At 37.3% G+C, this 60,948-nt stretch overlaps 4 protein-coding genes, 1 long non-coding RNA gene and 1 pseudogene across 12 annotated transcripts; 4 read left to right on the top strand and 2 right to left on the bottom strand.

The window, feature by feature from the left end:
* The first annotated feature begins 1,379 nt into the window (after nucleotides 1–1,379).
* On the top strand, nucleotides 1,380–5,593 carry LOC130715378 (peptidyl-prolyl cis-trans isomerase CYP40-like). The gene is made up of 9 exons (XM_057565474.1): nucleotides 1,380–1,624; nucleotides 3,207–3,704; nucleotides 3,893–3,980; nucleotides 4,091–4,143; nucleotides 4,300–4,404; nucleotides 4,506–4,581; nucleotides 4,996–5,033; nucleotides 5,112–5,204; nucleotides 5,391–5,593. Exons 1-8 carry the CDS (start codon nucleotides 1,454–1,456, stop codon nucleotides 5,163–5,165), a joined length of 1,083 nt encoding a protein of 360 aa, XP_057421457.1. The 5' UTR covers nucleotides 1,380–1,453; the 3' UTR covers nucleotides 5,166–5,204; nucleotides 5,391–5,593.
* A 2,344-nt stretch (nucleotides 5,594–7,937) lies between these two features.
* LOC130715357 (uncharacterized) lies at nucleotides 7,938–18,115 on the bottom strand. 3 transcript variants are annotated; one of them, XM_057565454.1, is made up of 27 exons: nucleotides 17,170–18,115; nucleotides 16,566–16,748; nucleotides 16,315–16,476; nucleotides 16,054–16,219; nucleotides 15,842–15,958; nucleotides 15,610–15,740; nucleotides 15,360–15,510; nucleotides 14,867–14,934; nucleotides 14,471–14,569; nucleotides 14,250–14,365; nucleotides 12,862–13,036; nucleotides 12,648–12,758; nucleotides 12,473–12,551; nucleotides 12,229–12,372; nucleotides 12,023–12,136; nucleotides 11,594–11,715; nucleotides 11,421–11,503; nucleotides 11,216–11,340; nucleotides 11,006–11,126; nucleotides 10,793–10,930; nucleotides 10,236–10,332; nucleotides 10,018–10,143; nucleotides 9,552–9,644; nucleotides 9,346–9,451; nucleotides 8,843–8,989; nucleotides 8,642–8,727; nucleotides 7,938–8,555 (listed from the first exon to the last, which is right to left on the bottom strand). In XM_057565454.1, exons 2-27 carry the CDS (start codon nucleotides 16,722–16,724, stop codon nucleotides 8,427–8,429), a joined length of 3,165 nt encoding a protein of 1,054 aa, XP_057421437.1. In that variant the 5' UTR covers nucleotides 16,725–16,748; nucleotides 17,170–18,115; the 3' UTR covers nucleotides 7,938–8,426. The 3 variants fall into 3 exon arrangements, with proteins under 3 accessions (XP_057421437.1, XP_057421429.1, XP_057421446.1); XM_057565446.1 differs by lacking the exon at nucleotides 17,170–18,115 and having other exon boundaries at nucleotides 16,566–17,156; XM_057565463.1 differs by lacking the exon at nucleotides 17,170–18,115 and having other exon boundaries at nucleotides 7,938–8,552; nucleotides 16,566–17,155.
* Nucleotides 18,116–31,860: 13,745 nt separating this feature from the next.
* Nucleotides 31,861–34,325, top strand: LOC130715309 (uncharacterized). 6 transcript variants are annotated; one of them, XR_009011624.1, is made up of 6 exons: nucleotides 31,861–32,271; nucleotides 32,741–32,803; nucleotides 32,891–32,982; nucleotides 33,087–33,283; nucleotides 34,055–34,159; nucleotides 34,292–34,325. It is a non-coding gene; the product is annotated as an uncharacterized LOC130715309 (long non-coding RNA). The 6 variants fall into 6 exon arrangements; XR_009011623.1 differs by having other exon boundaries at nucleotides 32,891–32,986; XR_009011622.1 differs by having other exon boundaries at nucleotides 31,863–32,271; nucleotides 32,891–32,986; nucleotides 33,065–33,283.
* A 1,588-nt stretch (nucleotides 34,326–35,913) lies between these two features.
* LOC130715301 (uncharacterized) lies at nucleotides 35,914–37,215 on the top strand (annotated as a pseudogene).
* Nucleotides 37,216–41,605: 4,390 nt separating this feature from the next.
* LOC130732076 (uncharacterized) lies at nucleotides 41,606–43,435 on the top strand. Its single transcript, XM_057584199.1, has 2 exons — nucleotides 41,606–42,503; nucleotides 42,594–43,435. Exons 1-2 carry the CDS (start codon nucleotides 41,790–41,792, stop codon nucleotides 42,846–42,848), a joined length of 969 nt encoding a protein of 322 aa, XP_057440182.1. The 5' UTR covers nucleotides 41,606–41,789; the 3' UTR covers nucleotides 42,849–43,435.
* A 3,193-nt stretch (nucleotides 43,436–46,628) lies between these two features.
* Nucleotides 46,629–47,879, bottom strand: LOC130747347 (protein FAR1-RELATED SEQUENCE 5-like). Its single transcript, XM_057600257.1, has one exon. The coding sequence runs from the start codon at nucleotides 47,877–47,879 to the stop codon at nucleotides 46,629–46,631; it is 1,251 nt and encodes a 416-aa protein (XP_057456240.1).
* Nucleotides 47,880–60,948: the final 13,069 nt, after the last annotated feature.

The raw sequence follows: 60,948 nt of genomic DNA, 5'->3' as shown, positions 1-60,948 counted from the left end.
GATCCAAACCGTTCATCATAGGTTCGATTTTGAAATTTTTTTTTGCTAACAATCAATAGAAACCGAACCAATGAATTTTGATTTGATCAGTTTTTAGTTTCACTTAAAATCGGTCCAAACCGAACCGCGAATACCCCTGTCTTGTTTGATTCAATTTTGTCATTCTTGATAGCAATATTAAAAAGTTCATACAAAAAATCTAATCACATTTGCAATTTGTTTATTGTTTAAAAAAAATTTGTGGCTCTCTGCATGATAAATTAAACTAACCCCTAACTTTTTTTGTTTTGTTTAAAAAAAACTGGCATTATCCATTATCAGAGGCTCAGAGCTACTGTCAGTCCTCACAGATAGAAGGGACAGAACGCAAGAATGAAAGGCTAGTTCCATTAAATAATATTAAATGGTGAAGAGAGGCATATTTAATTTCCTCCAACTTTGAAGATCGTGGTGCCTTTTACCATATATCCGGGCCATGTTAGCCAATAATGGTGATTGCCCCATAACATAGTGGACTACAAAATGTGAACAACCAATCTTACATGCCATATTTGCATGTTGCTTTGAATAAATTTTAAAAGTAATCTTGAGTGGAGTACTATATCATTTGGTACTATTCTACTATATGATTAATTGTAGGTTTGAGTCTGATTTATATATTAAGATTGGAGATTAGCATCCACTTACTTTTTTTGAGGTTGAGAAAAAATATACACTGAGAGTAACAATTAACATTGACCTAGAAAATAAAACCAAATTGACACTAATATAATGGTAGGTTAAGTGAATGAATCTTTCCTGATAAATTGTTTTTTATTGTACTATTTAGGGATCTAATTTTGAACTAGATGTTTAAGGAATCAAATTATATATCAATTGTAATAGAATTTGGGGCAAGGAGGAGTGTCATTGACTCGGAGGCAGGAGCTCTACGTAATAGTCTAGTGTTGGTGTGGGAAAAGGGGTTCCGGGGCTTGAGTTTACTAACATTAACATTGGCCTAGAAAATAAAACCAAATTAATCACTTCTCAGTCCTCAAAGTTCGAACTCTGAACCCTGCACTCTTCAGCTCCCCCAACTCTAATATCTTTAATGCTTACCACTTAAGCTAACCCTCGGAACCGTGCTAATTTTGTAATGCAGCTGAGAAAACAAAGCACACACCCACCTCCATTCATCATTCAATACAACAGGACTAAGAACAAGAGACAAAAAGGTCATAAATTTGGAGGCGTTTGAATACGGAAGGTGGCAATGACGTGAGAGAGAGAGAAAGAGAGATCACTCTCTAGTCTCTATTACTACTATTATTATTAATGTATAATCATTATTTGTAGTTTTATTAATATAATCACTAAATTTTTGTCCTTTTTGTCATTTTTCACACTATGTCTATATGAAACTCCAAGAGACACTACTTCAGGTTCAGGGTCTAGAGAGAGAGAGAGAGAGATGGGAAGAACAAGGTGCTTCTTGGACATCAGCATAGGTGAAGAGCTTGAAGGAAGGATATTGGTGGAGCTTTTCAACGATGTTGTACCCAAAACTTGTGAGAATTTCAGAGCTCTCTGCACTGGAGAAAAAGGCATTGGTCCAAACACTGGTGTGCCTCTCCATTTCAAGGTTAACCATCATCCTCTATTTTCACTTTTTTCACTTTTTGGTCATGCCCACCATCTATTTGTATTAAGTTCTCCTTTCAGCTACCAAAGTTGATTCCTTTATGCTTTTTTAGGTCTTTTATTTATGATGTGATTTCTGCCCAAATTCATGGATTCTGAAATGACTGGTGTTTTAATGAAAAGGGTGTTGTTTATTCTGTTACTGGCTTCGCTGTGCACTTTCAAAATGAAACCTTTGTATTTGGAGCATTGATTTTGTGTCTTGTTGCTTTATTTCAATGATCATAGGATCTGGATTTTGTAGTAATCCAAAATGTCTGTAGATACCTTCATTCTGAAAAAGACAGTTATGCCCCCTTCATTCTTCTACTCTGTAGATACTTTTTTTTTTTGCTACAAGAGGAAAGCATCTGTAGATGCTTTTTGATCACTCACTTTTGTTATATACCCGTATTCTTGCCAAATAGATTGTACAACTTGTATCAATGTTACTACTAGGATTTCTGTATTTTTCAATGTAAAAGTAAAATTTCATACGTTATTTGTATTTGATACCGAGCTATCAATCACTATAGCCCGCCCGACCTAGAGGATGGGGGACAAGAAGCATTACATGGCTTAGGAGGACAACATGGCCTAGTCATATATGTGGAAGCCTATGATCCAGAGAAACTATAACCGCCAAAATTAAATAGTCGTCTATAACCCTCCAATTAATTGATATACCAATGATTGTGAAACATTCAATAACTCAAGATGCAACCTCAGACCTATTTAAAACTTAGGGGAACTAGAGTTCCAGCATACTCACTCTAATGCCATTCCTCGACCTGCTTGGTATTCTGATCAGCTGAGCTTGGGAGTTTGGAGAAAACAACTGCGAATTATAATATCCCCAGAAATATGGCAACTTTCTGATAGTCTAGAATTTGGTTTTTAAAATGTTAGAGTCTATTGTCTGAGAATATAATCCCAGCAATGCAGATGGGGAAGGAAAAAAAGAAGTTAACAACAGATATCAGTAGCAGGGAATATTATATAGTAGTAGTTTAAACTCTGTAATTCATGTCATACCATGAGTTGACATTAGCTTCCTTGTATAAGACGTGTTCTTTGTTTATCTTGATTAAAGCCTGAAACAATTAGGGAACTATTCTTTTGGTTTCTATTCTAAACTTGCTGCTTAGTACTTTCCTGTGACATGTGATTAACTGGATAGAACTTTACTCAAGCATCTATTATTTTGCTGGCTCTGTCGTGCTATGTTTTTTTGGATGCAGCTCTGAATCTGTTGGCTTTGGTACTGAGTGCAGTTTAGCGTAACATCAAATGATTGCTAATTATCATGCATGCTTCCTGGGTTCATGATAATTATATATTTGGATATGGTGATCAATAACTCTCATCTATACTCTATAGGAGCGCTTTTGAATACACTCTCAATGATTGGTCTATTATTTAAAATGCCGATACACTTGTAATATGGAGATTAGGTCTCACGGTGTGAATACCAACTTGTTATTTTCTTTATGTTACTTCAAGGTTAACTATTGAATTCACTTTATAATCTGTTGTATTTTCAGGGATCTTGCTTTCATCGTGTTATTAAAGGCTTTATGATCCAAGGAGGCGATATATCTGCTGGAGATGGTACAGGAGGAGAATCTATATATGGACTTAAGTTTGAAGATGAAAATTTTGAGATGAAGCATGAAAGGAAAGGGATGTTATCAATGGCAAACTCTGGTCCTGATACAAATGGGTCTCAATTTTTTATTAGCACTACCCGAACGTCTCATCTAGATGGTAAGCATGTTGTGTTTGGGAAAATAGTCAAAGGAATGGGAGTGGTCCGTTCAATTGAGCATGTTACGATCGATGGAGACCGTCCCGTTGTTGATGTTAAAATTGTGGATTGTGGAGAAATTCCTGACGGAGAAGATGATGGGACATCTAACTTTTTCAAAGATGGTGATACTTATCCTGATTGGCCAGCAGACCTTGATGAGAGCCCTGATGAACTGGACTGGTGGATGAAATCTGTTGACTCAATTAAATCTTTTGGCAATGAGCATTTCAAGGTATTGGTGCTTCCCCATAGTCTATCTCACCATGATTTTGACATATTATTTAATACTTTGAAAGGAGCTATATTTTTCTGAGGAGAATAAAAGAAATATTCCTGTTCTGCCAATTAATAGTGGTTCAGTGCTCATTACTGCTGCAGTCATCCCATTAGCAAATAAAACTAATTATTTTTGTCTGATAGAAACAAGACTACAAAATGGCTCTAAGGAAGTATCGTAAGGCTTTACGCTACCTGGATATTTGTTGGGAGAAAGACGACATTGATGAAGGTATGCGGCAGCTTGTTAGTATTTATTTCATTTAACTTATTTACTGTGCAATAGTGATTATACTACAATTGCACTTGACTTAACATGGTGTATTAATGATGCATTTGCAGAGAAAAGTTCGAGTATGAGGAAAACTAAGTCTCAGGTTTTTACAAACAGCTCTGTAAGTTGGAAGTTACTGTGTTGTATTATAGTGTTGCAGCTAACTTAACTTATGTTACCTTTGCTTTTATATTCCTTCTGTCCTGTTGCCATTCTGCATATATTAACTTCTTTTTCTTTTTCCTACTCTACTATTATGTTATGTCCTATTTTCCAGGCTTGTAAGTTGAAATTGGGAGATCTTAAAGGAGCATTATTGGATACAGAATTTGCAATCCGTGACGGAGACAACAATGCCAAAGCTTTGTTCCGGCAAGGGCAGGTTGGTATCACGATTGAAGAGCTTACTTTGGGCTTCTTGTTGCTGGTATTTAATGTATCCTCATTTTTTTTCTGATATCTACTTTACTTCCAATTTATCAGACATACATGGCACTCCATGACATTGATGCTGCAGTTGAAAGCTTTAAGAAGGCACTAACCTTGGAGCCTAATGATGGTAAATCGTCAATATATTTTGGATCAGGCGCTTGTCACACACTATCCTGTGCTATAATTGCTGGGATGTATTAACTTCATAATTTATTAGTCAGATTTGAGAGTCAGATCCCTTTATATATAGATATATAAATGCACAAACATGCATAAAAGATGGGATAGCCATTTTCATGATACAAGCTGAAAAATAATATATGAATGGTAGTAATAACTTAAATATTAATATTAATTTGGATTGTGAAGAAATCTGAGAGTCTGGGATGGGCAGGAAGGTAATTTGGAGAGATATTGAACTTAAGGGTAATTTGTGAAGAACTGAAAATAGTGTGCTTATGCATTGAACCTATAATGTATAGTTCTGCAAGTTCTTAATATAAAGCTTCCTGTATCTTACTTGATATCTTCCCATGTTCAGTTGGAATAAAAAAGGAACTCGCTGCTGTTAGGAAGAAGGTAATGTATCTATCTAAATTGAACTAAGCATTTCATCCTTATGTACTTTGCTGGGAACCTAATTGATTGTTGTTGCAGATATCTGATAGACGCGATCTAGAGAAAAAAGCATTTAGCAAGATGTTCCAATAGCAAATGTTTACTCTCAAGCTCTCTGTTACACAGATACAGGTAATGACTGTGTCTATGTGTAGGCATATACTTATTAGCTATTACTTTACAATGAAACTGTATAAAGTTTAATAGGTCAGCTATATTTATGCATCATTTTAGATTGATTTTCACTTTTCAATCATTTAAAGTTTTAAACTCTCCACTTTTGTTGACATGTGCTTCTTTGTATTTCCTCCTTTTCAGGTTTTATGTAAAAGGTTGAGGCTTGAACCCATTGTACTAAAATTCTTACAAATGAGGTTCAGATGATTCTAATTTACGTTTTGTTACGTGATGAAATTTTTAGCCAACAATTTTGTCAACTTCAAATTTTACCACGAACTCTCGAATCATTCTATTTTGTGGTGATTCTAGTGATTGAAATGCAGCTCAGATGTTGGACAACAGACAGTGCTGTGTGTGATTTTGATACTTATTATTTTGAACTTACACTCAGTTTATTTCTTACAACCCAAATAACCACTCAGTGTGGTTGCAAGTTTAATTTCAAGACTTGGCTACTTGAAGCTGACTGTTAATCCCCAACTGTAGTATATTTGCTTCCTTTTTCGTAAAAATTCTGTTTTTTTTTTTTGTGTGTGTGTGTGTATATTTGCTTCCTAAAACATTTTCTGACATGTATCAACTATAAACCAAAAGCACAGCTCATGACCAAAAATCTTAAAGCATTTACTTTACGTAAATTACTGAGTTTAGAAAGTATTAGCATATAGCGTATTAGCTAGTCATAAATTGATGGCTCTTCCAAAGGCAAGAATATGCTAGTCACAACAACTAATGACATGCAAGAAACTTGTTTAGTTGTTAAGCAATGAACATTTGGGCTGAACAAACCTCTTCCTTTAGAAAGGTTAAGCTCCAATTTACAATAATTCAATCTTCTTACATTTGACCTCTCCATTACCCAAATCAAACCATTTACTAGCTTGAAGTAAGATCTTATTATTTCTGATGTGAGATTCCCATAATATTGGAGTGTACCAGCCAATGTCCAAGAGGACACAGGCCTAACCATTATTTAAGTTGATATAGAATCACTATAAGATATTGAGCAAAACTAATGCTATCAGAGCCGGTTATAATATAAAAGTGTTACGGAAAATATGGGAAAAATTAAAAATCCGTTTAAAAGAATTTATTTGAACTTATATTCTAAATAAACGCTTATGTAAGTGTCTATAAGAGCTTATGTAAATAGTCATGGCCCCGTTTGAAAAAACAACTTAATTAAGCACTTATGGTCATAAGCGCTTATGACATAAGCGCTTATTCATAAGCTATTTTTGAAAATTTATTGAAATAAATTAAAAATAAGCTGTATATAAGCATAAGCTGTTTTTCATAAGCTATCCTGAGTAGCTTATGAAAATAAGTTGAAAATAGCTTATGGTAGGTCATAAGCTGTTTGCATAAGCTCTCCCAAACACTGGCATAAGAGCTTATGCTGTCAGATAAGCTCAAATAAGCTCTTCCAAACTGGGCCATGATCTACTACAAGCTATTTTGAGCTTATTTCACAAACTAATTAGATTAATTTATGAATAAATGCTTATAGTTACTTATAAACTATCTTCAACTTATCTCAATAAATTTTTCAAATTAACTTATGAATAAGCCCTTATGCAATAAATGTTTATTGTCATAAATACTTTTTTTTATAATTTTGTCATAAATACTTAAATAGGTCGTTTAACTTCCTTGGACCCAAACTTGAACTCCATTACCCTAACCTGAACTCAAACTCAACTCAACCCCATCAGAATTGAAAAAATGAAAGGGTTTCGGGTTTCCCCAACCTGAACCTACTCCAGCCCTGATACTTAAGTCATTTTTCTTTTGCAAACTATTTTGTTTTATGGCATTGTAACATATATTTCTGAATTTATGAAGTTTGAGATTTGGAAGTAAAAAAAGAAAAACATTTTACACAAACGTTTTAGTACACAACTACCAGCCCCAGCCCCAGAAGATGGTCGTGCCAGTGGTGCTGTTGATGGTGGTGACCGTGGTGATGAGCCATGACGGCGCTGATGAATGTCGCTGCAAAGAGGACAACAAAGGCAACCTTCTTCATCTCCATGGTATATAGTTGGAGATTGAGGTTCCAAAATGTTTTTTAGTTTGTGGGCTAATCTTGCAAAAGATAAAATGGAAGAAGAGCTTGACAAAAAAATAAAAATAACTTCAATTAGGTCAAAGAGAAGATTTTGATTGTTAGGGAGGAACGTATGCAGTCAATAGCTTCATTAAGGTCTTTTTATCCCTTTCTACATCTCAGCTTCTTTCTATCAAGTTTTTCATCTGTAGTAAGTTTTTATTGAGCTCTAAACATTCGTCTCTCAATAATTGAAAGACAGTTCTTTTTTTTTTGGTATTTTGTTTTATTTTGAAATCATCTTAAAACAACAAATTTTGTGAAAAACATGATTTTAAATATTGTAAGCTTTACTATATTGTACAACATGATTTTGTGAAAAACATATATAAGGGCAGTTTCATAATTTCATGCATATCGTGCAGGTTTTGGTCCAGGTTCGGGCATGATAATCACTAATACCAAACCGAACTCACCCAATTTTGAAATCAAGTTGAACCCGAACCCAATCAAAGTGGGTTTTCCCATCAACTCGAGTCTGGTTCAAGCCGGTATCCACGAGTTCAAGTTAAATTGCCATGCCTAATCAACCATAACTAAGAAAATCATAAACAAGGTTCCAACAAGCTTCTGAATGCATGGTAGTTCAAATTTTTCATATTTTCAAGTAAATTGAGATACAACATTTTACCACATTCCTTTCAAATATACAAAAATAATCGGTTCCTTAATGTACTGGCAAAATTGAGACTATAGTCACAAACAAGATCTAAAGGTGCGTGTCTAGATATCTCAGGCTTCTCAGCTCAAAACACCACGCAATACAATAGTTACACTTGCACCATTCACAGGCCTTTGACGCCATGTATCAGGAGAGTCAGTGCAACCAATATCACATCAGCTTCTTTACCAAAGAGAATCACTGCATCAAGAACTTCTTATCTTCCCTTTTTGGGGTGTCCAACTATGAAGGTGGTGGAGAGAAGCATATAGAAATACCAATCTTGCGTACAGTCGCTTCCACCATGCTTAGTAAAATTTAATTTTCTAATTAATCAAATTAGCTAGAGACTAGGACAAAATTCTCTCATTTATAATTATACGTGCTTATAACCAAAACAAGACTAATTCATGAGCCTTGGAGGCTTAAGAAAGTATATACTCCTCACAAATCCTTTTCCAACTTCACCCACTGCTTTTAAAACCTTGTGAGGGTTATGCTCTTCCTCAACTACTTCATCTTGCTTCCTCTTCTTTCACAGAAAAAAGAATAATCAGAAAATCTGTTTGCTAAGATCTGTTATTGTAAGAATTCACAATATAGACGAAATTTTTATACCTTGGAAGAATTTGATTTCCCCCATGTCAGGCCAATGACATCACCTCCTAGAGAATCATGCCATACCTGGAATGTGGTGGACCACTCTTTCTGCAAGTGATAAATAAACGAGGGTATCTATATTAGGAAAGAGGAGGTGGACATATCCCACAAAGGGAAACGACATCATAGTGCTCAACATAAAAATCATTTTCACTGTACTTGCCTCCAAATCTCTGATAAAGCACCTTGATGGATCAAAATCTACCAGCAACTTATTTTTTAGTTCCTCTGGCCTGCCCTTCAAATCTTTAGGCAACAGAAAGGGTTGGAAAAACTTGCTAGCATGTCCTTTAGCAACTTGTGTTCCTGCCAACAGTGCAAATGAGAATTTCATTTCTAGTTAACCACAGGCTGCAAATACGAAAAGCATAAGTGAAATACGGAAAGCTCAGGCAGTCAATTATAAATTATCTTGAACTTATTAATTCCTTAGTCTACTGAAACTTGAACCAATGTCCTCCTGTATCATGTACCATGGAATATGGATACAGATATATAATGTCATCCCACTTGATCCATACACGATAACCTGCTATGGCTAATGAAAGCATACATTTTTTAGTTACGAGTAACTACTACTAGCAACACATTATATCCCCTTTTCCCATTAATCATTTTAGGTCTCTATAATTGTGCAAACAACTGGCTACTTAGAATTGTACCATGATCGACTTCTGATGTGAAGAGAAGTCTTTGCGGATATGTGAGTTTGTCCTTGTGGAGAACAATTATTGCATCGTAATTGTTTAGAGGAGTTCGAAAAAGGCACTGCAGCAAGAATGGATACATCAACGAAGTCTCTTAAAAGAAATATCTTGTGCAATTGAAAGTTAAACAAACGAATAACTGAAAAATGTGCTCCACTCACCTCCCATCTATATGGACCAATCTCTTTGTGAAATGTGAGTTTCATCAGCAAATTTGCACTGCTTCGGGCATAAGCAGCTAACCTTTTAAGCTCCTGTCAAAATTAAAAAAACATTTATGAATCATTACAAGCAACCAATACCTCATCAGAAATTACATGCACGCACTGGATTAAACAGTGTTAAATGCTGACAGGTTAAAACAACACTCAACTTTCAATGAACTTCAAATCTTGTGGACATTCTCCCTGGCAACTTATTGTTACTTAAAGATAACCCAGCACCCAAGCAATATTATATATTGCACAGAATTATTCTTAGATATATGTGACAAGAATACAGAGGAGTGAGGAAAGACATTGTAATTAACAAACATATAACCAAGCAAATATAATGAAAGACACTTCAGGCCTTATGAAATAAATACATGACAAGAACTCAGAAACTATTCCAATTTAAAGAACTGACCAGTGTACTAGGTGATAATCCAGTCCAAGCCTCAGATGCTTTGTCATAAGCTGTGGCTAAGAACATCGCTGGCCCTACATTCTGTCCATTCGCTCCCTGACTTTTTCTACTATGGAAAAAGTTCTCCTGAAAATCCATAGCCACAAGAACATATATTTCCTAAGACCAACATTATCGACAAGTTTTTACTTAATCACGTACTCAGACACAGAACTTACATTTATTTCTTTCTCATCACTATGGTTCAAGTCATTATTTATATCGACAACAAGGGGAGAAAAAGTCCAATCGTAGTTTGAGAGTAACTGCAGGAACCTGTTAATGAAATAAAAAAACAGGATGATATAATAATATTTATAACTGATTTCTGAATAGGACTAAGCCCTATGCAGGAATCTGATATTTGAATTGCCCATCCCAACTTCACACTCAATTGTGAAACCCCATGCTAAGCAAATGGTCACATTAAAGATGATGGTTTATGACATTCCACCAAGAAATTTAGATTTAGAAATTAGTACATTCAATATATCTCGCAGCTAAACGTTGAAGTTTTTGGCTATCTTAGCCACAGGCTTGTCATTTTCTTAAAAAAAAGGAGAAATTTATTAGGAAGAGAAAATAGTTCTTGACTGTTTCTTGTAAAAGGGGTGAGTGCAAGACTCTGGCAGCATGTGATGCAATGCCCTATCAATCATTTACATAAATGCCCAATCAATCATTGGTAAAAAGCACGGTTGCTGATTAGATGAGTAACAATAATTAGAGAGCTAACCTTAAAAACCCAGTAATCCGTGAGCAGGGAGCATCAAATGGCAAAGGATTCAGAAAGAGATAGGCAACCAATAGCTCAGTAGCCTCCTCTACCAAGCAAGCTGAAAATAAATGTGAAGCAGCCCAACGTTTTGCAAGTCTAGACAAATAAGAAGACTGAGTTACAATTTACAAATGAAATATAATTTGACATAAGAAATTATCAAATGTTCACCTAACTACTGGTCCATATATCGGGTAACGACTTTGTAATCCATTGATCATGCTAGCATGCTGACTACGGATAAAAAGTTTCTTGTCAGTAGAAGGTACCCTCTTTGATTGATCATTCCCAACTGCAAGTGAAAATGGTTTGATAAGTGAAATTGAGAAGTAGCATTTCCAATTAAATCATCATAATGATACAATAAGTGGAAGCTCATACCTTCGCTTTTGATTAAACTAAGGCCCCTCTCATGCAATATTTTAAGACGAAATGCATATCCTGACATTAGCACATCCACATCGTTCTCAGTGGCAGTACATGTCACCCCCCACAACTTTTGAAGACTGTCATAATAACATAATCATATCATGTCAAACATTGAAAAAAATAAGATCCTGAAGCAAATAAAGGACCTAAACCCTACCTCTCTCCAATTTGAATAAGGAAACTAGATTTTGTTTTTTCAATAGCGATTTCATCCATTGGCCAGTTTCCAGAACCTTCCAGCTGTCAAGAGGAAAAAATAAGCTCTCCATTACTTGTCTATAAGTAGTCAGTTTATTGAGCAGTGAGAAGAACTGGATCATAAAGCCATACCTGAATCATAACTTCCAGTGGTTGAATGCAAGACGGAACTACCTTATTCAGTCTGAGAGATTCGATTTTCTCATTAGCTAGAAGGTGAGGTTCAGGAGGGAAGACTGACGTAAACCTGAAAGCTGTAAATGATAATAAGCACAGAACATTGATTTGGAATTTTAATATTTAGAGTAGTAGTTGACTAGGAAAGCTCTAGAAATCTAGGCTATAAATATTGTACTTCTGAATCAATAATTAATCAAGTATCAATGATTCATAATTCTTCCAGTTTCAAGAGAACTTAAACACTGTACTTTTTTTTCTTTGGCAAGTATAACTCAGTTTTTTTTGGTTAATGAAAAGCATTCACCCCAATAATTGACACAGATGACTTTAACAAATGATACAACAAAACCTTTAAAATGTTTACGTAGGAAGGTAAAATACCAGAGTCTAAAGGTTGTACACTAGAAACCTTCAAAGGGAGGTCTTCAATAAGACGCAGCCGCTTTGATAGAGTATCAAATGCCTCAAGCAATTTTCCATTGTATGATATAGGCTCTGCAGGTTAATCATTTCAACAACATATGAGCTGTTAATGATGAAAGTAACTAAGCATGAGGCCAAAAATGGAGATCTCAAAAGATTGTTACCTACAACACCATGTGCCAAAGAGAAATCAAGTTGATCCACAACTACTACAATATTTTCCTTGGATAGACAAAGATGCCGGCTAAGTACATGCTCAGCTATTCTTTTTAAAATAAGATGCCTTGCCCATTGCTCACTTTCCCAGACTATATTTTCAGAGGAAAAAGTATTCCCACGTTAGTCATCAAGAAATATATGATAGTCACACAGGATCAACTAAATGAAGTGCAACAGCAGATGCCTCACCTGTGCTTTCTGCAATTCTACCATCTTTAAATCTTCTAAGCTCTGCTTTTTCTCCCCAAAACTTTCGAAATTCAAGAGCCTGCTTCAAACCATGAGTGAGGACAGTAATGCATGCAAAGAATAGAAATTTGAAAACAAAATGAATAGCATAGTGGACATGATCCGAAGAATGTACCTCTACTTTATTGTCACTATCTGGGCCTATATCAACCATCCTAAATGCTTTCTCCAAAGTATTCACAGAAATTCCTACGAACAAGGGCTCTTTGTCAAGTACTGACAAGCCCTGAAGTTGTAAATTCAATTACAGACAGAACAGAATATGCAAAAACCAAAAACATGTAGCACATTTTAAATGTTGTATTGGAAATTCATTCTTGAAACCGTACCTCATCCACGCTCCACTGGCACTGTGCATTTCTCCACATAACTCGAATGAATTTTGCTCTATCATTCAATCCTTTAGCTAAAATGCCATGTATTTTCTCCTCATACAATCTCCAACACTCATCATCCAAACAAAATCCTGATGCATATACCTCCTTCTTTCCCTTCAAATGTATTCTATAAGAGCAAAATATGTAATAAAATAAAAACTCCATCTTTGATAAGTTGAAGCAAGTCATCGTAAAAATGATTCAATACAGCAACTCATCATGAAACACAGTTCTAGATAAATATAAAATATGAAATCTATGATCTAGAAGAAATGCTAAGGCAGGAGGAAAAAAAGGGTAAAAGTCTCTTACATGTTAGTATCATGTAGCACATACATCATGTCTCAAAAGAATGTTTATTTAAATCAACATATTTTTACAATTTCAATATCCATGTGTTATCCATATTAACCAACGATACTTTTCACAGTCAGACACCTTTCTGTTCAAATATCCTACCATGTAACCGGCAAATTTAGCATGCCACAAAACCCTATACCTAGGAAGACCCCTTATATTTGGTTTAAATCACGAACGTCACCAACCTTTTATAATTTCTCTTGCTTCAACTTCATAATTAGTCCCATGTATTACTCCTTTGGTACTTCGATTTTAAAACCCATTTAGCACTCCAATCCAAATCTCTAGTCTATCTGATTGTCTTAAACTAAATCCTATTGGAGACAGACACTATGCTTTGTTCCCCACGCCCTTGACCAAGCCTTACTTTGTCCACCGGAATCTTGATGGAGAGCCATATTACACAAAAAGACTCAAACTATTTTCCTCTGCCTTACTTAAAAGTAGTATAAAAGGGGTAAAAAAAATTATTGTAAGAATGATGCGAAAGATAAACATCCATCAAGTTGATATAGACAGAAAGACATAATACGTGATCTATCCATAACACAGACCTAAACTTTGAAAGTCAAGCATCATAGCCTGTCAGCATCAGCTGCCGCAAACATATGCAGGAACAATAACTCAGGTTATATAAGTCATGTAAATAACACACGCTTTCACTATTTATTTATCTGATTTTGAAAAGCTACTTTAAAAAAATATATATATGACAGCTAAAATTCAATTCATTTCCCATCAACTTACTATTTCATTTATTTCCAAATTTTCCCTACAGATTGCTCTAAGATCTTACATTACTCAGATTAGTACTGTGTGATTTATGCATATGGCAGAATGATAGTATAAGAAACCAAAGTAAAACATGCTGAAAGTTTCAAGTCTGAATCAAGTGAAGCATGCGTATATTATTTAATATCCAAGAGGCAAATCTCTCAAGCAGAGTACAAACAACAAAGAATCGTTAAATGAAACATTACCTCATACAATAGTCATATTTAACAGCACAGTCAATCTTAGTCATAAAAACTTCCTCAAATCCACCATCTCTACACTTCTCCATGCACTTAAGTGTCAAAGCAGCCTCATTTAGAAACTGAATATAGAAGAGTAAAAATTAGTAACTAATCAAAATTAGTGTTGTGAGAATTATAATATAGAAAAGGAAACTAAAAACCAAAATTGGTGTGCAGGGTAGTACCTGAATAAAACCAATCTTAGACATTCGAAAAGCCAAATTGAATCCTCCAGATGGATGGCGTATAACAACTGGAAATGATTCTTTAAGTTGCATCCTTTCCTGCAAATTAGAATCACAAACACAAGAATAACTCAATATAAAAGGAAACTTACAAAAGAAGTTCTTAATAAATGGAGTGCATAAAACTTGCAATAAACTTCCGTGTCCAAGCAATTGAAAATATAATGAAGAGTCATAAGAGGACAAGAAACATAAATGCAAATGCACAATTGTATTATCAAAGCAGTCAATAAAAAAAAGAATAAAGATCCGTAACGACATGTATATCAACAAATAATAATTGTAAATGACCACATATGATCCATGAAAAAGGGGATAAAAAGCACAGATCTAGACCTCTTTTGTAATATTGCTTGGGCCTTCCTTCGGGAAGTAGAGCCCTCGACTCCATGATTCTGAAGTGGCTGCAAAACCAATCGCTATAATAAGTATCTAGTTATTGTGAGAACGCGTATGAAAGCCTTAAAAGTCCCCATTCCCAGTCTATGCTAATTTTTAAGCCAGTATGAAGTTCCCTACAAATCCACTTACAAATTACACATGGTAGGCGGAGATCTATTTTGTAAATTCTTATTTATGAAATTCAAATATTCTGGTCAAAAGAAACAATGATGACACATCAAAATTTAAAAAAAAACATGTATAGGGGGGGAGCTAAATCATGTTCCGCAGAATTGTCATTTAAAAGAAAGGAATGTGTTTCATATGTATAACATTTTACCAAAGAATTAATACTGCACACCTACATATATAAGACAACAGCAGTAATTCGCTAATATGGATCAATTGCAGCACACTAACATGACCAGAGAAGAATCTAAACACATACCAATGAAGTTCAAGGTAATGCGAATTATTTCAATTGCCTTCATTGACTTGCTGATTTGTTGCTTAGAAGCAAGATATGCCAGAATGATGGAAATCAAAAATCCATTCAGACAATCATGAACATATATTGAGCTTCTCTGTCGAGCCCATACCTGAATCAACAAAGACAACATTGAATTCACTGTTCCCTTGTACATTTTTATTATATGAATGTTACGCATAACCGCCCAAAAGTAATTAAAATATCAAACCTTCAGTAGGATTAAAACCTCTCTTAGTTCCTTCCATCCAAGAAAAAAATTGTTAATGAACTCTGTATCTTCTATAAGCATGTCTTCCAGGATACTAGTATTGTACTTGGGCGTAGCCTGAATGGCAGTCCCTTTGGAATATTAACAATCAATCATCAATACTTCATTTAAAATAAAAATCAACTATCTGGGTCAAGGAAAATATAACTATATAAGTGTTGAAGGCACAAACCAGTATTCAAATTATGAATGTTGTTACGCTTCAGGTTCAGCTTTTGGACGTTAAATAAAGACGCGGCCGACGGAATAATTCTCACGAAAACACCAGGAAATTCAGCAAGCTTTGCAGCTGCAGTCAACTTCCTTGTTAGTTTTATTGAAGTAAAAGGCATTAAAATTAAAATTAAAAAATGAACAAACACAAAGCTAGCACGGAGAGCGAACCCGGATAGACATTGAGTAAAGGCTTTCGCGCTTCGTTCTGCATGGTAGACCACTCAACTCTATCAATAGATGAAGAGCTCTCCAAATACTTCTTAATCAAGCAAAGATAAAGACACCTCTTGGCATGGTATCTGTAATTCAAATAATCCTTTTCATGGAAGCATTCCTATCAATAAAATTGCAAAAAACAGGTCAGAAAAATAAATTAAAAATTAAACATGAATTAATATATTGGTTTTGTTATGAATTAATCTTAATTACCTTTGGTAACCTGATAATTAGGTCAATGTTCAATTCAGGTCTTGTAAGAGTTTGTGTGGAGTAACTGCCACCAATCTTCACAAACGATGGCTTCTTGAACTTGAACTCCACCTTATCAGCACCAATGTCCTTAACGAAACTCGATGCTAAATCAGCAGTTACCTGCAACAACGGAACAAATGGATGATCATTGAGTGTTGAATTGAAATTTCACCAGAAGAAGATGAAGAAGAAGAAGAAGAATGGATTACCTTGAAGTCGTCGGGGATGGTGTCGATGGAAGCTTTGATGGCGGCGACGGTGTCGTCGACGAGCTTAGTGAAGTGAGGTGAGTGGTTTATCTGAACCTCCTTCAGTAGCTCCGTCAGCTTCAGCTCCGTTGAGTTCATCGGAGTAGAACCGTTTTGCATCGCGCCGGAGTGAATAACGGCTGCCTGTGAATGAGTAGGGTTTATGGCAAATGTTTTTTTGAGAACGAAGGGTTTAGTGCTACTGAGTGAGGGATACTAGAGGTTAGAGAAAGGTACTGGGCCCAAAGACTAGGCCCGTTTTAATGGTCCATAAAAAAAAAGGCTTAAAAGCACATTTGGTCCCCCACGTTTCATCTTCGTGCAAAAGTAGTCCCTAAACTATTTTTATAGCATTTCTCGTCCCCCACGTTTTCTCCCGTTACTACAGTTGTTCCTTCTGTTAGATTTTAAACGGTTTTTGCTTAGGTGGATTATTTTAAATGACGTGGAGGAGAGAGAAGAAGGTTAGTAAGAGAGAAGGAGTTTAAAATTTACAAATATATCAAAAAAAAAATTTTACTTTATTTGATAAATCTAATATTTAATTAAAAATAAAAAACCTAACCTCTCCCAAGTCCTAACTTTTCCAGAACCTTCATCGTCTGCAATTCCTCATCCACCACCATCCCAACCTTCAGCCTTCAACTTTAAACCCTAACTTCTCCGCCCACCACCATCAACTTCGTGTTCACGATCATCTTCACACTGTCTTTCCAACCCAACACCCACCTTACTCCCTTTCTCCTCTTCCCTTTTCAATCACCCACACACACACGTTCAAAGAGAAATAGGAGAAGCTGTTTCACCTAGAAAAACGCGAGGAACACATTAAAGAAGTAGAGAGATTGAGACATGGAAATAGCTTCACGGTGCTAACGGTGGAGGTTCGACCGAGCGGTGGCTGTGGTGGTTTGGAGCGGCGGAGGCTGACTCGGGATGGAAAGATGGAAGGAGATGAAGAAGAAGAAATTGTGAGAGATCACATATGGGTTTGGGCATGTTGGCTATGGTGGTCTGAGAACTTGCTTTCAGATATGAAATTTTTGAAGATGATGAGAGATCTGCTCTGATGGATCTAGGTGTGCCTGGATCTTAGTTTACAATCTGGGTTTACCTTCATGTGGGTTTGTTTGGAGAAGGGAAATATGAGTTGTTTCCCCTCTTGTTCGGAGAAGAATCAGATGTGGTGGGGAGAAATTTTTGAACTGATATTGTGCGTTGGTGGTATGTGCACTGTGGGTAAAAGGATAATAAGATTGGGTGTTGGTGACTGTTGTCTTGGATTTGAGATTGGGGCATGTTTACTTGTTGGTTTGATGTCGCAACAAGTTTTCTTGCTATAGTGCAGATTTGGGTGAAGAAGTTGGGATATGTGAGTATAGGCCTTGTAGCTTTGGTGGTAGCAGCACACGGATTTCCTTGCATTTGCAGGGGAAGCTTTGTTGCTACAACAATTTGTTCTCATGTTTTGCAATTCAATAGAGTTTCATCTTTTCCTTAAAAAAAAAACAGTTGAGAATAAATCTGATAATAAATTATATTTTCTTATCATAATTTTTTTTTTGGGTTTTCTAGAGACAATTATGAAGATGATGGAAGAACATTTGAAGATGATGAAATTTTTCAGAAGAGGCACATGCATGCCCTCTCTCCTACTAATCTTCTTCTCTCTCCTCCAAATCATTTAAAATAATTCACCTAAGCAAAAACTATTAAAAATCTAACAGAAGGACCAACTGTAGTAACGGGAGAAAACGTGGGGGACGAGGAATGCTATAAAAATAGTTTAAGGATCACTTTTGCACGAAGGTGAAACGTGGGGGACCAAATGTGCTTTTAAGCCAAAAAAAATTCAATTATGATGTAATACCAAATACTCAGTACTCTCCCTTTGGACGTGTTAGCCCAAGGTTTCAGCCTCATGGATGAGGGTTTTTCTGACATTATGTAGCGCTCCAGGTTCCCGACCTCCACATACATGTGAGATAATGAGGTGTTGATGAGCGGGTCATAATCATTGTACCTTCCTCAAGGGCCTTTTTTTGTCTCTTGTTTCCCTCATCGTGTCTCCCTTGTCTAATCTATGAGACATTCAGGGCCTTTCATGGGTAGTGTGTTGGCACACGGCCTTAGAATCCTCCAGATTGAGGTACTTCTCGAATCGTCACTGGAAATCATCTAGCATTTTGGGGGGGTCGTCTTGGTCAACGAGTTTGTAAGCTGATCGCGCTGGAGTGCATTCAACAGTGAGAGGAGCTTGACCTCCGGGCAGAGGTGTGGAACAAGGTTGGCTTCTTCATAAAAGCAGTTGAGGAAGTTCCTAGGTGTTCCTTTTTTTATTATAAGTCAATTGTATTCAAAACTAATACAAGGAATGCTAGAACCCAAATACAAAAAATGAAGTAATGACATTACATATATCAAACTTCTTTTCCTGCTTGACTATGGACAACGATATGAAAGTTGTTGGTAGGCCTTTACTCGACTCAAACTAGCAGATGAGCTATGGAACTATGTCGTTCTAACACTTGATGGATTATTGGGGAAGCAACAAGAACCACCTTACGGTGGAATTATTGGGGCTTAACGCGAAGCATCTTCAAATCAAGGGGTCATCGTTCATACAAATGATGCCTATCGATTGACCTAATATGATAAGTGCTTGCGAGTTGGGGTGCGACTTCTCCATAGTGCATATTGATGATTATTGGGATATGAGTTGTGGTGTGTGTTTTGTGGATGCTTTGGGATTACTCTGTCAAGGGGGTCCTAGAAAGAACACTTAAATGCTCAAGTTAGCGGTGGCCTGAATTATAAATTGTCATTGAGGATTTTTTCGACTGCGTACCTTGTGTGGGTTATTCCTTGCCTTTACAATGTGAGAGTTGAGTGTAAGATCAAGATTTGATCAGTAGTTGCATCTCTATATTTTGATGATTACAGTTAAGGTTTTTTGAGTATGAACAATTATGGTACTCTAACGTTTGTCCTTTATAGTTGTGACAAACAGGTTCTGATTCTAGCCAAGCCGATTCCATCAGAAGATGAAGACCCAAGGGTAACCAAAAGAGAGTTCTAAAGCACCATGTTCGTTCAGAACAGTGGCAAATCCTTCAGAAGTTCTGAAGATAGAAGCTCTCAAGAGGTACTGAAGAACCGGAGTCAGAAGTTCTGAAGATCAGATGTTTCAGAAGGAACGGTCCTGAAGTAGAAGACTCAAGTTCTGAAGACCTGCAAGAAGTTGGCTCTAAAGACCCAAGCTATTCTAGCTCTGGCATTCAGAAGTTATGAGGAACATGCCCAGAAGCAGAAGTTGCAAAGTTAGAGGATCCAATCTCTCGTCTGACTCTGATCAGAAGCTTCACCAACGTCCATCTGAAGCACTCCAGATCATAAGTCAGCTGGTGAAAGGACAGGTCGCTGTCATAGTACGCATCGTACTGTCATAGCCTGTCCGCCACCTACCTCGTTCAGCCTAGCAGTCTGATATTACAAGATTGTCACTCCAACGGACAAAACCCTAGCAACGGCTACACCATATGCCTTGGAGTATATAAGGGCTGAACATAGAAGAAAGAAGCTAAGAAACTTTACTGATATTCTTGAAATCTATTCTAACCGATCTCTTAGCAATATTTCTTCATTGTTCTTGAACATCTGAGTTTACTATTAGCTTTTCAGAAGCATTTCTTGTAAACCCAAAACCTTTTACAAACACTTTGTAAAGTTCCTTAAGAGACCAAGTTTGGTCGGATCTTGAGAGGACTGAATCAAGTTTGGTTCAGTGTTTAGCTAGTCTTGAGAGGATCGGTTGATCAGCTTCTTGAGAGTATACTAGTGAGAAAATCAGTGTACTGTTAGTCACTTTGCAGGTTACAAGTGCAGTTGTAACATTCATTGATTTTAGTGAATTGCCTTCATCAGAAGAAGGAAGAAATCACCTTCACGGGTGGACTGGATTAACTTGAGCTTTTATCTCAAGTGAACCAGGATAAAATACGTGTGTGCTCTACTTCATATTCTTTAGCACCTAGTTCTTATCTTTAAGTTTGTCAAAACTTAAAAAGGGGAAATCTTTTGTTTAAAAACTCTATTCAACCCCCCCCCCCTTTCTAGTGTTTTTCGCACCTTCATTGAGGCCATTGGTGCGGGATACTCGAGCTTTAGTATCCTAGGTACGAACTTGTGGGACCACTTGAGTGCTTGATAAATGAGACGTTTTGCGTGGTCACTTGAGGTTTAGTTGGGAATGTATGCCGCTTCTAAATTTTTTGTTCGCATAATATTACCTTGATTCGCGTGATATTTAATTAGTAATACATTTTTGGCCTCTGAGTGCCTTAATTAGGATGTGATCTAGTGTTGCAAATCGTTTTAACGGGTCATGAAAAGTTATATCCATCTCCCAAGTAGTTGAGGTCGACTTGGTTTATAAAGGTGGTCAAAGCGATATGTTTGTCATCGAGTATATCATTGTATGACGAGGGTTTGTGATGTATGTTAAGAGTTTTGTGTCGTTGGTCAAGGTTTATATCTCAGTAGGATTAAAAACTACTTCAAAAATAAAAACTCACCGAAAAGGAAGTAAACCTCACCGATAATGGAGGAAAACACAACTAATATGGGTTGAGAACCTTCACTAGGAAGGAGTAGCCTTTATTGAGAAGGTTGGCTCCCCCGAAGGGAGAGAGCGAAAAATTCACTCTTTTTTTTTTATTCTTTTCTCCCTACTAATATTTTATTTTCTTTATTTCTTTCATAAATTGAAAAAAACTGAGTCATGTATAAGGTAAGGCCATATAGGCAATTGCCTTAGGCTCCCAACAAAAATAGTAACTATATAATATATTCTACTGCGACTTGAGACTTGAGCGGGTAATGTAAGAATCAATATCAATCAATATCAATATCAATATCAATATCAATATCAATCAATATATATTAGAAAAGAAGAACTTCCATAGTGACGTGTCAGCACCAGATTAATTCTTAGTGACGTGTCAGCACCAGATTAATTCTCATAAAAATTATTCCACGTGTCAATTTGTTAGAGGATATAATTTTCAATTGATATATATTTTAATTTTATATATTCTAACCTAATTAATTGATATTATTTTAGAATATATAATTTTCAATTGATATATGTTTTAATTTTATATATTCTAAAATAATTGATTGATATTATTTTAAAAGATAAGATTTGGTCTTTTAATTTATTTTAAATTTATTTTTAGAATATATTGATTAATTTTTATTGAATTTTCGAATTTTTTATTAATTCGGGATTATATGAGTTTTTATTGTGATTTGCTAGATTTTGTTAGTTTTTATGTATCTTTATTTAATACCTTTTTTAATATTAGATTTGATTGAGATTTAGGTTGTTTATTTCTTAATTTTATTTTAATTTATCTTATTATTTATTTTATTTTAAATCCAGGAAATACTTTATTTTATTTTAGATTTAATTTTAGAGTATATTAATTAATTTTTCTTAAATTTTCAGATTTTTAATTAATTCAGGATTTTATGAGTTTTTATTGTGTGATTTGCTAGACTTGGTAGTTTTTATCTATCTTTATTTAGTACATTTTTAAATTTTAGATTTGATTAGGATTTAGGTTGTTTATTTCTTGATTTTATCTTATTATTTATTTAATTTTACTTCCAGGAAATATTTTATTTTATTTTACATTTATTTATAGAGTATAATAATTAATTTTTATTGAATTTTCAGATTTTTAATTAATGCAGGATTTTATGAGTTTTTATTGTGATTTGCTAGATTTTGATAGTTTTTATCTATCCTTATTTATTGTTTATTTTTAATTTTAATTTCATGAAATATTTTATTTTATTTTTGAGTTACTTTTAGAGTATAAATGAATTTTTATGGTATTTTTATTGAATTTTCATATTTTTATTTAATTCAGGATTTTATGAGTTTTTTATTGTGATTTGCTAGATTTTGGTAGTTTTTATCTATCTTTATTTAGTACCTTTTTAAAGTTTAGATTTGATTAGGATTTAGGTTGTTTATTTCTTGATTTTATCTTAATTTATCTTATTATTTATTTAATGTTAATTCTAAGAAAAGGAAGTTGATTTGGTGCTGAGGGTCCACAAAGCTACCATGCACACGCAGAGATTTGATAGCTGCTATTTCTACCTCTGCCACATGTCGCGATCAGGACAGAGGTATGTCGTAAGATGATGTTACATGAAGAAGAGTTTATCATGTTATGATTGATGGTTTGTGTCATTTTAGTTTATCCTTTGTTCGTAATTCAATCCTGGATTCTTAAATTTCACATATTTTGTGTGTTTTGATCCAAAAGTTTACAAATTTTTGCATAGACCCTTTGACGAATCATTGTTGAAGACGTAATGTTTTGATTTTGATGTAATGTTTTTTCTATTGTTCTTCTTCCGCTTTTGTATTTTTTTAAACCAGATTTTAGTATAGTTTGTAGAAATCCATGCGTGTGAAACTATTCTAAACCAGATTTTGATATAATTTATAGAAATTTATGAAACTTAGGATAGCCTGAATTTATATTCATTTCTCAAATTTTGCCCGTTTTTATTCTTCATGTTTGAGCTGTGTGTATAAGCATACTATTTGCACTGTATGTGAATGATGCACAACTTACTATTTTTTTTTAATGATGCACATGTCAGTCAAATTGATGAAAGCATATGAAGAGCTCACATTTAATCTTCATGAGTATGTTTAACCCATTCTTAAGGTTGGTTCATGTTTTCCTCAAACTCATTAGTTTTGCATATACTCATGTTTTAGTATGCCAATTGGGTGACTTATCTTACTTTGCTCTATATATTTCCTTAAGTTTAACTTAAATTGATTGTTAATATAAGTTTATTGGTGAAGTAACCACAATTATTTCCCAAACTTTTTTTTAAAAAAAGTGAGTTTGAAAGCTATAGCTTAAGTTAGTTTTTTAATATATTTCCAAATAATAATAATAATAATAATAATAATAATAATAATAACATATGTGTGCGGATATGGGCCGGTTGGGTACTATAGTGCCCATACACGCACCCATACCCACTATTTTTTGCGGGTAATTATCTATACTCAACCTCATACCCATTTAGCGGTTTTTTACCATACCCATAGTGAGTATTTTTTACGGGTACCCTATGATTTTGAGACCCATTGTCATCCATAGATTTAGATTTTGGCAAAGATGGATAGCTTCCTATAATGACATTGAATTGTCTAAAGGTGGGGAGCTTCGAGTTGCTACCCACGTGAGCATGGAGACGAGTACATGTAATTTTTAAAAACGCGGGTATGGAGATGGTACTATAGTACCTACCCATTGTCATCCCTACTTAGTTGGAATAAACACAATAATATTATACTTTATGATATATCTTACACAATCCTGATTTGTGCTACTATCACATTAATTTTTTTTTAAGATTAATATATTGATAATTCCTTATATCTATGATTTGTGTTATCGTCTTCATATTTACGAAGAATGTAAAACGAGTTCCTCTTGGTCTCAATCGGGCTTAGAAGAGAAGTCTTTATCTCCACTTTACTCATCAACTCTGACTTTTCTATTTCATTCGTTGTTTAATATATTTTTAATAATTAAAGTATTAATTAATGTATCAAATACAATAGACATATTTCCCGTGCAACGCGCGGGTAAAAAACACTAGTATATTAGAAAAGAACAACTTCTAGCATGACGTGTCGCTCTCACAGGTCAAGTTAGTGACGTGTCGCTCCCAGATTAATTCTCACCTAATATTTTACATGTAAGCTCTTTCTCCTTGGCCCCACTTGCCACATGTGCTCTGATTTTTCCTTACCTTATTTCTCCTTAATAAAAAAAATACATTTTTAAATTTTAGATTTGATTAGGATTTAGGTTTTTTATTTCTTGATTTTATCTTAATTTATTTTTGATTTATTTTTAGAGTATTAATTAATTTTTATGGTATTTTTATTGAATTTTCATATTTTTAATTAATTCCGGATTTTATGAGTTTTTATTGTGATTTGCTAGATTTTGATAGTTTTTATCTATATTTATTTAGTACATTTTTAAATTTCAGATTTGATTAGGATTTATGTTGTTTATTTCTGGATTTTATCTTAATTTATATTATTATTTATTTTTAGAGTATTAATTATTTTTTATGGTATTTTTATTGAATTTTCGGATTTTTAATTAATTCCGGATTTTATGAGTTTTTATTGTGATTTGCTAGATTTTGATAGTTTTTATCTATATTTATTTAGTACATTTTTAAATTTTAGATTTGATTATGATTTATGTTGTTTAATTCATGGTTTTATCTTAGTATTATTTTATGGTTTTATCTTAGTATTATTTTATGGTTTTATCTTAAATTTTAGATTTGATTATGATTTATGTTGTTTAATTCATGATTTATGTCCCGCCCAGTCCAACATCCCATCAGCAAAAACCCTCTTAAAACCCTGCCTACCTCCACCATCTCCTCCATGGAATTCATCTCCTCCATGCAATTCTCATCCCATCTCTCCACTGAACGGAACCACCCCCACAAAATCGTCTCATCTCTCCACGGAACCACTTTGCCATCTACTTGCAATCGCATCCCTCCGATTTGCTGCCTTGGACTGATTGGGAAGGTTGCAGATGGAGGTTTCAAATTATTTTCTTCCTTTGCTTGCATAATATGTTATGGTTTTTTTCAATTTTATTTTACTTTACCTTTAACTTTCATTCACTCATGTTTGACTTCAAGGTCAATTCCGTTCATCACTTGCCATGCTAATTTCAAATTCTTTTCTTCAGGTTTTTTTTTTATAGATATTCCACCAAAAGAGATTCTTTGGAAGTCATGGATGGTGAGTCCATTTTATATTCTATATGGAATTTCGCAATATTTTGATTTGTTTTTTATGTTTTCTGATTCTCCTTTGTATGTGATTCTATTTTATTCGTTTTTCTTATTTTGCATCTAAAATTTGTGTCCTATGTTATAGGAGGTGAAACATTGATCTGTGTATGTTTTGATTAACCTAATCATTGTCAGTGAAGTGGATTGAGGGAGTGAAAGAATTGAGGGGAGAGAAAGGAGAAGTTGTAGATTTTTTTCCTTGCAACTTTTTTATTTGGTAATTTTTTCTTTTTGCCTGCTTCTTGCACCGAGGAAATTAATTATTATTGTTGGTGCTTGCTGTTATAACTACAGAACTACATATCATGGATGAGATTTTACTGCTTATCTTTGTTCGCTCAAACTATAATATTGAGGTTAGGCTTTTAAAAATGGTGCTATCCTTTCTAATATGTTAAACGGCTAAACCAATGTTCTAACAATAAATTGATTTCCTGGGCTTCCCTGGAAACATTTGACATGAATTTATCCGTAGGTACAGAACGGCAATGAGGTGCATACCTCTTTCTGACTACACTCTCTTATTCTCAGCTAGCTGACAATGAAACATGATTGATGACTCAAGGTCTTATCTTGCTCTCATTTCAAGTAAGCTACGAAACATGTGAGACCAGTACTCATTGGAGGTTTTTCTCAGTCCATTATATGTATATATTCACCAGATAAGAGATAGAGATGTGTGTTTGGTGTTGCACTACTGTGATGCATATATAGTTTTACTGACTTAGTTCATCAATTCTACATCTATCTATCATCATTACATATATTAAAAGTCACTTTTCGAAGGCAATATTAGATTTTATAATTAATCATTGTTCTACTATGGTTCAATTAATCAAAGTTTAGTGTGATTGGTAGTCTTGCTTGCATGAGTGTGTAATTATCACATTACGATTTAGTATCAGCATATGTTTTTGATTTGGTTATTGTACTTTCAACAACAGTGCTACATAAAGCAAAGAGTTGTTTTAGCCGTTCAACAAATATAATGGGTCTAAAATTTCTAGAGGGGTTTTCTTCCATTCATCTTCTTTAGTAGCATGTGATTAGTTTCCCCTTACAAATAGATCTGATTGGTTATGGAAACCACTGGAAGGCCATAGCCAAAAAGTGGCTTCAATTCATTCTTTGGCTTTCATATCTGTCTGCAAATTTGATTGCTATCTTTGCACTATCATAGCTAGATTGATGTTGCACATATTGTTATTATGTTTGGTGGTCTTTAGTCTATCCTACTCTAACATGTCTATCAATCTCACTTCATGAGTTCTTGATTTTCTGTTACTTAGAATGCAGATACGGCTGGAAGCTGCTGATTTGGAAGCAAGTTTCATTTGAATTAGCATGAGTTCATATTAATTCATGTTAAAGTTGGACAACAATCAGGAATAACATCTAGGATTGCTGCTGATTTGGAAGAAAGTTTAATTTGATTTTTTAATTAGAAATAAATATTTTAATGATTTAAATTCAAAATGTGATACCTTCTTACTTTATGAAGTGCTTTTTTATGCCAAAGAACAGACTCTGGTTGCAGTGAAAAAAAAATTGCATATGATGTTAGGTACTGTGTGGAACTTGTGAGTGTGTTTGTGGATAATTTATAAGAAAAGCGGTGGTGATAGTGAGGTAGAGAAATTTGAGAGAGATTTTGATGTAAATGAGGAATTTTCTTTCTTATGAGATTGGACTTTTAATCCTTATCCACACCATTCGAAATTCCCATTATTAATACTATTATTTTCGACACTTATGTCACTGGCAAATAATAATTAGGTTCTGATGTAATGTATATTCTTTGTAATGGAGAATTAAGTAGTTGTTTTTAAGAGTCTTTTATATATAATTCAGATGCAAACAGTATGCACTCAGCTATCACTTGAGCACTAGAGCAAGTAAAGGGAGCATATTACGACTGCTTTACTATTCTGAATTTTTTTATCGCAGAAATGCTCCGGTAAGTACAACAAGCTCAAAATCATAATAGCATGATGAAACTACTAGATATTATTAATGAACCAAACCTTTCAGTTACAAATTGTCAAGACCTTCGCTAGAAATTTGTTCTAAAGTACGCCCATTAGTACTACTATAAGAGCAAAGCAACATGCTTCTTATATTGGGAGATAGACAAAAGCAGAGGTTGCCTTAGTAAGCTTTCTCACCTGGATCAACAAAAAAACCACTGAAACTCGATCGATGAAAGTTGGAATGGCAAGGTTTACTCTTAAAGTCTTCGGCAAGAGGAGGATACAAGAGATCGACCTTGAAGCAAGCAAGGTATGGTGGGTGTCATCATCTTCATCGATATTACCCACCAGATAGACTTGAGAAAAGACTTTCAGGCATCCTGAGAGTAAGGAGAAGCTGGATCTAAATGTATTAGAAAGAGCCTAAAAGCTTTTATATATAGGAAGAATATTTTACATGAAAATACTTCTACATAAAAATAAATGTTAATAAGATTTCATCGGAATTTTTTTTGTTACAAGAAAAACATAATATAATATAGTTTGATGTTAATTTTTTACTACATAATAATATAGTCCACTTTAATTTTTTTGTACAAATTATTATAGGAGTTAAATTCTCCTACGGGAAGAAATATATTTTAACAAGAAAGTACCTTCATTAAGTATTAATTAATGTATCAAATACAATAACAAATTTCGCGGTACATTCTTTTTTTTCTAAGATTAAAATGTGTTCTGAATGCTTTATTGGTGATTCTTCATATCTATAATTTGTGTTATTGTCTTTAGGCTCATGAAGAATGTGAAACGACTTCATGTTGATATGGGTAAACTTAGTTTATTTTATTGTGTAAAAAATGAACTCGCATAATCACGTACATAAAGAATCTTTTCTCTTTTTTTCATTGTAGATTAAATCAGCTATTGTTTATTAGCCATCATTAAACCACATCCCCTAATATGTTTTGCATAATTTGAGATTTGGTTAACCAATTTTTTTATTAGTTATTCAATTGTACGAAGTTCAATCTATGCAACAAGGGTTTTAATTTAAGACTTTTTGTCCACTTTGCTCATCATTTCATACTCTTCTATTTCATCCGTTGTTTATTATATTTTTAATGATCAAGGTATTAATTGACCTATCAAATATAATAGATGTATTCCTCGTGCAACGCGCGGGTAAAAAACACTAGTAAGAAATCATGTCATTTTAATTGCAATGTAGGCAATGCAACGTGGGAACTAGGAAGTGCAACTTTAACAGCTATTAATTAGTAGTAGTGTTTTGTATTGGAAAATTTTCATTTTTCAAAAACTAATAAATAAAAGGGGGACTTTGGTTAAGACCCCTAAAAAAAAAATTCAAAATCTCTTTTTTAAAAGCTTTTTTTAAGTGACTTAACGTTTTTGTAACAGATGAGTAACGACGGAGACTTAAACCATACTATTATTTTGCATTTAAGGGTGTATTTCCAAGAAATTTTTTTGTAGGGGCCTTAACCAAAGTACCCCTATTTTAGAGGGACCTCCAACATATTTAAGCCTAAATAAAATATTCATTATTTTTATATTCTTTTTGAAACTATTATTTTTATATTCCCAAAATTGAAAAATTAATTTGTTTTTACGCATAAACGCTAGTTTTCTTATGACTTATACATATCTATAGTTTTTTAAAATTAAAATATAGAAAGTGTTTTGAGTCATTCGAAAGAAGTTTTGCAAAATTAAAATTGTTTAAATTATATCTGATGTCAATTTGTTTTTTAAATATATTGAACGAGTTAGTTATTTTATCTATCATAAACGAGATGTTTATGTTGATTGATTATAAAACTCTAATAAATAATTTCATAATATCTTGAAGAACTAAAAAAAATTAATTCTAACTTTTTCATCTCAGCATTTCTGACCTAGGCTCCACATGGGTGGCCGCTGCGCTGCCTCTGTGCGGGGCGGCAAACCTCTTCGACCTTGCCTTCCCGTTTTAGCCCTCATCTTCTCCTTTTCCTTCGACCCTTTCAGACCTGGCGTCCATGGCTTCCATGGTGTTTGGCGTCTTGGATCGGTCCTCCTGCTTCCAATAAGGTGGTTACACCGCCCTTTGCTACTCTCTCTTCCTTTCTTGGCGACAAAGCTCCAGATCTGTCACTCAGGGCTGTGCTTGTCCCCTGTTTCACCGTCCGACCTTGGGTTTCCGCGACGTCGTCGTGTCGTTTTCGATGGCGCTGCGGAGAAGTTCGTTGGAGGTGGTGCGACTGGCGAAGACGTGCCGGCGTTCAAGATTTGGAGAGTCTGTTCCGGTGACACAAAGGCTCTGTTCCCCGGGTTCTGGTGCTAGAGGTGGTGTCTTGGTCGGTGGAGACGCTGGTTTATGCTCCTCCTCTTCGTTGCCGCTCGTTTCTCTGCTCGATGCACCCCTTTCGTCGTTCCTGCTTTTTCATGGGTCTCCTCGCCTTCAGATGTGTCGTCAGAGGATTCTCTTGGCTCCGACCGTCGTTGTTTGCTCGCTTTTACTTCACGAGTGTCGTGGATTGGGTGGTTTTGGGGTTTTGTTCAGGTTGCAGGTTTTTTATCATGATGCTTTTGTGGTTGGTTTGTGCCTTCGCGATGGCAGAGCATGTGGATTGAGGCTGGCGGCGGTGGCAGATTGGTTCTGCGGTTTGGCCATCTTTGTATGGACATAGGGTTTTTGGGTTCTTTTGCAGGACGCGACGGTGTATCTTGGAGTGGAGTTTTTGGGTTTGCCACTTTCTTTGCTATGTGGGTTAAGTCTAAGTTTGAGGCTACGGTTCCCTTCTGGCCTCGGCTTTCTTCTTGACTTATGTTGTTGCGAAGTGGTTCCGTGGCTGTGTTGGAGTTGCTTGCTGCTTGTTGTTCTTTGTTTTTAGTTTTTTTTTTGTTTATGTTGGTTGGTCTTTTCAGGTTATAGGTTTCAGCTCTATGTTGGGTTTTACTGTTGGGTCTTTTGGTCTGATCGGAGGGGTTCTCTGGTATGACGCTTTTGTCTACCGATGGGTTTTTAGAGGTTTTTGTCGTAGTGACTGATGATCTGCTGGCATTTTGTTGGCGTGGTTACTGTACCCATGTTGAGAGGGGATGTTTCTCAACTTAATTATATATATATTTTCCATTTTCGAAAAAAAAATATCTTGAAGAACTAAAAAATTAATATACAAAATTAATAATTTATATAATATATATTTTTTAAATTTTTATAATTTTTTTTTTAATAATTTCCCTTTACACTCTAAAATATCTATATATGGATTTGAAAAAAAAGCATTATACGAACTCAAGGCTAACTTGATACAGTGACGAATCTAAGAATTTTACGATGTGAGGGCAATATATAAATATAAATTTGCAACACTAAAATCGTAACATAAATAACAAAAGTTTAAATAAATATTCGAATTATTCCTTACAAGTTTTCAAATTATTTGCTCTTTCAATTCTAACTCGGGTGTGGTGAAGGTCAAAGTCTTTATAAAAAATGCAGCTTATAGGATTTGAACTCTCATCCTAAAGGTTTAAACAACTACTTTTTACCACTGTCACCAACACTCATTGGATAACTTCATAGTCTCTTAAACAACATAATAACTTTGCAAGAAAAATAACAATCATTGATAAATAGTAAACTTGTAGGACAACTATGAAAACCTAACGTTAATAAAAGTAATAACAAGAAGTAAAGCCATAAAACATAAGTGTTTTTTTGTTACAAAAATGGTAGAACAGAGAGAAAGCACATCCAAACTATCGGGCAGGGCGCCAGTGGCATGCTGGGGAGGCCAACAGAGGCTCACTCCTAGAAGGAGCGCCGTGGGATCTCCCCGAGGAGGTTGCCCACCAACTGAGATTTTACTGACCTCAAGGGGATTCGAACCCTCGACTTTTGGAAGGTGATAGCTAAACCTGAAACCTGAAGCCAGTTGTGTCAACCCAAGTTGACATAAGTTAAAAAACACAGATCACATGTCCATGAAAGAAAAAAGAAATAGAATGTCACAGGGAAAATTAAATATGTGTGGGAGCAATTAACCAACTAGTATTATAGTTACAATATATTTTGCTAAACAAATATTGAGAATCAATTGGGGCAAATGCCCCGTATGGTATAACATGCATCCGCCCCTGTTTTTTTTTTTGGTAAATGAGCGGGGCTAGGCCCCATCATCCGCCCCTGTTGATATATATATATATATATATATATATATATATATATATATATCACCAAACTATTTCAGCTGGAAATTGTAGTCATGGTCCGGTACTTGAATTGAATACCTTCCGCAAATAAGTTTTTACGTCCAAATCTACTACTTCTTATTCTTCCACTACTGTAGCTAAAAGACCACCTATTGCGGCTCAACACGTGTCTTGCTTGCCTGACGTTTTTTTTATTTTATCTATTACTTTTGATTTGGGCCGTTCAACAAATCAAGCTCAAATCTCACAACCCTACATTCTCTCTCTTCTCCAACGCGATAGCTTCCCTGTTCTGCCTTCATCGTCCTCGGAATCCATGGTTGTGTCGTCCCCTTTCCTTTTCTATGACCCTTCCCCATTCAAATTCGTCATTTTCCCCCGATTTCTCGCTTCCCTCATTGTATCAATGTCACTGATTTCCCTGGTGCCATCTGTTTTCGACGTCACTGATCATAGAAGAATTACTTCCACGATCTTCGGCGCCTTCACATGGCTTCTCCGCCATTGGCCATCACGTCGCCCCGTCAACCATTACGTAGGTAAGCCATCGTAATAGTTCTTTCTTGAACTTCAACATTGTACCTTATCACCTCTTTATACGTTTCATCCTAATTTCGTCCTTTTTATGAATTTTTTACCTGATATTGTTGATTAGATGTGCATTTTTTGGGGGATTTGGTATGGATTTTTTATCAGTTCATCCAATTTTTTCATCTGTCGTTCCCATTCCTATGTGAATTTGGGACTAGGTTTTTAGAGGTATGGTCATAGGTGGAAGGTTGCACGCAACCTTTTTCTCATTTGAATGTTTCCTTAAATTTGCCTATAAATACTCACACAACACTCACTCTACCACCATTCACACAACCCTCACTCCACCACAATTCACTCCACCACAGTTCACACAATCCTCACTTCAACCTCTTATAATAAGGACCAATGCACCTGTATATTTGTTATAATTTTTTTGTTGACTTTAACATGGAATTTGCTTCTTCTAATTTACAGGGCATGAAACTTCTTCCAACTGGTCTGAAGAGTTCCCTTGCTATATTTTTATATTCATCTGCTGTAAGTTTAACTTCAACACACTTCTCTCCAATCTCACTAATTTATAATGAATGTGGATTATATAATTTCAACCATTATTTTAATCAGGTTGGTTTCGGTGGTTTTCTCCTCTGTTATGTTCCTGACTTAATTTGTTCAGTATTTTGGAGCTAGGAATTGATCAAGACATGTATAATCATGTATGTAAGTCACCTCCATGCTTGCTGCTAATTTGGTTAGAGACCTATGCTGCTTATTCATTTTTTCCCCATTATTAGTTAGACATCTATGCTGCTTGGAACAGAGGAGGCTAAAAGCTTCCGTGACAAAAACATCTTCATACTTCTGGTTCCAAATAAAACTGCTATACTGAAAACTCAAGAACCACCCAAGAAAAAAGACAAGTCAGCAGCAGATGAAGTCTCTGTCAGTGTCCAAACATAACTGAAAACTTCCATGCGAGGTTCTAACTATCGAATGGATGAATTGTAACTTATATTGGTGAGGTTTGGAATTTTACGGGTTGTGTATAGCTTATGTATAATTTATGTAATAGCAATATACAAATTCACTAGATGTTTAATCAATAGTGTCACATTTTCCAAAAAAAAAATGTATGTGTTGTGTTCGACTCTGATGTAAGAATATCAATTGATACAGTATAAAAACTAGAAAAATCATTGTGTGAGAAAGGTGTTTATTTTTAGTCCTTCTTAAAAGGGATCGAAACTTATATTCATGAGAGAGAGAAGTATGAAACTTTTTATTGTGGGTTATGGAATTAGTGTTAGATTTTTGTTAGTTTTTTTGTTGTTGAAAAGCTTTATCATCTGTTAGTGGGGTTATCTACATAGCTTTTTTTTAATTGGAACTTGGAAGGTATTTCAAGGAATCCTTCAAACCCTTTGAAGCTGTGATTCCAGGTTATATTGCAAATTGGTGTATTTGGCTGTGTTGGAAATGATAATTGCTTCTGTATCTAGGTGATTTGGTGGATATGGCCTATTAGAATTTTATTTGTATCTTGCTGTTGTTGTACGAGATACTAATTTGAACTGGTAGAGAAGCATGTTGCTTTTGATTTGAAAACTGAAGGTGTTGTAATTTGAACTTGGGGAATTTTTTGGTTAAAGTAGAGGACCTAAAATATAACCCTATTTAGTGTTTTTTCCCAACAAAATTAGAACAATATTATTAATTAATTCGGTTGTTAACTTGATCAGCTTATTACTTATATAAATAATATTTACCTAATGGTGGTGTATCTTTCAGGAGAAAGAAGAAAAGTTGGATGGTGATGCTGCTTTGAATAAATTGTTTCGTGATATTTATCAAAATGCAGATGAGGACATGCGAAGAGCAATGAGCAAGTCATTTGTGAGATGACCATTCTGTGCTTGCTTTAAAATTCGTGAACATTGGTTCCTATGATATTGTGCTTAGTTTTCTTCTAAATTTATTAACATTTATTATGCCTTTGCCTTCTTTAACAACTATGCTACTTTGCAGCTGGAGTCAAATGGAACAGTGTTGTCAACGGATTGGAAAGAAGTGGGATCCAAGAAGGTGGAAGGAAGTCCATGTCGCTGAAGCTTCTGAAGTGCGGGAAATGAAGAATGTTCTTTAAGTAATTAAATCTGTATATTGTAGAAAAGTCTATGCTATAAAATCCTGCTCCTTCCCCTGTTTTTAGTATGTGCTTCTTAAGCTTTATGATCCACTGGGAAGCTTTAGGATTTGATTAAGTTAGTTTTATTAGAAGAGGGAGGTGAGAATTTATTTAGCATGCTTGAAATGAAGTTATTGTGGTTGCATTGATTTGGTATTGAACGATAGGGAACAAATCACCTAACAACTTAAGTTATAAGGAGAAAGGCCAACTATATTTCTAACAAACATTATGGGGGAGCTATTGCAAATATTTACAAAAAATTGTTGATTTCTCATGTTGATAGTGTTTGGCAGGAAACTATTGCTATGAAACTTAATTTCAACTGCTGTAATCTTTTATTGTATAAGAAACCTAGCAAATTTGGTTTGCCTTTTTATGATTCTAAGTGTGATTCTTTTTTTCATTCATGCAGTGTTGTTTTGGAGTCATAATCAAAACTGCACCTTGCAGCTGATCCTGGTGAATACCAAAACTATGTTTATGATTTTTCCTCTTTTTTCAACTGAGCTCTCATCTGATAAATATTGTTGTGATTTTCAAGGTCAATTAGTGAGGACTCTCTTAGAAGGTTTCTACAGTTTGCAATTGAAAGTTGCATAGAGGAATTATTAGCATATTTAGACACATACTAAGGAATTTTTAAACACTTGTCAGCTATAAACAACAAATGCATGTTCAGCAACTCTAACTGAACTGCTTGGAGTAATTATAAATAGCTTACAAAAGGTTTGAATCCCACCTCTCATTTAGAATTTTTCAGCTATCTACCCCCACTTCTCTTTTTCGTTTTCAGCTATGAACCCCCACCAAAAATGCTATTAAGCCAAAACAAATTCATCTGCCAACAGCTTGAATGTGCATTCGCTTACAAAAAGATCTCCATAGGTATGTTGCTTGAATAATAGTAATTTTAAATCTGAGGGGCTTGGGAAGAAAGTTTCACTACTAAATGGTGGAGAGAGGGTAAATTCATAATCTATAATTTTTTAAAGATATGTGACATTCAATTAGCCTCTGTAACTTATAAGCGTCATAAAAGGCTTTGATTCTGATGGTGTGTGACAAGAGTTGGCAGATGTCGGCAAAAAGACTTAATTTCTGGAAAATTAGTTCATAGTGATTTGTATACCAAAGTTTGAATGTACTGCTTTTTCAGATAGAGATGGTGTTTGACATTGAGCAAGATGTTTTGGTTTCTTATAACATGCCTCTTTCGTTTCTAGCTTCCTCTCCTTTTTTTTATATGATTTTTTTTCCAGATCTTTCCCTGTTGATGACATGGATATGAACTAGATGTCTGTCATATAACTGAAAGAAGATTTTTTTTATCATTTCTCATGTCCCTTTTAAGTTATTTTCTTTTTTTCTATAAGATGAGCAATTGAGCATCTAGAGCAGAACTAAAAAGTTATGAGAACTAAATATAGGAGCAGCAAATTTCCATTCCTTGAATGTAAGTTATGAAACATTAGCATTTAAACAATGCATTTGTTTTTTCTACCAGTTGTTTTATGCTATTTGCAGCCCTGTTTTGTTCTCAACTCTTTTGATTTATTTAGTTCTCATTTTTACATGACTTTTATAATCAGAGAAAGAAGTGATTTTAACTTTTTCAAAAAACTATGACATTGGAGGATCTTAGCTCTTTGAAAGATAATAAAGTTGTTAACCCCTGCAAGTCTAGCTTATTATGCAATTGGATGAGATATATATACTATTTCACTCTATTAAACTTCTTTCCATTTCATTTAGAACCAACATGCAGATTCGAGATTAAGTTTGAGGTAGGAGATGTTGATGGTGTCGTAACATTTGTGCTTTTTGACTCTGACTGTCAACAATTGCTGAAGAAGACTTGCAAGGAACTGGTTGCTAGGGGAAAGGTTGGCGAAAATTAGTTTGTGTGTCTTATTAAATGTTATAAGTATCATATGTCAACACAGTTCTGCAGACCTATTGTGACTGTGTTTTTGTGTGCTTACATGTTGTTTTAGGGTGAGTCCTCCTTTGAATACCCCCCGTGACTATGGACTTAGTTGGTAGGGAGCAGTTATTCAAGGCTGAGAAGGCAGCTGATCGTGGTGTACGATTTGATGATTCTTTCCGCGTCAAAAAAATATGTGATGATTTTAGCATCATTGGAGCATTTAAGGGCAAGGACAAGATTCAGACTCCAGAAAAGGTTTGCAATATCTACATTGTATAATTCTCATATGTTAATTTTATCTAATGTGCCTACTTTTTTTTCAGCTTAATTTTATCCAAGGATGGTGATATGTCTAATTTAAATTATGAGAATTTTGCCTACCTTTCTGAAATGGGTTCATGTGTTCCATCCCTAGATGATATTTCACTGCATGAACGCGTCGCTGTTTTCTCATCGGTTGGTAGTATTAACAGTGGAGAAACAATCAGCAGCTCAAGGACTTCAAAGAGGCTGAAAATAAGGAGTATTAAATTAGATAGGTAGTCTTTGCATATTTATACTGGAATGACTGGGACCTGGTCTGATTTTGTCACAGCTTTGTGTAAGGTGTGAATTTTGTTGTGCTATTGTTGTCATGTTTAGTAATTATTGGGATATCTGGGCTATGGTCAGTGCTACTAGATTCAAGACTTTATTTTCCTTTTGCTTATGTGGATTGTCATGCCCTTTATGTTGGAGTCTATTTTAAATCTACTCTATGTTTGTCTTAATGTTATGTTACATTCCATATATTGTGTTAAATCATGAGCATGACTTTCAGACAGTCATTTCAAATTACGAGAATCTTATTTATTCACATTATTTTGGTTCACCCAGTCATCTCAAATTACGCCCATAATCTTCTGTCATCTTTAATTATGAGTGTATCTTCTTCATTCTCCCAATCAGATTTTAATTCACCCAATTGACTTTTGGTAAACGATTATAATTAAAATTAATAATTGATTTGGTAAAAGATTTCCCGTGCGATGGGAAACATGCTACCTACATAATTTAAAAAACCAATTAAGCTAATTGGATTTAGAATTTTAAGGATTTAAGTGCATGCAACTTCACTTTTAAAGAATGAGGACCACTTGTCTTTTGCATTTTAATGCATGTAGGCTCATTTGCAAGCTCATGGAATAATATTTTGTTGACACTTCTTATCTACATCCACCTTAGCAGTGGCGGAGCCAGGATTTTTATGTAGCCTGGGCAAGTCTAACCGCCCAACCTGACATCTGATTCAAGGTTTTAAATTGCGGTTACGGGCATTGCGGCTGTTGCGGCGTGAATAGACTGTTGGAATGACAAATACGTTTCATTCTCAATTAAACACCTAACTTAAACATATAGGTATAGTCTATAGTTACCAGCTGGTTCGCCATATGCTCCAATACGTGGTACGAGTATGGGTATGCGATACACGACTTGTAACGTAATTAGTACGAAAGAGGCATACCGAGTCAGTTTTATATATAATTTGATTTAAACTTAAACTTTACTTTAAAAATTCAAAGATGGTGTATAACAAAGGGATGCTAGAGAGAGTCTTATCACATTAAAAAATTATATACTTGAGAAAAGTTCAAACTAATATCAAATTTTATCAATATTAAATATATCAAACCAAATGATGATATTAGTAGTTTCTAAATTTAGTGGAACTAAATTAATGAATAACATTTGAATTGGTTGAATATAATGTATGAACGTATGCTATTAAGATATTTTTTTTAATTTAAGTCCATTGAATTAATTATTGAAGATGTTTAAAAAAAAGTGATAATAATTGATAAAAAGAAAAGAAAGACACATGGGTCAAAGGGGGGAATGCCAGATAACCCCCAATTAGCAAACACACGCACACAGATAAGAAAAATGAAACACACATGGATTCTTGCGGAATTTAAGCCTCTGTTTTCATTTTGATTACCTCTGTTTTCATTTTAGGTGGAAAAGAACGGGAGAGAAAGAGACACCCATACAGATCCAATTCACAAGTCCCCTTTCTCATCTTCTCATCTCTCCCATCTTGACCATAAACAAGAGACTGAAAGAGAACAGAAGTTTTTTTGCCCAGGTTGGGTGGGTAAAAAACTCAGTTTTTATCCTTGCGGCCCAAATAAAAAAATAAAAATTTGCCATGGAGCCTGGGCAAGCCGGGTGCTAGATCCGCCTATGCACCTTAGATATATAGGAAGAGCAAAATAGAGAAATGTGTGGAAATAAGATAGGAAAGAAAGTGAGATATGAATAAATAATTACTCTTGGATATGTGTATAAATATTTTCTTTTAGTTTCAACTATCTCCCTTAGAGTCTAATATGTTATTACATTTCAACCAACTTTTCATCTTTTACAGTAGAGATTGTGCCAAAGTGCAAATCGACATGGTCGAACACAATTAACATTTGAAACTCATATTATTCATATATATAAGAAAGATAAAGCATTTAAACATAAACAGTAGATAATAACGATATATAAATGTTTGACTAATTAAAATTGTATATCTTAGAAAATACATCAGTGTATTATTCCATATGTATCAACTTCTGAATAATTGTAGTTAAGAGTTGAATTCGTGAAAATTATCCATGCATCGCACGGACAAACGGGGATAATCCTAGTGAGTAATAGACAAATACTACCAAATACATAGAAGCCCGGAGTAATGATATATACACACCTCATTTTTAAAACACTTCATTTCCACCTCTTTTTATTTCTATCTCTCTCATCTTATCATCTATCACATCTCATACTTTCTCTCTCTTACTTTTTTCTTTCTTCCTATCTCTCCTCATTCCACCTCTTATACCTCAAAAAGAGTTGTGTATGTATAATTATTCTAGAAGCCCGTATGCGGATAAACTCAACTGAATGTGACAAAATCACATAATGATAAAGTGAAAGATAGACTACCAAACCACAATAATCGTAGAGAGAGAAATATATATTTGTTTGAAGAGTCACATGGTCACATGTCCACGAAAACGAAAGAATTAGGTGCTAGTAACGTGCGGCTCTTGTGATGTTTCTCATAACCTAGCCTTCTAGAATATATTCCCCTAAGAATTGATCAATTTTTTAAACAACTATGGTAAAAATTAAAAACAAAGCAATGCATTTTTCTAAACATAAATCTATGCATTATCCTACTGACATGTTACCATTTAAAGTTTATGATTTAAAATTTAACACACTATTAAATTAATAGACACAAATCATAGTATTTTTCTTTAAAAGTATCTCACTGCCGATAACCATAAAATTAATTTTGAAACTTTAAAACCACTCTTATTTGGTATTTGGTAGGTTTTTCCTAACAATTTTTTTTATATGCATCGCTTAAGAATTAAACTTTAGACTACATTGTTAAGGAATTCAACTATTTACCATTGCATTGCATATTTTTTATTATTGATGTAGTAATTTATTTCCGTGATAATTTTGTAATATGCATTTTCACAACTTAGTAATATGCATTAATAATATTCATTTTTGTTGTCAAAAAGAAAATATGCATTTTCACAATTTAGTTTTAAAAGTACAATACAATTATGACTTTTGAGTCGAGTAAACCCTAATTTCAGGCCCAAAAATATTACTACCATGTAGTATTAATATTATTTTGATAGTAGTATTTTTTTGTCAAAGAAATATGAGAAAGGACAAATGGGGTTGGTGTGATGGACTCGTAACTAAGTGACGTCACCAACATCTACCTACCAAAACCGCTCAATGTTCGGTTCCTATTGGCATGGGCCCCATTTCTTCACTAACACGGTAACACCTTCCTATCCACAGTTAAAGGCCATTTTTTCCCCTTTTATTTATGAATTTAATTTTCACGTACTTGTCAATGTAAAATTTGTAAATTTTTACACTCAGCAATCAATTATTTCATAATATTTCCATCTCTTATTTTATCTTTCAATATCTTTCTAGTTTTTTTTAATATTTAAAGTAGGTACTATCTGGTAACCAAACAATCATATTTTTTTTAATATTTAAAGTAGGTACTATTTGCTAACATTCTGCCAAACCAATTGCCGTGGGTCACGTCCCTCGGATTGGAACTAGCTTTATAGGTTATTTATTTGAATACTAGTATCTTTCAAAAACTTTTTTTTGAAACATATCTTTCAAAAAACTTCAATTCAACATTAATTAATTAATATCATAAATATAAAATTAATTTGTTCATTAATCATTAGTATCAAATAACAACCGCCTAGGGTAATGATTGTTTTTATCCTTGAAAAATAAGTCAAAAGTCTAATCTAGATTTTTCAGCATGATCTAGAACTAACTCATGAATTAATTTGTGATTTAAACTCTCTTTGATGGTAGACTTGTAGACTTCAACTTGTTTAGTTTATTTAAAGGTGCATCCTACCATATTACAACAATTTATTTGGATGATATAGAAATAAGTTGGGTATGACGTGAACCAATTAGATAGGGACATGTGATATGAATTTTTATTTTCATTTATTTCGTTTTTGAATAACAGAAAAAGGAAAAAAAAATTAAGTTAACCCAAGGTAAGTAAACCATGGTTGGAGTAGTCAGAGTTGATTGACCTTTTCATCCTTTCACCTTTTTCCAAGGTTTTGAAACTTATCTTTCCTGAGAAGCTTCAGGTTCCCAAACAAAGATCAAGCTTAGTGCAACTTCGTCTCCTCTACTGAAGTTCCTCCAACGACCAAGGTAGCTTTTTTTTTGTCTCACTCTTTCTCGTTGTCCTCCCTTCCTCCTCTGTCGTTGCGGTTTTTTATCTTTATGCTTTTTCTTTGTCGTCGGTTTCCGTTACCACCGTTTTAATCGTTTTGGTTTTTCTTTTGTTTCCATGCTTTGGTGTTTGTTGCTGTTGGGCTGAAAAGGACGAAGCTTTGTTGTTGTCGAGTAGATCGTCGCTATCATTTTCTGACCACCGTGACAAGGTTAGTGGTTTTAATTGCTTCATTGTGGGAACAGGAAATTGTGAGTGTTGATGTTAGGGATTTTAGGGATTTTGTGTTGCATGTTGATCTTGTCGGGGCAGTGTGCGATTATTGGGGTGCAAGGGTTTGATATTTTCTTTGTTTTTCTGGGGTTAATGCAATCTTTGTTGATCTGGTGTAAATGGCGGCCTAGTTAATAGTTGTTTTTTTTTGCCATTGTTTGGGGTAAATGGTTTTTGCTGAGTAATGTCTCTGCGTTTTGTTCAGTTCTTGTTGTTCTTGTTCTTGTTGACAATAATGAACTTTGTGCCCTTGTGGGTTGGTTGATTTTTTTTGATATATAAGTTGTTTGTTAACTCAATTTTTTGTTATTCTTTGGGTGATTAAATCTCCCTCAATTTTTATTGTGAAGCAATGGATCCCAGTGGTAGTATCTCTGGTTGCTCTGGTAGTAGAAGTCCCGAAATGTTTTCAATCCCTATAATATTGGGAAATTTTCACATGAAATTGCCTAAAGATTTTTATGAAAAGAAGAAAAATGAAATTAAGTCTGAGGTGTTGCTCACTGACCCGAAGGGCTGTGTAAAGTTGGAAGTTTTGACTGGCTTGCTTGGAGGCTTTCTTGATTATGTTGTTCCTACCTTGGTTTCATTTTATGGTTTTAAAAAAAACCATGATATGGTTTTTCAATATGAAGGGGGAAATAGGTTTAAAGTTGAAATTTATGACGAAAATAAGAACCATTTCCCCTATCCAAATGGTGGTGAAATAGGGAAGAACAAAGCACCAACCAATGGTGGTGAAAAAGGGAAGTACAAAGCACCAATCCATTTCCCTTGTGTAAAACCTGGTCAAAAAGGGATGAAAGAGAAGAACAAAACACCATCCCATCTCCCTTGTCCAAGACCTGCTAAAAAAAGGCATGATGAACCACCATCCCCAGAGGTATTATATTTGAGTTCTGACACTGAGGAAGAGTTTGAGGTTGTGGTTGATGAAGATGTTGTGGCTGAGGAAGAGGTTGTGGCAGATGGCCCTCAAGTTGCTACAGTTGGTCAGGTTCAGAATGCAAGGTACACCTTTGAGAAGATTGTCACTAGTTCTGTTGCTGGTGGTGGTCATACTTTGGTAAGCATTTTCAATGTTTGTGTTTTTTAGATAGCTGAACTTGTAGAGTTACATGTCTCTAATCCTGTTGACTTTTCTTATTTTGATCAGCCTTTGCCACGGTCATATGTTCGTAACTTCCTTGAACATAGCTGGGAAAAAGTATTATTGAAAAAGGAAGGGGAGCAAGAATGGTATATTTGCAAGCTCTGTTGGAGGAAGAGGAATGGAAAACTTACTGATTGCCATCTTGGCGAAAAGTTTTACAAGTTTGTGAGTGACAACCAATTAGCTGAAAATGACAAGCTCGTTTTCAGTCATAGTGGTTCGAATAACGTTCTACATGTTAGGATTCAGCACCATTGATGACAATTAGGTTTCGATTGTTAGACTTGTTGCCATGACTTGATGTTGAGAACACATTTATGTTTCCTTTTGTGGTGGTTACTCTTGGTTGTGCTTATTTGTGAACTTATTTGTTTTTAATAACTATGGTTGTGCTTTGTTTAGCGTTCGTTAATTTTAATGATGTTTTTATTCTTTTTTTTTATAATTGTAGTTCAAAAAATGGTCTCCCAATCATTTTCTTCCCAGAATGATGGAAGGCGTTGCAAGTGTGGTCTTTATCCAACTCTTAAAACCGTGTGGACTAGGATCATTTATGGGCGCACATTTTATCAATGCCCTCATGGGGTAAATTATCCATTATTTATTTTGGAGTTTAGGGATAAAATATTCGATATTCAACTTTCTTAGTCTTATTTCAAAATGTGCAGGGTTGCAGCTATTTTGATTGGGCTGAAGGTCCTACCTAGCCTGTTGATGAAGCACCTCAAGTGAACCATTCCAGTGTGACTAATTCACAAAGGAACAGTGATACTGCTGCTGCTGCTGGGACTTCTGCTGCTTGGACTGAGGATGTCACATTGAAACTTTTGCTGACTGAAGGAAGGAGGAGGGAGCAGGCTTATGTCAATATTATTATGGGCACGTGGGTGTTTGTTGTCGTTTGTTTTCTGGTTTTGCTTGTTGTTATTGCTTTTGCAAGAAGAGTATTAGGTATTAAATACTTGAACCTTAGGTTGTGTGTAATGATCTACATTGGTAGTTGGTACTCTATATTTTATGCTATGTTATGATATCATGAACCTGAACTTTGATGTTAATTGTTATTTTTAACATAAAATCAGAGCAAGCACGATCCTGTTATGTGATGCTAATTGTTATATTTAAAAAAACAAATTTATAATGGAATATAGTATAAGTGATTAAACCCTACTTGCAAAACAACTCAAGCATCATGCATGCACTAAATGTATTCATGTGGGGCACTTCATGCACGACCTTATTATTTATGTGAACCTAATAAAATACCAAAACAACCTGAAACATCATGCACACAATTTATCCATATGGGGAAATAGCAATAATAACAAAAGGCACATCAGGCCAAAACTTATCCATAGATAAATAGAAAAGGGCACACCAGCCCAAACTTGTCCAACACTTGTCCAACAGTAAGCAACATTAATAAAGAAAAAGACTGGCACAAACAGGCCACAATTGTCCAGCAACAAAGAGATAAAAGTTACACAAAAGATGGGAGCATTACATACACATGCAGACATGACAAAACAATACTTTGAAAACCAAACCCCCTTGACCCCATCATCAAAACATGCAGCTTTGCAAATGCAGCTTCAGGTCTTCCTTGGGAACACAGACTTCACCAAGGTCCCATAATAGTCAAATGACTTCCTTATGAGCACATCCTGCATTTCATTGTATGGGTGAAGAGCAAGTTGCAATGCCAATGACAAGCGTGTCCCATTATTCACCTGCAAAATCACATACATTGATCAGGGTTCACCTAATATATTTCCTAGTTTCTACAGAACATAAGATTTGAATGTAAGCAAACTAACCTTATGATTGTACCCATTGATCCCCATGTCCTTCATCCAGGATGCTACCCAAATCCCACAATCATTACTACAAAATTAAGCAAGAAATAGATATGTAATCATTCTCACAGCCAAACATTATAAGTTTAAAGGAAGACAGTAAGAATTTTCATGACTTACGAATTAGATTTCTGCATAGGTAGTCCCTGGGGCATGACAATCCTAAACTGTGATACACGTGACATTTCAGTGGTTTCCAACTCATAGAAAGACTTGTCCCTCAGCATTATCTCCATATAAAGTGCCTGAATCAACACAATACAATACAATCAGTGAAGCTCCAATTAAGAAAACATGCATCTGATTCAGTTAGATAAGCACAAAGCATAGAATACTTACCACTAACTTTGCATTTGTTATCCTGAATTCAATTCTATCTGCTTGGGGGAATGAGTCTAAGTAGACCATTTCTTTCTTCTCAAAGTCAAAAACAACCAAGTACCAGTGCTCATTATTATCATTCATTGGAACATAGACCTAACATAATTATGACATGTGTGAGATGTGAGATATGTTGTTATTCCTAGTAAAATTACAATGTGAGAAATTATTCTGAGCTTACAAACCTTTGAAACCAGGTCAACCTTTCACATGTATGTTCTCTGCTGGTAAGTTATCATGCTCTGGGGATGGGTTGTCCATCCAAGAATGTATTGCTGTTAATTTAAATATTACACAAAAATTAGGCATGCAATGATACAATCTAAAAAACTGATTCAAACAAGAGAAGGAAAACATACTGAGAAGTAAGTTGGCATGAACCAATGGGTTGGATTCCTGCTGAAGGCTCTGTCATTATGGGTCAGCATGCAAGCAGTCAAGTTTAGGATCTCTTGATCAACACATTTTTTCGGCTTCAAGCAGTGCAATGTGTTGCGAGTACCATCAACGTGGTTCAGGAGAGGTTTAATCAGTGTTTCTTTCCTGAGTTAGAAAATAAGAAAAATCAAACATTTTGTCAGACTAAGAAACATTTAAAAAAAAATATGACACTTGCACCATTTACCTTTCTACACCTCCAGCATTACATCTCTTATAGATGTAATACGCCACAACAACCTCCATGTAGCTTAAGGCCTCAGTTACAGCAGGTCCAAACAAGGAAAGCAGCCACTGATTGAAATACATTTAAAGTAAAGTAGTCAAGGTGTGCCAGAATAAATCAAATGCATAAATTAGAAAATAGATAGGGTAATCTTAAACTTACAGAGGGAATATACAGGGGATCAATGGGAGGCACTAGTGTGCATAAAGGAGACTTTACAGTTGGTTTGTTAGAGGAAGGGGTGGTGGGATCCTTGTCATTGGGTTTAGAGGAAGGGGTGGTGGGATCCTTGTCATTGGGTTTAGAGGGAGGGGTTGCTGTCTTCATGCCAGTATGCATGGTCTGAAACTCAGGTGGTGAGAACAACTTCTTTACGAGTCCACTAACATCAGTAGGCTTTGTTGTGTCGTGTGTTGGGTTGGACTTGAGAAATTTCTGAAGGATGTCTTCGGTGGATGCAGCCGTGACAGAGTACTTTGGAGTTACTGTATACTCAGTTCCAGGTGACACTGGTATTGATGGTGTCCCAGGATGAGAATTCTAGTTGTTCTGTCTGCACCAAGCACTTGCTAAGTAGCCAACTGGATGCATCAGCTTGTTGACATCCTCCTTCAATCCAGTTATGTGTTTAGCACTTCCTGCACAAGGAGGTTAATTAATGAGAGAGGTGGTGGAACATGAGAAAATGAGTGCAAAATATGATAGTAGGGGACCATGTGATACTGACATAAACCCACCCAAAAATATCAACAAATCACCCACATAAATTACATACCAGAGAAGGAATTTAACCCACCCCACCAGACACCATAAATTTAACCCACCCAAAAATATCAACAAAACAGAGAAGGAATTTTAAGTTGCAGCCAAAGTACAATAAAAGGAAAAAAGTTTGTTAAGTTGTCACTGGAGGACGAAAATTGAATTTCAATAATGGAGTGAGAATAAATGAACTAGTCAGAAAAGGACAACATGCACATCCAAAACCCTAAAAAAAAAAAATCAAACCCTAATTTTAGCCCTCAAGTCAAAGCCCAAGAATCTGAAACAGTTAGAAAGGGACAAGGTGATGTTCTTCAAACAAAACTCAACTTTAATATAGGGTTTCACAACAAAAACCTTAAAAAAAAGACATTTTCAAGTTGTCAGAGAAATAGGAAAGGACAAAACCTCCAAGTAGTCTGGATTCTTCAGTTTCTCTAAAGCTTTTTGTTGAATATGCCATGAACACAATCTGTGCCGGGCATTAGGAAAGACAACCCTTATTGCTTCTTTCATAGCTAAATCACCATCTGTAACAACAGCTTTGGGATGCTTCTCAAACATACACTCAGCAAATGTCTCCAGCACCCACTTATATGTCTCAATCGACTCATCCGTAATCAAAGCGCATGCAAAAATAGTTGTCTGACCATGGTGATTGTAGCCACATAAAATCACCAGAGGCTTATTATACTTGTTTCTCTTATAAGTGCTGTCAAAGGCAATTACATCGCCAAATGCATGGTAATCCACTCTGCTTACTCCATCACTCCAAAATAAGTCCTTCAGATTTTCATCTTCAGTTTTAGTATACTTGGAGAAAAACATTGGATCACCCTCAGCCTTAGCCTGAAAATATGACAAAGCAGCAACCGCATCTCCGTTTCCTACCCTTATCTGTTTCTCCTTATCAATGTGATTGAACAAATCCTTCTTGGTAAAACCCAATGCCTCGTGACCACCTTTCTGCCCCAGCATCAAACCAATTATATTGCAAGTCCTCACCCCATGTAGCTTAAGGCTATTAATCTGAGCCTTGTCAGAATCATTCAGGTGCCGATATGAAGAAATCAGATGGACTTTATCCACAGGTGCCAGAATATGGTTGTGAGTCTTGTCAAAGTAAATCACTTTCCACTTACATGAGTTGCGTTCAAAGCGAACACGGAAGCGAGCTGGACACGACACCCTGGTAATTCCCTTTGCAACTCTAACCCGATCCCTCCGCTCCAAGTATTTTCTATGCCTCACCCCCTCTTTGCTGCAGACCTGTTGACGAGTAACAATGGAACCTTGCGAACCACGATAGACATTGTCTTTCCTCACCCCAAAACCATAACACTGACCATATCTTTCATAGAACTTAATTGCATCCTCTTCAGAATCAAATTCCATTCCCATTATATCATCTTCTGTCAAATCTAAAATGTTCTTCTCATACACAACACCATCATCGTCCTCATCCTCAACTCCAGTGGAACCACCCTTTTCATCAGAATGTGCACTATTTTCAGGCGAATCAGGCACATTCTTACCTAAACTGAGATTCACTTCTTCCTGTCCATTTTCGGCACATTGTTCCTCTCTGTTTTCTCCATTCAAAACAGATTTTACATTACTTTTCATAACCTAACAAATTTCAGAAATCAGCCATTCAGAACCAAATAAATCGAAGGACCCAAACACAGATACTATATCAACAGAAGAAAGACATTACTTTCCATAACCTAATTTCACCATTTCAGAATGACCTAACCTTAAAAAAACAAATAAATCGAAAGAAACAAACGCAGAGGAAAGACTTACACCAACTGAAAACAAGAGCTTAGAATTAGCTTCGAAAAGGAACCCAGGAACAAAGACTTGAAAGAGCTTCAGGGGTCGTCCAACACGCTTTCGCTGCTTACAGTGGAGCCCTCAACACCGTCAACAAACCCTTCGCCGCCGTGGTCGCCGTCGCCGCCTTGGTCTCCTTCGCCGTCGTGGTCGCCGCCGCCGCCGTCTGAAACACTCTTAGTTCAGTTCCCTCCAAAGGTGACAACTGACTTCATTTTCCCTCTCAGAAATTCAAAACCTCGAAATGTGTTAACCATAGTGGGTGAGTTAACCTTAACTCAACTTGGATATAATAATGTATAATAATAAATATGTCTTTTTCTTCTTTTTTTCGTTTATGTTTAAAAATGAAACAAATATTTAAAGACGGTGCCAGGTGTCAGTCCCTTATTGGTCCACGTGTAAACGCGCCAATCATGTATCATACAATGGGGGTATGGTAGAATTACCCTTATTTAAAAAGAAACCTATTGAATAAACAGTGTAGAAATTTAGTTTGATTGTATTCTCTTTGTTAGAATTGTGTATCTCTTTTTTTATATAAAGAATTGTGTATCTCTAGTAAAGATTGGGGAGTATGTATATAAAATCTAGGATTTATTTATTTTGTACGTTGTACTTGTACAAGTGACTGTTGTTTCTTTTGGTTGGAGCACCTTCTTTTTATTTATTTAGCTTTTAAAATAAATATTGTAGAAATTTTAATAGGATTATTATTCTTTTTTGGTTAAAAGATTATCCACATCTATGACCTACACGCTTCTAACCTAAAATCAGAGTTTACTTGCCAACGACCCACGATCTAGAAAAAAAAGAGGCTTCCATTTTAAAAAAAAAAGAAAAAAGAAAAAAAAAGAGGCTTAAATAAAAAAAGAAACTATCAACTAAAAATCAAAGCCATAGTCTTGAAAGTTGAGACTTATGTTCACATATAAGAGAAGTATATGCCTACAATAATGAACACTAAGGGTCCGTTTGGTGACCAGGACATGATAGGATAGGACATGACAATAATCATATTCTGTTGTTATCTGTTGTTTGTTGCGCCAGCAGGATATGATAACACTATCATGTCTCCTATCCTATCCTGTCAATCATGTGTAAAAGTTATCCTGAGGTGGGAGCTAGGATAGAGCAGGATAGGATATCAGTTATATATTTTCTTTCAGTATCCTAACTCCAAATTAATTTATTTTAAAATTATATAATTTATAACTTATAATAAAATTAATTAATAAATATAAAAATATTAATTTAACTAAAATAAAAAATGAATAAAATTATTATTCGTAAATAGTAAAATAGACTACTCACTTACAAATATTGATTTATTAATAATAATAGACTAATTTAATATTTTCATCTCCTATTATTTAAAAATTATTTATCTACTTATATAATAATTTAAATATAAAGTATTTTTGAAATAATAATATTTTTAATTTAGTTAATTTTTATTGTTTATCACGTGTCACAACTAAGTGAAAAACATTGATTACAAATATTGATTTTTTAATAGTAATAGATTAATTTTTTATTTTCATCTCCTATTATTTAAAACTACTTATCTACTTATATACTAATTTATAATTCAAATATAAAGTACTTTTGAAATAATAATATTCTTAATTTAGTTAACTTTTATTGCTAATTATCACGTGTCACAACTAAGTGAAAACCAATCGGTTAACTGCATAATTTTATTTAAAATATAGGGTATTTTCAAAACAATAAAATAGGCTAATTAATAAAATTTAAATTAATTTTATTTATTTTAAAATATAGACTCATTCATGAAAATGTAAAGAAATTAAATTTAATAGAATGATCAATTTTAAATGTAGTTTTTATTCAAATATAAATCTGATACATTTTTCCTTATCATATCCTGTTCTTATAATGTGCACCCCAAACACAGGATATGATAAGAGTCTATCCTGCTCTTATCCTATCCTGTTGATATCTTGTTCACATATCATATCATATCCTGACCACCAAACGGGCCCTAAAGTTCTGTTTGAGTACAAACTGAGATAAAGTAAGTTTAACTCAACTACTCCAGTTAAACTTGAGGAGAAATGATGAAATATATAACTTATTAATGAGATAAAAAATCTAGTGTATATAAGTTGAAGTAACTAGACCCCAGGCAAGAAAAGAAACTAGACAACAGGCAAAATAGTTGAGGACAGAGCCTCATTCACATCCTGCAGAAGCAGGCCATGGCATTCCCCGAACGAAGAGTCAATCCGGTGCACCCCCAAGGGAAAATGGTGCCCTATGCGAGAAAGATAGTCGGGTAAGTAGTTCGACTCACGATGAGTGTGTTGGAACACCAATGCGCCATGCTCTTGCTGAAGACGAAGAATAGCACTCGCCAGATCACAGAAAGGATGGGAGTCTACAACTCTACGCTACCAGAATTCAGCAAGGTACCTCTAGCGCATCGCTCTTTATGATTACCCTTGAGATATCTATCTCAAAAACAAGCTCCACCGTAGAGTGAATGGCTGAGAGCTCTGCAAGGAAGACATTATGATGTGTAAAGCTCCCCAAGTTCTTGCTAAAGCCCTGAATCCATCGACCTTCTGAGTCACACAAGACGCCTCCACAAGTCGCCAGTAGCTCTGTTAAGACACCCCGTCGACGTTATATTTGATCCACCCCGGCGTTGGACGCTGTCACTAAAGCCCCCTAGGGCGAGGCCTGATTAATTAAGTTTAGATGAATATACGAACATATAACATATGCATCTCCAATGATTTCGTTTCTAGAAGATAGGAAAACTTCAAAATATGTTTTTGGCCATTGTTAAATCTTCATTTTTCTTTTTGCTTTTTTCTTTAAAATTGTATTTTTTTAATTTGATTAGTTAAAAAGGACTTCAACTTTTTTCAATGTATTATATCGTTCTTGTAAAAGTCTCTTCAAAAATACAATTTTTATATAAGAATCACACTCTCTACCTAAGAGTTTAAACAATCGTTTTTTATTAGTGCAACTGGTATCCATTAGGTCGAAGACATCCTCTTTGAATTTGTTTTAGTTATTAAGAATTCCAACGTTGACCAAAGTTTTAAATTGAGATGTGTTCAAATTCTGTCATTAGTAAGTCATTACATTAGACGGGCTAGTTTCCATGTGCCACGTACGTAAAAAAAACTTCTCCTTAAATTTTGATTATATATTCAATCAGACGTGCCAGTTTACATTATAATTAATCTAAAGCTTCAAATGATGATCGAGTCCCCAATTAAGTACTTCTGATCAGGGAGAAGCCTTGATCGATCGGAGAACGGAGAAGAAATTACGAGGTTGGTAGGGAAAGGTTGAGTTGAGGTCACCGTCCCAAGAGGAGGTCCTGCACAGAACTCCGAAGCTTAGTTAGTTGAGAGAAACCTTGGTTGTATTTTGTGTGTGGAGAGATAGTGAGAGATAGATACCTTGACTTCTGGAAACTTGAGGCCTTTTATATTCCTGGAGTTATGAAGGGAGGGTCCCAGCCAGCGAAGGAACGTCATGAGTGCCTCGGGCATCTGCGTGACCCCTTGTTCCCCCACCGTTGGATCCACCTGTGGTGCCTGTCACTCTCAGAGATCCTAATCGTAACCCACTACCTGACCTCAAGATGTGACCTCAGTCTCCAAAGTACAGGTTGTGGAGCCCGCGATGGGATAGTTGACTAGATCTTTCTCAAAGTGCCACGGAGCCACTTGTTCTTCGATCGGTCCGTCTCTGTCGGGGGGGGGGGGACCCGTCGTCCCCGGGTTTGGTCTTGCCCTTGGTGGACTGGTCGTCCCAGGGGGCGATCTTCACCTCGTCCGTACCTGAGCATTACTCGGTATATTCCTTAGATGTCCGTCCCTGCTTGTGTAGTGGTGGTCGTCTCTCTCATCGGTCGTGCGGAATTGTCGATCTTGCGGAGAGGTCCGATCACCCCTCGCAGGACGGCGGTCGTTCTGGGCGTTTGGACCGGGGGGGTTTCTCCTTGCCCCAGAACAGTAGTCCCCTAGTTTTGGTCCATTTTTAAAGTGGAGCAGGAACTAAACTGTTTGTTGTTGCGGTCTTCCGTCTGGTAGTTTCTTCAGGACTGATCGAGGGTCGGTAGGCCGTGGAGGGGTGTCTTATGCATGGTGTTGGTTTTACGGGATGTTTGTTTTCCCCCTAAGATCCAGGTTTTGGTATGTTTGTAAGTCAAATTACCGACTGTGAGTCCCCTAGTTCCGGTCCACCGGAACGGTGGAGCGGGAGTTAAGGAGGTGACCGTCCCTCTACGGGACGATGGTTAGGTTAAGTCGAATTTCCGATTGCGAGCCCCCTGGTTCTGGTCCACCGGAACGGTGGAGCGAGAATTAAGAAGGTGACCGTCCCTCCCCGGGATTATGGTTAGGTTGAGTCGAATTACCGACTGCGAGTCCTCTAGTTCTGGTCCACCGGAACGGTGGAGCGAGAATTAAGGAGGTGACTGGCCCTCTCCAGGACGATGGTTAGGTGCAGTCAAATACGACTGCGAACCAGTCGAGTCTTTTGGAGAGGCGTTTGTTTGAATTTTGAAGAAGCCCGGGAGCCGGGTTGGGTTGATGTGGCAGGTGGTCTTCTGGCGACCCGTCACTTCTGGGGTACGTGTCCTTTCATAGGAGGTGTCAGGGATTGCGAAACGTCGCGCGTGCTGGCGAATCCCCCGAGGCACTGTTTTCTACATTATTATATTATTACTTTTTAATGGGGAAGCGTGATGGTGGTTCGGTGTCTTTTCAGTGCCGCTTCTTTACCGTTGTTATCATTAATGCCTTACTGGGCCTTTAATGAATCGGGTCGGTCCCTCTTCTCCCTTTAGTATAAAAAGGGAAGGGGGTTTCTCATTTGGAGAACTTTTACCAAATTCTTCTAAATTTCTCTTGTGGAGGTGCTTCCTTGGAGAGTTGTGCTGCGGCGACGTTTCCTCCGACGCTTTGTGTTGCGGGGCTCGTTCTCATACTCCGGCGGTCGTACTCGCACGTTCTTTGTTTCAACCTTTGGTAAGTTCATTCTTCTTCTCTTCGTTTTATTTATTTACTTTTCTCCGAAATTTTATGGTTTTTGGCAGTCTCCCCTACCCCTTTTTTTCGGGAGGGTAAGCAAGGGTGAGCACCCCGGCCTTCTTCTCCTTCGTCCTTCTCTGCGAGGTGATGCGTGGGGCTTCTGTGGGTTCTCCCATTTTTCGTTTTAGTGGTAGTCCTACTATTATAACGTGCTCCCCTTTGCAGGTGAAGAGATGGTGGGTCGAGGGAAGAAGAAGGCCGACGATGAGCCAAAGCGCGCCAAGAAGGAGCAGGTCAAGTATCCTCCGTTGAAGGGGGATTTGCCCCCCTACAACTGGTGTTGCCGGACTATTCTGGGTATGCCGTCGATTTATGCCAACGAGGACGAGGGTTACTTTCGGACTCAATACTTCGTCCTTGAGGCTTTGGTAGAGTTAGGTCATGAGACTTTCTCCCCGGGTCCCAAGGAGAGGCTCCCCTTCACCCCCCCCCCCTTTTGGAATATACATGCACCTGTACACTGTTAAGAGGGTACGGGTGTCGATGCCATTTTCCGACTTCCAGGTGCGCGTCCTTAATCATCTGCAGGTGGCCCCTTCTCAGTTCACCCCGGGGGGTTGGCCTTCGTTCGGGCGTACGAAGCCGCCTGTGTATTTTTCGGGAAGGAGCCGACCTTGGCCCTCTTCTTTCATATGTTCGAGCCTTCTCACACTCAGGGGGCCGGGGGATGGGGTATGGTGAGCCTGAAATCACGGAAGCAGATTCTTATAAGGATTTTAAGAACGCCTATTTCAGCGTGGCTCCAGTCGGCCCTGACCCTGCTTGGTGGTTTGAGAGGACCGAGAGTAGAGGGACCCGACCGCGGTTCCCCTTGGTGTGGACCGAGCGACACTTCAAATTGGGTGCGCAGAGATATTGCACCCAGGATCCAGGGGCGCTATCGGAGAACGATCGCCACTTTCATTCTATTTTGGTAAGGTCAACCCGGGACGTGATGGTCAAGGGAAAGATGAAGACGATCAAGCCTTTACAGGCGTTTGATTTATGTCATTTTAGTGCTCGTAGAGTTTCTAGGGAGCTTAGTAAGTTTACTTTCCTGGCTTTTATTTCAGCTCTACCCTGTAACAAATCTAACTTGTTTAATTTCCTTTTTTAGGAGCGAGGATGGATATTGATCCCGATTTGATCCGTGCTCTTCAGATCGTGGATGATGAAGTCACTGATGACGAGGAGGAGGTCCCGGTGAATGATGGTCAGGAGGGGGAAAACGAGGAGGAAAATGAGGAGGAAGGTGAACAGGGGCGCGAATCCGAGCAAGAGGAACATGTCATCTTTAGGGAGGAGCAGAATACCGAAGGAACATGGTCTGAAGGACGCGAGAAGGAGGCTGGTCAGACGAAGGAGTCAGCCATAGGTTTGGAGGACGAGGGAGAGGATAATGATGGTAGTGGTGGCCCAAAGAATGCTGACGTCGGAGGAGACGATGAAAGGACGAAGAGCTCTCGTCCCAAGAAGAGGTCAAGGCGCGTGGTCTTGGACCCCCCTTTTCAGGGATCTGATCCGTTGGTGATGAATGCCAATCCTTCTCAGGCCATCCCCTTCGGTCCGTGGTTCATGAGGTCCCTCGGTCAATTTCAGTGTGGATGGATGAAGCTCTTAATTCTGACGAGCACTTGGATCGGATTGATGATCTGGTTTTCCAAGAGATCGACCGTGATTATGTGCTTGGTCACAACCTCCCTTCCTTGTACAACCATGCTCTGCGGAGTTCATTAAGGCTGGCCTCCTTGATTCGTTTTACTCAAAATGATGTGATGGTCAAGCTTAACGAATGCCAGGAGAACGAGCAGCGTCTGCTCGTTAATCTTAAGAAGGTCGAGGATGACTTAGCCGAGAGTCAGAAGGTTGTCCAGGAACTAACAGAGGGTCTGGAGAAAGCCAATAGGGTCAAGGGGGAGTTTGCTCAGAAACTGGAGGCTACTGTCAAAGTCAAGTCTCTCTGTGAAGGTAAGTTGGCTTTCACAGAGGCTGATTTGACCAGGGCGCAAGAGTTGTTACTTCAGAGAGATGATCGGGTGAAGGAGTTGGATGCGGAGTTGAACGCTTTAAAGGCTGCTGAGGTGAAGTTGGTGGAGGAGAGTGCTACCTTAAAAATGGAGAAATCGGACCTGAAAAAGGGTTGGATGATCGGGATGCTAAGGTAGTTGGCCTGGAGGAGGAAGTGTAGCAACTCAAGGGTAGCTTGGCCAAGATTAACAAGGCAGCCTTTACCAACGCTGTTAGCCAGCTTCAAGTGGTGAATCCGGGCATTGATGTGAAGCTGGTCCACTATCGGAAGTGTGTTTCCAGTGGTAAGATCGGTTATGTGAAGGATAACGCCTTCGTTCCTACTTACCCCCCGACAGAGGGCTCTTAAGTTTGTTCTTTTCTTTTGTTTGTTTTATTATTGCTTTGAACTTTGTTCCCGTTTCGTGGATGATTGTAATCGGATTGGCTTTTTATGCCTTTTAATATTATATTTGCTTTGTTGTTATTACGATATTCCTTCTTCGATCGGTCTTAGTTAGTCTAGCCTTGAAGTAGTAGGCAAATGAATCGCGAGGGTGCCTCGATCGTTAAAACGATATGTTTTGAGGTCTTTTTCGAGAGTATCTCGGTGCCCTTTCGGGTCTTGGTTATTTATTTTGTTGTTGCCTCAATCGTGTTATCGATTTTACAAGGTCTTTTTGGTCATTGATGTCTTCAAAAAGTTGTTCTTCATTCATTAATTCTTTCGGGTCTCCCTTGACCTTCGCACGGTCATCCCGGGGCCCGGGTGCTACAACCTGTCTTTATTTACACATGCAGAGAAGAACAGTCCTAAGATTAAAGACACAAAAAGTGAGAAATTTACTAGGAACTAGTTAAAGCGTCTTCTCGCCGTTGGGACGGGAAAGAAGATGGCGTAACTAGCTGTAGTATCTCTTCAAGTTGGCCGCATTCCAAGTGCGGGGGATCTCCTTCCCATTGAGAGTTTCCAATTTGTACGCGCCCGTCCCTATTGATCCTGTCACACGATAGGGGTGTTGGGTCCAGGTGGGCCAGCATCCTGCCTGCAGGTAGCATTCGAAACGGGGCGCTGTCTGCTACGCTATAAGAAATAACGTTGCGCCCTCACTAACACCAATTGGTTTTGGCGTAGTGGTAAGCGCGTGATCCTACAAGTGGTATCAGAGCCAGGTCCCGTGTTCGAATCCCACGGAAGGCATGCTGTGCAGCTAGTTTGGCTGGCAGGTGCTGGGGGGGGGATTGTTGGGTCCAGGTGGGCCAGCATCCTGCCTGCAGGTAGCATTCGAAACGGGGCGCTGTCTGCTACGCTATAAGAAATAACGTTGCGCCCTCACTAACACCAATTGGTTTTGGCGTAGTGGTAAGCGCGTGATCCTACAAGGGGCCTTTCCAGTTGGCTCCCAACTTTCGGCGCTCCGCATCCGGGTCGCTAATGCTAGCCTTTCTCAGCACTAAGTCCCCGATCGAGAAAGACCGGGAAACAACTTTCCGGTTGTAACGAATGGCAGCGTGTTGCTTGGCAATGATTTCTCTGCAGTTGGCCAGCGCTCTCGTCTCGGCAATGAGGTCAAGGTTTTCTTCAATGAGTCTGTCGTTGGTTTCAGGGTTGAAGCCAATCGTCCTTGCACTTGGCTCCCCGATTTCTGCCGGTATCACTGCTTCTGTGCCGAACGTCAATTTGTAAAGGCTTTCACCTGTCGTTGAGTGGGGGGTGGTCCGGTACGCCCATAGGACATGGTCCACCTGTTCGGCCCAATTCCTTTTCACTCCCTCAAGTCTTTTCCTGATTCCCCTTAAGATCACTCGGTTGGCTAACTCAGCTTGACCGTTTGTCTGGGGGTGTTCCACTGAGGTGAAGAGGTGTTTGATTTTCAGGCTGGTCATGAGTTCTTTGAATCCCCGCGATGTGAACTGTGTGCCATTATCGGTGATGAGAACACCCGGCACGCCGAAGCGGCTGATGACGTTTTTGTAGAAGAAGCGTTGCACTCGTGAAGACGTGATCGTTGCCAGTGGCTCTACTTTAATCCATTTTGTAAAATAGTCTACGGCGGCTATCAAGAACTTGAGTTGTCAGAGGGAGTTGCTGAAAAGGCCTAGTAGATCCATTCCCCATTGATGAAATGGCCAAGGGCATATCAGACCGGTCAAGTGTTCGGGAGGAGCATTATGAAGGTCTGCGTGCCTCTGACAAGAGTCACACTGTTTTACGTAGTCGGTCGCGTCCTTTTCTAGCGTCAGCCAGTAGTAGCCCGCCCGCAGGATCTTCCTTTCTAATGAACGTCCTCCTGGATGATGGCCGCAGCTGCCTTCGTGGATCTCGGCTAGGACATACTCGACCCTATCCTTCGGCAGGCACTTGAGGAGGGGAGTTGAAAAACCTCTTTTGAACAAGGTGCCGTTGAGGAACGAGTACCAAGCCGAGTGTCTGACCAGCTTCTTGGCCTCCTTCTTGTCTGTTGGCAACCACCCCGTCGAAATGTGTTTCACAATTGGAGTTCTCCAGTCGTCTTCTCCTTCTTCTAACTGCAGGATTAGGGGCTCCCCTTGGCTTTGTGGCCTTGCTACGCTTGGTTGGGCTAGTGATCCCTGAATCACAGTTCGGTTAAGTCTGGGTCTGGCCGTGCTTGCCAGTTTAGCCAAACATCCGCTCGCTCGTTCTGCAGTCTAGGTACGTGGCGAAACTCCACCTTCTCAAAGAATGACGCCAGTTGCCTTAATTGGGCTACGTATAGTTCGAGGATAGGGTCTTTGACTTGAGCTTGACCTCCGGCCTGAGTGACCACAAGTAAAGAGTCGCAACATACCAGGATTTCTCTTGCCCCCAGGTCTTTTGTTGTGACGAGCCCGGCTATGCAGGCCTTATACTCTGCTTGATTGTTGGTCACAGGGAAGCTGAAACGGAGGGATTGCTCCACTATCATTCTTGAGCTGCTCTGCAAGACTATACCCGCTCCGCCTCCTTTTTTGTTGCTTGACCCGTCCACATGGATGATCTAGGTCACCTCGCGGTGTGCTTCGTTCTCGTCGGTCATCTCCACTATGAAGTCCGCCAAGACTTGTGCTTTGATGGCGTGCATGGGCTCATAGAGAATGTCGTGTTCCGATAGTTCGATCGACCAACCTACCATACGACCAGCTTGATCTGGTTTGTGAAGTACTTGGCGTACCGGTTGGTTGGTCCGAACCGTTATGGAGTGGGCTTGAAAGTATCGTCGGAGGTGACAGGCGGTGGTGAGCAAGGTAAGGGCCACCTTCTCGAGCGTTTGAGATCTTACTTCAGCTCCCTTGAACGCCCGACTGACGAAGTAGACCGGTTGTTGTTGTCCCCTTTCTTCCCGCACAAGCACCGAGCTTATCGCTTTATCTCTTACTGCCAGGTATAAGTACAACATTTCCCCCGGCGTAGGACTCGACAGGATTGGTGGGGTAGAGAGTACTTCTTTGAGTTTGGTGAAGGCGGTTTCAGCTTCTTCGGTCCATTCGAAATTAGCGTCCTTGCGGAGCAGAGCGTAGAAAGGTAGGGCTCTCAGGGCGACCTTTGGGAGAAACCGTCCTATTGCTGCCATCCTTCCTGCCAACTGCAGGACTTCTTTCACGGTTCGTGGGCTTCTCATGTCCTTGATTGCATTGCATTTATCAGGGTTCACCTCGATCCCCCTGTCAGTGAGCATGTATCAGAGGAACTTCCCGCTGCAAACTCCGAAGGTACACTTCTCAGGATTTAAACGCATGTTGAACTTGGATAGTTGCTCGAAGACGACTGCCAGATCTGCGGCTTGGTCTCCTCCTTTCGAGGTCTTTACAATGATGTCATCAATATATACCTCTATTGATTTCCCTATCAAGTTGCCGAAGATCTTCGTCATCATTCTTTGATAGGTAGCGACCGCGTTCTTCAAGCCGAACGAAAGCATTGTATAACAATAAGTTCCTTGGTCGGTAACAAAAGCCGTCTTTTCCTCGTCCTCCCGATACATAGGTATCTGATTGTACCCCGAGTAAGCGTCCATCAGAGAGAGGTACTCGTAACCCGAGGAGTTATCGACCAGCGCGTCGATGCAGGGCAAGGGAAAAGGGTCCTTCGGGCATGCCTTGTTTAAGTCGGTATAATCCACGCACTTGCGCCATTTCCCGTTTGATTTCTTGACTAGAAAGACATTTGACAACCAGGTGGTGTATTCGACCTCTCGAATAATCCCGGCGCGTAGGAGTTCCTTTGACTGCTCTTGGATAACACCCTGTTTCTCAGCACTCATTTGTCTTTTTTTTTGTGAGACTGGTCTGTGTTTAGGGTTGACAGTTAACCTGTGGCAGCAGAAAGAGGGATCGATCCCTGGCATGTCGGAGGGCGACCAAGCGAAAAGTTTGCTGTTGTCGATTAGTAGTTTCTCCATGTGAATTGTCAGGCCGTCTGGCATCTCCTTCGTAATCTTGGTAGTGTCTCCCATCAGAGGGCCTATCTGAATTGCGCAAGTTTCTCCATCGGGTTGTAGTCGTCTGTTCTCCCTTGACTGGACCACTCTAGGGTCCAGATCGGTCATGAAGTTGCTATGGTGGTACTGGCGGGGCTCCTTTTCCCGAGACAAACATGCCTTCTTCCTTTTTCGTTCTTCCCTTGCCAGGCGGCAGCTCGAGTTGTAGCACCCTCTGGCCGTGGCGAGATTTCCTCTGACGGAGATCACTCTTCCTGCCCAAGGATACTTCAGCATAAGATGGTGGGTGAAGATGATGGATCTGTAAATGTTGAGGTTGAGTCTTCCCAAGATCGCATTGTAAGCCGTCGGGCATTCAACCACCAGGAACCGGGCCTTAATCGTCCTGCAGTAGTTAGAGTCCCCTAGGGAAAGGCAGGTGTCGAAGTAACCAAGAGGGAGAACCCTATCTCCTGTAAAGCCGACCAGGTCGTGTTCGTAGGGGATTAGATCCTTTACCGAGAGGTGTAGGCTCTTGTATGCATCGTAGAACATGATGTAGGTCGAGCTACTCGTATCTCCTAGGACTCTTGTCACCCTCCCAATGCCGATGAGGGCCTCAACAACGATGGGGTCATCTTCCTCGCCGGTGTCGGAGCTGTAATCGTCCTCTGAGAAGCCGACGAAAAGTTTCTTGTAAGACCTGGATTTTCAGAACAAGCTAATTTCCGACTCACGCGTAGAATCAGTGTAAGCGTGACATGAGTTTGATATTTGAGAAAGATTAATGAAGAAGAAAGTTCAGGAATTGCTTGAGGAATGTTGCGTAGTCATTTTAGGAATTAGATGTTGGGTCCAGGTGGGCCAGCATCCTGCCTGCAGGTAGCATTCGAAACGGGGCGCTGTCTGCTACGCTATAAGAAATAACGTTGCGCCCTCACTAACACCAATTGGTTTTGGCGTAGTGGTAAGCGCGTGATCCTACATTAGAGCGAGTCGTCTGCACACCCGCCTTATGGCAAGCGTGTCCAGAATAGGCTAATTTCGCTTTAGAGCAACGTTTTAAGTGAGATTTCGAATTCTTGGAAAATTTAAAGATTTTCTTTATTTTTCCTTCGACCAGCGTTTCATTTCGGAACTCTAGACTGTACGCACGATAGTATTCACTTTTCGGAAGTCCGACGACGCTAATTTCCTTGCTTCGAAACCCTAGATTCGAGCGATGGATGAAGACTTTTTCTATTCGGGACTTCTAACGAAGTTTCCGTCCGCGTTGCCAGATTTGTTTCGACATTTCCAATCTTTCTTCAGAAGGAAGTTTTGTCGTCTGAGCATCACAGCAAAAAGTAGTTTAACGGGACAGATTAACTTACA

The sequence above is a fragment of the Lotus japonicus genome, chromosome 1 (assembly GCF_012489685.1).
Source record: "Lotus japonicus ecotype B-129 chromosome 1, LjGifu_v1.2".
Classification (NCBI taxonomy): domain Eukaryota; kingdom Viridiplantae; phylum Streptophyta; class Magnoliopsida; order Fabales; family Fabaceae; genus Lotus; species Lotus japonicus.
The sequence above is the reverse complement of the archived record's forward strand: the minus strand, read 5'-3'. Positions and strand labels throughout refer to the sequence as shown.

Excerpts from the sequence above, each read along its gene's own strand:
- LOC130747347 (XM_057600257.1), bottom strand. The coding sequence starts at position 47,879 with ATGAAAAGTAATGTAAAATCTGTTTTGAATGGAGAAAACAGAGAGGAA.
- LOC130715357 (XM_057565454.1), bottom strand. The coding sequence starts at position 16,724 with ATGCAAAACGGTTCTACTCCGATGAACTCAACGGAGCTGAAGCTGACG. Across the intron at positions 12,759-12,861 it reads GCCAGTGGAGCGTGGATGAG|GGCTTGTCAGTACTTGACAA; the intron begins GTACGGTTTCAA and ends TTACAACTTCAG. Across the intron at positions 8,990-9,345 it reads CACATCAGAAGTCGATCATG|GAACACAAGTTGCTAAAGGA; the intron begins GTACAATTCTAA and ends CACTGTTGGCAG.
- LOC130715378 (XM_057565474.1), top strand. The coding sequence starts at position 1,454 with ATGGGAAGAACAAGGTGCTTCTTGGACATCAGCATAGGTGAAGAGCTT. Across the intron at positions 1,625-3,206 it reads GTGTGCCTCTCCATTTCAAG|GGATCTTGCTTTCATCGTGT; the intron begins GTTAACCATCAT and ends TTGTATTTTCAG. Across the intron at positions 4,144-4,299 it reads AGGTTTTTACAAACAGCTCT|GCTTGTAAGTTGAAATTGGG; the intron begins GTAAGTTGGAAG and ends CCTATTTTCCAG.
- LOC130732076 (XM_057584199.1), top strand. The coding sequence starts at position 41,790 with ATGGATCCCAGTGGTAGTATCTCTGGTTGCTCTGGTAGTAGAAGTCCC. Across the intron at positions 42,504-42,593 it reads CTGGTGGTGGTCATACTTTG|CCTTTGCCACGGTCATATGT; the intron begins GTAAGCATTTTC and ends TATTTTGATCAG.